Genomic DNA, 72,089 nt, shown 5'->3' on the forward strand with positions numbered 1-72,089 from the left:
CCGGCTGAAGTCATCATCCAAGCGGGAGCTGAAGAGGTCTATTATCCGGCTGAAGTCATCATCCAAGCGGGAGCTGAAGAAGTCCATGATCCGGCTGAAGTCTTCTATCAACGGCATCTTCAATCTTCTTTCTTCCGGAGCCATCATCTTCCAGCCGACGCGGAACATCCTCTTCTCCCGACGCCTACTCGCCGAATGACGGTTCCTTTAAATGACGTCATCCAAGATGGCGTCCCTCGACTTCCGATTGGCTGATAGGATTCTATCAGCCAATCGGAATTAAGGTAGGAAAATTCTGATTGGCTGATGGAATCAGCCAATCAGAATCAAGTTGGCTCCGTCATTCGGCGAGTAGGCGTCGGGAGAAGAGGATGTTCCGCGTCGGCTGGAAGATGATGGCTCCAGAAGAAAGAAGATTGAAGATGCCGTTGATAGAAGACTTCAGCCGGATCATGGACCTCTTCATCTCCCGCTTGGATGATGACTTCAGCCCGGATAATGGACCTCTTCAACTCCCGCTTGGATGATGACTTCAGCCGGATCATGGACCTCTTCAGCCCCCTGCTTGGGCTTGGATCAGGACATCAGAGGAGCTCTTCTGGATCGATCGGTGAACCTGGTATGGTGAAGACAAGGTAGGAAGATCTTCAGGGACTTAGTGTTAGGTTTATTTAAGGGGGGGTTTGGGTTAGATTAGGGGTATGTGGGTGGTGGGTTGTAATGTTGGGGGGGGGTACTGTATGTTTTTTTTACAGGCAAAAGAGCTGAATTCTTTGGGGCATGCCCCGCAAAGGGCCCTGTTCAGGGCTGGTAAGGTAAAAGAGCTTTGAACTTTAGTAATTTAGAATAGGGTAGGGCATTTTTTTATTTTGGGGGGCTTTGTTATTTTATTAGGGGGCTTAGAGTAGGTGTAATTAGTTTAAAATTGTTGTAATATTTTTCTAATGTTTGTAAATATTTTTTTATTTTTGTAACTTAGTTCTTTTTTATTTTTTGTACTTTAGTTAGTTTATTTCATTGTATTTATTTGTAGATATTGTATTTAATTAGTGTATTGATAGTGTAGTGTTAGGTTTAATTGTAGGTAATTGTAGGTATTTTATTTAATTAATTTATTGATAGTGTAGTGTTAGGTTTAATTGTAACTTAGGTTAGGATTTATTTTACAGGTAATTTTGTAATTATTTTAACTATTTTAGCTATTGTACCTGGTTAAAATAAATACAAAGTTACCTGTAAAATAAATATAAATCCTAAAATAGCTATAATATAATTATAATTTATATTGTAGCTATATTAGGATTTATTTTACAGGTAAGTATTTAGCTTTAAATAGGAATAATTTATTTAATAAGAGTTCATTTATTTTGTTAGATTTAAATTATATTTAACTTAGGGGGGTGTTAGTGTTAGGGTTAGACTTAGCTTTAGGGGTTAATAAATTTATTAGAATAGCGGTGAGCTCCAGTCGGCAGATTAGGGGTTAATGATTGAAGTTAGGTGTCGGCGATGTTAGGGAGGGCAGATTAGGGGTTAATACTAATTATTATAGGGTTAGTGAGACGGATTAGGGGTTAATAACTTTATTATAATAGCGGTGCGGTCCGCTCGGCAGATTAGGGGTTAATAAGTGTAGGCAGGTGGAGGCGACGTTGTGGGGGGCAGATTAGGGGTTAATAAATATAATATAGGGGTCGGCGGTGTTAGGGGCAGCAGATTAGGGCTACATAAGTATAACGTAGGTGGCGGTCGGCAGATTAAGGGTTAATTATTGTAGGTAGCTGGCGGCGACATTGTGGGGGGCAGGTTAGGGGTTAACAAATATAATATAGGGGTCGGCGGTGTTAGGGGTTAAAAAAATTAATCAAGTGTCGGCGATGTGGGGGGGGCCTCGGTTTAGGGGTGCATAGGTAGTTTATGGGTGTTAGTGTACTTTAGGGCACAGTAGTTAAGAGCTTTATGAACCGGCGTTAGCCCAGAAAGCTCTTAACTACTGACTTTTTTCTGCGGCTGGAGTTTTGTCGTTAGAATTCTAACGCTCACTTCAGCCACGACTCTAAATACCGGAGTTAGAAAGATCCCATTGAAAAGATAGGATACGCAAATGACGTCAGGGGATCTGCGGTATGGAAAAGTCGCGGCTGAAAAGTGAGCGTTAGACCCTTTTTTGACTGACTCCAAATACCGGCGGTAGCCTAAAACCAGCGTTAGGAGCCTCTAACGCTGGTTTTCACGGCTACCGCCAAACTCCAAATCTAGGCCTTAGAAAGTTGTTTAAAATTGTATGATTTGTCTGAATCATGAAAGTTTAAATTTGATTTTATTTCCCTTTAGGGCAAAACGGTCTCTACCAGAGCTATACCTTCATTATGACAACATATAATATAGCTTAAAGGGATACTGAACCCAATTGTTTTCTTTCATGATTCAGACAGAGCATGGATTTTTAAGAAACTTTCTAATTTACTCCTATTATCAATTTGTCTTTGTTCTCTTGGTATCTTTATTTTAAAAAAGCAGGAATGTAAGCTTAGAAGCCGGCCTATCTTTGATACAGCACCTGGGTAGCACCTGCTGATTGGTGTCTAAATGTAGCCACAAATCATCAAGCGTTATCCAATGTTCTGAACCAAAAATGGCTCGGCTCCTATGTTTACATTCAAATAACGATACCAAGAGAACAAAGAAAAATTGATAATAGGAGTAAATTAGAATGTTGCTTAAAATTGCATGCTTTATCTAAAAGAAAAAATGTCAGTTCAGTATCCCTTTAAGTTTAATAATTACATTAGGCAGCCATATTGTTAACTTTACATACTTTCACAAAGGTATTTCAATTTTCCGTGTTTGCTTCATCACAATCAACATTTGGAGGAGGGATTACCGGCTGCTCTTTCTAAATCTTAGGCAAAGTTTTTGTTTTCTCTATTCTAGTGACTTCACATCATATTTTATACAAGAGAGAAAAATATAAGAAAAAACAAGATTTATACTTTCAATAAATCAATATCTTCATATTCAAAATAATAACAAGAAAATCCCACCCTAAAGACTTTCAACATTTGGAGGAGAGATTATAGACTGCTCTTAGTCAGAGTTTTTTTTTCTACATTCCAGTGACTTCACATCATTCATTTTACAAGAGACATGAGTAAAAAAACAAGATTTATACTTTGAATAAATCAATATCTTCATATGCAAACTAACCCTAAAACAATGTTGTGCGTGTCCTAGGCAGGCATTGGCAAATCTCTGAAGCTAAAAAGCTCTTTGATTTTTATTCTTGTATCTGATGTATCCACATACAAATTAACCTTGTCTTAAAAATAAAAAAAATATTTTTGCTGGCTCTTACATTATAAATTGATTTGTCATCCCCTGATCTAATGTCTGTTCCCTGGTTGGCATAATTCTCTTTTTTTCTGGCTTAATTATATGTTAAATTGAAGTTGTCACAGAAGCAAAAATACTTAGAGGGAAAGTATCTACACAACTCTATTCTATAACATTACAGTTTTCCTAAAATGTATGGCATTACTTTAGATATGAAGACATTGATGTATCCTAAGTATAAAGATTGTTTTGTAAACTCATTAACTTTAACAGTTTTACAATGTAGATCCAGTGTGCTGTGGTCCTAAGCTTTGGGTCGGGCTGCAGAGTTCACAATGCTGGTTCCTGCAAGTTGTAGGGTGTCATTTGAGGGAGAAGTGCTAGGGGTGTACCCAGGGAAGTAGGATGAGGACTGATGCGGTACTGCCAGCTGTTTGCCTCTGACTGCCATGTTGAGACTCACACTGTTGGTGTTGTGGGACAAGACCCCTCCATAGGGGCAGCTGCCCCCTGTGCTAGTTACACAACTCTTCTGCTTAGGGCCAACAGACATATTTCTGCGGAACCAAAACTTGCGAACTTCAGCTTGAACCTACAAAAAGGAAATAATAACAGAGATGTAGCATTTGTATAACATAACAAAGATGTGCTCCATGCAGAGAGAATAGTAGAGATGTTCCAAATGAATATAGTTGTAAGCTATGGACGGAGAAAAACATAAATAAAAGCTGTGAAAAGTAAGTTGCAGAGACAACTCAAGATGAAACAACAGTGGTACAAACTACTGGCAAAGTAATTAGAATGACGTAGAAAGTGAGAAATGATCTGAAATATGTGAATTTGTGTTGACCATTAAGTAGACTGTCTATACCTACTGCTTATCCTTCTCTTATCCTACCTAAAATTCCCTAACATTTTAAATGATCATTTATTTCCTATTAGTACAAAACAAGTAATTTATTTCTACCTGTATTCTTATCTAAACTGACCTGAACCTTGTGCAATACTGGACTGGTTTCACCCCTAGCTTCACCCTCTGTCTTCTGTGGCTCTGATCACTTTAGCAGCGGATGAATATTCCATAGCTTTTTTTTTGTTTCTAAGCTTTTGCTTTTTTGTTTACATTTTATTTAACACATTAAACATTAAACAAACCTACAACTGAGATAAGGTTTTAGGGAAACTTTCCTTTGATTTCTTAGACTTATGGTATAAAGTTTACAATCCTATTTGCTTTAAATGTCCTTTGTCTAACAAGAAATGCAGATTACACTCTTATTTGATTTGGCATTTACTGCAATATTAGAGTATTTTTGCAGTTATTTTTGTCTATACAAGATACAACCCATTCTTTAGAGGTAAGTATTAAGGTAAGAAGTAATCAAACCCTGATATTCATTATAAGAGTAACAGGCAGTGGACAATCTTATTTTCTTGAGATTTGCATTCCCATTAGATGCTTACACTAAATGCTATTTTAAACAATTATGTATTAGTAATTTGAGTATTGCATTTTAACAAAGTAGAAAGGATGTGTGTTTATTATCTTGTTGTACCTGTGCATTAAAGTTACATTTCTGTGAAAATCCTTACTAGCACATCAGTATCACTTACCTCTCCATTACAAAAACAGTAGATAATGGCCACAAATAATCCCTGAAGTGAAAAAAGAATAATATGTATATGTAAGGATATAAACTCTAGACTTCTCTTATGAACACCCAGTAGTAACCCCTTAGGTCTCATTTACCTCAAACAAATCCCAATCTAAATCCCAAAACCATAGTTCTCAACACTTATCCCCCACAAACCATAGTTCTCAACACTTATCCCCCACAAACCATAGTTCTCAACACTTATCCCCTACAAACCATAGTTCTCAAAACTTATCCCCTACAAACCATAGTTCTCAACACTTATCCACCACAAACCATAGTTCTCAACACTTATCCCCCACAAACCATAGTTCTCAACACTTATCCCCTACAAACCATAGTTCTCAACACTTATCCCCCACAAACAATAGTTCTCAACACTTATCCCCCACAAACCATAGTTCTCAACACTTGTCCCCCACAAACCATAGTTCTCAACACTTATCCCCCACAAACCATAGTTCTCAACACTTATCCACCACAAACCATAGTTCTCAACACTTATCCCCCACAAACCATAGTTCTCAACACTTATCCACCACAAACCATAGTTCTCAACACTTATCCCCTACAAACCATAGTTCTCAACACTTATCCCCTACAAACCATAGTTCTCAACACTTATCAACCACAAACCATAGTTCTCAACACTTATCCCCCACAAACCATAGTTCTCAACACTTATCCCCTACAAACCATAGTTCTCAACACATATCCACCACAAACCATAGTTCTCAACACGTATCCCCCACAAACCATAGTTCTCAACACTTATCCCCTACAAACCATAGTTCTCAAAACTTATACCCTACAAACCATAGTTCTCAACACTTATCCACCACAAACCATAGTTCTCAACACTTATCCCCCACAAACCATAGTTTTAAACACTTGTCCACCACAAACCGTAGTTCTCAACACTTATCCCCCACAAACCATAGTTCTCAACACTTATCCCCTACAAATCATAGTTCTCAACACTTATCCCCTACAAACTATAGATCTCAACACTTATCCACCACAAACCATAGATCTCAACACTTATCCACCACAAACCATAGTTCTCAACACTTATCCCCCACAAACAATAGTTCTCAACACTTATCCCCCACAAATCATAGTTCTCAACACTTATCCCCCACAAACCATAGTTCTCAACACTTATCCCCCACAAACCATAGTTCTCAACACTTATCCCCTACAAACCATAGTTCTCAACACTTATCCCCTACAAACCATAGTTCTCAACACTTATCCACCACAAACCATAGTTCTCAACACTTATCCCCTACAAACCATAGTTCTCAACACTTATCCCCTACAAACCATAGTTCTCAACACTTATCAACCACAAACCATAGTTCTCAACACGTATCCCCCACAAACCATAGTTCTCAACACTTATCCCCTACAAACCATAGTTCTCAACACTTATACCCTACAAACCATAGTTCTCAACACTTATCCACCACAAACCATAGTTCTCAACACTTATCCCCCACAAACCATAATTTTAAGCACTTGTCCACCACAAACCGTAGTTCTCAACACTTATCCCCCACAAACCATAGTTCTCAACACTTATCCCCCACAACCCATAGTTCTCAACACTTATCCCCTACAAACTATAGATCTCAACACTTATCCACCACAAACCATAGATCTCAACACTTATCCACCACAAACCATAGTTCTCAACACTTATCCCCCACAAACCATAGTTCTCAACACTTATCCCCCACAAACCATAGTTCTCAACACTTATCCTCCACAAACCATAGTTCTCAACACTTATCCCCCCCCCCCATAAAAATGTAGCAAACAGCAACAGATCTCTTGTTGGACATTTCCATGTCGAGGTGTGGCATTCTTGTTGGTAAATCCTGATTAGTTAATATTATCAACCAATTGGATTGGATAATTAAGACAATTAACGGGGTGGTAGGTGTGTTCCTAATGTTTTCAGGACAGTTTGCTGGCACCATGTCTACAGCATGATTGATATATTGCCACATACTGGGAACACAATTTAGTAGTTCTTTAAAAAAAACAATTAATAAATGCCATAATGTTCAGATACTCATATTAGCCTTGCTGACTATACTAGAAAAAGTCTCATAATTTATTTTAGACCCCAAAAACCTAGGTGTTTAAAATTGGTGCATGCTCACTTAAAAATAAAGGGGATAAATGTTTTCTAAAACAATTAATAAATGAATTACTCCTGTACTGGCTCAGGATGACTGCATGTATACTTCCAGCCATTCCAGGGCTGGTAATGCATGGGAACACACTTTTTGGAGGCAGTGAAATGGGAGTGCCTGGTGTGTTTTTCTTTTTTACCTTATTCTCTAAACTTTTCAATGGTACTTGTCTTCTTTTTACAGTGGAGGGTTGGAGGGAAATGACGCAGAGGCTTCCTTGGGTGCCTGTTTTCTGTGGGATGCAAGGTTACCGCAAGGGAAAGGTGTATGTGTATTGGGGGAGCAGTGCAGCAACAGAATGTCTTGGGCTCAGAGTGTAATTATGGTTTGGCTAAGTGCCGGTGCCTAACAGAAAGTGGTATTAAAATGTAATCCCTGCTTTCCTCTCATCTCTTACTCCCCTTATCTTATCAGGAATTGTATTTAATTCTTAAACAGAGTAAATATTTGTTATGCTTATTTATAATTATATATTTATACCATTAATAACTTGCTTTTCGTATTTGTAAATTCTTTGGATGAGTGTAAAGGGGTTCTGCTGTTTGGATGATTGTAAAGGGGTTCTGCTGTTTTGAATAGTGTAAAGGTATTTTTAATGTTAAACATGCTTGTAAAATATTCTTTACTTTAGGCACAATAATAAACATTAGTTGAAGTACTAATGGAAAAACAAGATGATTGCTGTCCATACCTGAGATGAATTGAAGAACATCTCATAATGCATTTGAATTTTCCATAACAACCCAGTGACTTCCGTGTAAGGAAGAGCCATGAATAGCACATAATGCACCCCAAAGAGAGGCATAAGTACTAGGGTGGACTTAATGAGTTTCCTGTGGAAAGAACACAATGTAAACTCAGTTCTGATTCATAACTCAGTGTAAAAGTAATAATACATGTGATAGTGAGTTGGGAGGAGGTGATGATTCTGTATTATTTTGTTGGAGCCAGGGGTGTATTATGGCATAGGCCAACAAGGCCGGTGCCTAGGGCAGCAGATTTGGGAGGGACAGCACATCTGCCCTATCCTCTCTCTAAAAGCCAGCACACAGTACAATGAGCGATAAAGTGCAGGCTTTTACAGAGAAGATAAGGCATGTGCGCTGATTAATGTAGCTCTTCACAGGCAGTGCTCCTTTAAACCATTGCTTCATTTAGAGACGCCAACATTTTTGCAGTGGAAGCGTTCTTGGGGAGAAACTTGCCTTGGAATATGCTTACAAGGTGATGCTGGAGGAGAAGACCTTGTTCCGATATGCTGCCTCCCCTTGTCAACTGTGGTGGATCTGCGAGCGCAGTGCTTATTGCAGGTTTTAGTAACTAACAGACTGGATGCATCTGTGCACTGCTTAGATCAGCTTGTGATGTCTAATCATAAACTCTCAGCGCTAATGTATGTTAGCTACTAATAGCTAGCTTTTTCTGCATTCTTGAACCCACGGAGTAAATAGTAAATGGACACTTAAAAAGTTTAATTACTTGAATGATGTTAAATACTGTAGTATATAGTATACTGTAATACTGAAAGTGATTGTTTCAAAGTGTATTCTTTCCTTCCCTTCCTCTCTCCCTTCTTTCCCTTTTTCCCTCCCTTCCTCCCTCAACTCCCTTCCTCCCTCAACTCACTCCCTCACTTAACTCCTTCCCTTCTTTCTTTCCTTTTTTTCCCGCCCTCCCTTCTTTCTCTCAACTCCCTCCCTTCTTTCACTCCTTTCTCCCCCCCCCTTCCTCCTCTCCCCCTTTTCTCCTCTCCCTCCCCACTTCAGTCTTCTTTCTCTCTCCCTCCCTTCTTTCCATTCCCTCCCTTTTCTCCCCTCCCCTTCTTTTCTCTCCCTTTTCTCAGGGAGAAAATGGTATGAGATGCTAGCCCATTTTCTTTTCAATTATGAAAAAAAAAAACATTTTACACATTGACCCAAAAAATATTAAGGGGGGGGAAAGGACTAAAACCTTTGGGGGGGGGGGGGGGAAGCAGAATTTTGAGTGCCTAGGGCAGCACAAAACCTAAATACCCCACTGGGTTGGAGGGGTAACATTCCATATGGCATTTGTAAAGTGTATGTGATAATCTATGTGACATTTTGTTGGTTCATGTGTAAGGGCCTCCCTTCCCCTTGTTGGTTGGTCAATTGATCTTCTCTGTTGCAGTTCACCAGGGCTTGACACCACAGATTAGCATCCATATTAGGTCTCACACGTTCTGCTCCAGCTCACCTTTTATTGTCAGCTATTTGCACTACAATTGTTGTTGCCCTTTTTGTGACTGACTATTTGAGTGTGCATCAATTTTGTCTTAGTGCTCATTTGTTACCTAGCTTGCCTGACTGTCACTTGTCACTCATGCTTCTAGTTTTGTCATTGCTGGTCCTGGACATTCCTAACCAATGAATCTGTAATATCTGCCCTAATATGTTTATGTAACGCTAAATTATATTTTGTTGGAAGGGGAGTAACAATCCATGTCATATTTTGCTTGGTGAGGTGACAGCTGGTTGCCCATGTAACGTTTTGTTTGGGGAATACTGTACTACGTTTGTAGAAGGCTTTGGCAATGCTTTGGTCTCTTACCCATACTGCTGCCGTGGATCTAATTTTCCTGTTTTTGTCTCCCAGAGTTTTGCTGCTAAGACTCTGACAATATTCAGAAACAGAAAAAAATTCACCTGGAGGAAAAGAGAAAAAAAAAACTCCAGTATTAATAAGGGATAAGCATGTTTCTCTTTTTCACAGTGTAATGTATACGGATGAAGACTGGTGCTAATACATGAAGCATTTAAAGGGCCCCTAAAATAAAGCTTCATGATTCAGATAAAGAATGCACTTTCGGAGGCTACTACTGAGCGTGTGCAGAAGTGCAGTATATACATATATGCATTTTGTGATAGGCTGATAGCTATCACATGGTGGAGGGAAAATTGGAATAACTTTAAAATTTTGCTGAAAATATTTTACTGCTCTTTTCAAATTTAAAGTAAGTGTTATTATATTGCCTTTTTATTGTATATTTGTCAATTATTTGATTCTACTGTATTTAGCGGTAATAGCGGGCCTTTAATCTGTATATGATACATATGAAGACATGGTTTGTGTGAGAATAGTTAATTTAGGACAGATGTTTATTCACACTATTTTAATTAAACAGTTTCAGAAATATTGTTTGAACACTGTTAAATAAACACCAGCTCTTATGTAACTAATACTTCATTATCAAGACCCTAAAATTATTCTATCAAGGAAACAAAAAAAAAAGAAAACAGTACAGTTCATTGCCAGAACCAACCAATCATAGCTTGTTTTTTTACAGCAGATGCCCTGACCCAGGTTAATTAGATACTCTAGAACTTTTTCAATTTCTGATGTCCCAGCATTCTAGGTTCTAGGTGTGTCTTACACACTTAAAGGGACACTGAAGCCAATTTTTTTCTTTTGTGATTCAGATAGAGCATGCCATTTTAAGCAGCTTTCAAATTTACTAATTTTATCAATTTTTCTTCGTTCTCTTGCTATCTTTATTTGAAAAAGAAGGCATCAACGCTTTTTTTGGTTTAGTACTCTGGACAGCACTTTTTTATTGGTGGATAATTTATCCACCAATCAGCAAGGACAACCCAGGTTGTTCACCAAAAATGGACCGATATCTAAACTTACATTCTTGCATTTCAAATAAAGATAGCAAGAGAATGAAGAAAATTTGATAAGAGGAGTAAATTAAAATTTCATGCTCTATCTGAATCACGAAAGAAAAAATTTGGGTTCAGTGTCCCTTTAATTGAGGAATTCAAATCAGTCACACATTTACTGAGGCACTCACTATCAGTCACATACTGCTGTGCTCACCCACCAGAGTTGCAGCTAAAATTGGTGTCTGATAAATCCACTTTATGTGACCAGCACTAAGATCCCAACACCTGCACAAAAAGGACAATGCATGTTAAGACATTTTCTGGAATGTGGCATCTCAGCGAGGCATGTGAGGTTTAGAAAGGCAGCATATGGCTCTGCTTTACTTGAAGCAAATATAATCATTAATGCAAACTGCATGGTAAGTTTATAAATGATTGTTTCTATGGTAAGTTTATAAATGATTGTTTCTTTGGTAAGTTTATAAATGATTGTTTCTATGGTAAGTTTATAAATGATTGTTTCTATGGTAAGTTTATAAATGATTGTTTCTTTGGTAAGTTTATAAATGATTGTTTCTTTGGTAAGTTTATAAATGATTGTTTCTATGGTAAGTTTATAAATGATTGTTTCTATGGTAAGTTTATAAATGATTGTTTCTACAATTTTAAACAGTTGGTCTTGTCTTTTGAGAAAACCTTGCAAGCATAGCCTAGCAATTGTGAGAGATGCGTGAGTCCTGCAAGGTAAAGGGCTATCAAGGGTGTCCCTTTGCAGACAACTCACTATGAAACCTCAATACAAAAATAAATAAATAGATTGTACATAAAAGCCTAAATGTATAAAATGAATACAATTTTATTGACTCTATTGCACTGCATTTGTCTTTCTTTACTGAGTGAGATACAAAGCTTGCAATATAAAGTTTCTCATGAAGAATCTTGTAGTAACAGTTTGTAATCTCAGCACACTTTAGTGAATTCAGACAATTAACAGACTTTCCCAGCTCTAGCGTATTATCCTGACGTGCAAGCTCTTAGAGCCGCTGCTTCTGCCTCCACATACCACATCCTCCAAAGAAGTACAGCAGTACCATCATACTTTATAATCCTTTATTGGGTCCCAGGAAGCAAAGCACAATAACAACATTTCGGGCTTACTCGCCTTTTATCATGTTATTACATTTCCTCAGTCATCTCACTATCTTATACACACTTCCACAGGTCACTTTACCATGCATATATGAAGAGTGACACCTAATGGTTATGTTACAATAATATTATTTAGACTCATTATACAAAGTAACAAAAAATAAACAACTGATGATTAAAACAAAGGATTTTTCTTCATGTTCTGTAAACAATTGTACCCAGATGTACAGAATAGATGTGAACAGTTGTTTTAATTCTGATACTTTGTATAATAATGAGTGGAAATAATATTATTGTAACTTGACCACTAGATGTCACTCTTCATATATGAATGGTAATGGTTAATGGACTACACCTGTGATAATGTGTATAAGATAGTGAGATGAATGTGGAAATGTGAGAGTAAGCCTGAAACATTGTTATTGGGCTTTGCTTCCTTGGACCCAATAAAGGATTTTAAAGTATGACAGTGCTAACAGTCCTATGATACAAACATTAAGAAGCTATAAGGGCAAGTAGTTCTATGATACAAACATTAAGGGCAAGGGCAACCTTTCTATTGTAGGAATACATAGTTATACATAAGAGGGATTTATGACATTGAATCTTTAACTTTAACGTATATAGTCTGTTCCTTGCAATAAAAAAAGTTAGTAGATTCACAGCCCTGTACAATCTCTCTGAGGGGATAGAGAATAGAGAGGTTTATGCACTTTAATGGGTTCCATAGAATAACATAGGCAGTGGAAATGTAGGAGACCTATGTAAGACTTGAGAGGGCTGTTAGTAAATCAAAACCAGTGACAAATGTGAGCTATGTATGTAATCTAACTCCACTGATAATGACATATTAATTCCAGTACAACATTGAATAGTACATACTGCGTGTCTGCCAAGGACAGTCTCACACTTGCCCACACGCAGATAAACACAGCTGGAAGACCTGCAAGAAAATACAACACAGATTAATATGTTCAGGGTCAGCAGAAAAGCTCACTGGATCACATTCACTAGATTCATCTGTCTTATGATTTGGTTACAACCAAATTTAGCCAGGAAAAGGACATAGTGTAGAGAAAAAAAGAAACTGACAAACATCCTGAATGTATAAAATCATCCAGATTACCCGGACATAAAACTCAAAAATGTAATGCATATGAATGCATTTAAATTTTAAATATTAGCATTTCTGTAATGCATAAAAACCATATTCCACTATGTTTTCTTCTGGACACTATTTTGAAAAGATTGCTTAATGTTCTCTCTCATAGGCCCTGATATTCAAAATCTCGCCGCTTAGGTGGGATATTCTAAAATGATCCTCCAGCACTGCGAGATCTCTAGTAAAATTTTAAAAAGGCAGATTTTGCTTTACTTCTCCATGGGGTGTTCCCTGCATTACTTTATGAAGGAGAGACAAGCCCAGTGCAATATAGCACAGCATAACATGATAGTTCTGCTGCATTTACACTTTAGGCTCCAATACATATGCGGCGTCGCCAATAAAAGCCGACGATGCCGGTTTTAACCGGTGGGCATTTTGTAAAAGAGCTAAATGCCCTTTTAAGGGAAATGCACAACAAATGCCCTTTTTTAGGGCAATGGGTTGTTTAGTTTTTTTAGTGTTAGGTTTTTTATTTTGGGGGGTTTTACTGTTAGGGGGGACTTTGTGTATTTTTAATGTAAAGGAGCTGATTATCTTGGAGCAATGCCCTGCAAACAGCCCTTTTAAGGGCTACTCGTAGTTTATTCTTAGAGTAGGGGGTGTTTTTATTTTGGGGGGGCTTTTTTATTTTCATAGCGATTAGGTATAATTTTTTAAAATTTGATCATTTTGTTTTTTATTTTCTGTAATCTTAGATTTTTTTTTATTTTATGTAATTGTAGTTTAAAGGGACAGTCTACACCAGAATTTTAATTTTGACTACAGGGAGCGCAGAATTATTAGGCAAATGAGTATTTTGACCACATCATCCTCTTTATGCATGTTGTCTTACTCCAAGCTGTATAGGCTCGAAAGCCTACTACCAATTAAGCATATTAGGTGATGTGCATCTCTGTAATGAGAAGGGGTGTGGTCTAATGACATCAACACCCTATATCAGGTGTGCATAATTATTAGGCAACTTCCTTTCCTTTGGCAAAATGGGTCAAAAGAAGGACTTGACAGGCTCAGAAAAGTAAAAAATAGTGAGATATCTTGCAGAGGGATGCAGCACTCTTAAAATTGCAAAGCTTCTGAAGCGTGATCATCGAACAATCAAGCGTTTCATTCAAAATAGTCAACAGGGTCGCAAGAAGCGTGTGGAAAAACCAAGGCGCAAAATAACTGCCCATGAACTGAGAAAAGTCAAGCGTGCAGCTGCCAAGATGCCACTTGCCACCAGTTTGGCCATATTTCAGAGCTGCAACATCACTGGAGTGCCCAAAAGCACAAGGTGTGCAATACTCAGAGACATGGCCAAGGTAAGAAAGGCTGAAAGACGACCACCACTGAACAAGACACACAAGCTGAAACGTCAAGACTGGGCCAAGAAATATCTCAAGACTGATTTTTCTAAGGTTTTATGGACTGATGAAATGAGAGTGAGTCTTGATGGGCCAGATGGATGGACCCGTGGCTGGATTGGTAAAGGGCAGAGAGCTCCAGTCCGACTCAGACGCCAGCAAGGTGGAGGTGGAGTACTGGTTTGGGCTGGTATCATCAAAGATGAGCTTGTGGGGCCTTTTCGGGTTGAGGATGGAGTCAAGCTCTACTCCCAGTCCTACTGCCAGTTTCTGGAAGACACCTTCTTCAAGCAGTGGTACAGGAAGAAGTCTGCATCCTTCAAGAAAAACATGATTTTCATGCAGGACAATGCTCCATCACACGAGTCCAAGTACTCCACAGCGTGGCTGGCAAGAAAGGGTATAAAAGAAGAAAATCTAATGACATGGCCTCCTTGTTCACCTGATCTGAACCCCATTGAGAACCTGTGGTCCATCATCAAATGTGAGATTTACAAGGAGGGAAAACAGTACACCTCTCTGAACAGTGTCTGGGAGGCTGTGGTTGCTGCTGCATGCAATGTTGATGGTGAACAGATCAAAACACTGACAGAATCCATGGATGGCAGGCTTTTGAGTGTCCTTGCAAAGAAAGGTGGCTATATTTGTCACTGATTTGTTTTTGTTTTGTTTTTGAATGTCAGAAATGTATATTTGCGAATGTTGAGATGTTATATTGGTTTCACTGGTAAAAATAAATAATTGAAATGGGTATATATTTGTTTTTGTTAAGTTGCCTAATAATTATGCACAGTAATAGTCACCTGCACACACAGATATCCCCCTAAAATAGCTATAACTAAAAACAAACTAAAAACTACTTCCAAAACTATTCAGCTTTGATATTAATGAGTTTTTTGGGTTCATTGAGAACATGGTTGTTGTTCAATAATAAAATTAATCCTCAAAAATACAACTTGCCTAATAATTCTGCACTCCCTGTAGACTGTCCCTTTAATTTATGCTTAGTTTATTTTTTTATTTTTAAAGTAGTGTTAGATTGTTTAAATTAAATAGTTAGTAACTTTAGTATTTTGTAATTTGTGTTCATTTAGGGGGTATAAGGTTAGGGGTGTTAGGTTAGGGGGCTTAGTAATTTAATTATTTGCGTTGTGGGCTTTGGCGGTTTAGGGGTTAATACTTTGATTGGTGTATTGTGTTGTGGGCTTTGGCGGTTTAGGGGTTAATACTTTGATAGGTTTATTGCGGTGTGGGTTTGATGGCGGATTTAGGGGTTAATACTTTAATTAGGCTTATTGCGTTGTGGGGGGGTTGTCGGTTTAGGAGTTAATACTTTTATTAGTTCCGATGTGGGTTTGATGGCGGATAAAGGGGTTTTACATGTTGGGCTTATTTTTGGGAGGCGGGTTTGACATTTACGGGATTTGATCATTTTTTTTTACTTTCCTTAGATGCGGCAGTTTCTAAAGTGCCGTAAGTCACTGATGACTCCAGAAATTTGTATTTATGCTCATTTCTGGACATCGCTAGTTTATTCGACTTATGACACTTTATGAACTGCCAGTGTCTTATATGTGATACCCTGATGTGCGAGGTGAAATTATGGGTGGCGCGGGTTGCAGGGCTTGCTCTGAAGCAAGCCCTGCAACCTGTATACAGTTGGTGAGACAAATTAATAAGACCAGCTTGTTTAAATTGCTTAGAAAATTTCAAAAGACTTTTGAAAGAGCTTCAGACATACACTGAGAACTCCCCTGTTCAACCCAGGGAACTGCACTGTCCCTCCCATTTTCTGAAACTGTCAGTTTACAATGGAGGAAATACAACGTGCAATGTCATTTTATACAAAGCATGAGCCTTAGTAATTTAAGTGACACATAAATTTTCAAAGCATATTCAGAATGTGTAAAATCACTGCTGGATCAAAATTTAAATGTATTAAATTACAAATGAGAGTGCAAAGCTTCAATGCAATAATACTGAAAGGATCCAATCAGAAATCTATAGTAATATAAAATGCAATGCACAAATTGTAACAAAACTCTCATAACATGCAGTGCTGTATTGCACCGGGCTTGTCTCTGCTTCACATACATAAATGAGAGAGATCTCGCCGTGCTGGAGAGTTCTGCACTTTTTCTTTGTGAACTCTGAAATACAATTTCTTTACAAGCTGGAGAATGTTTGAATATCAGGCCATAGTGAGCATACTAACTTAGACCCTCTTCAAAGTCAAAATACAGGGGTCCGAATAGAAATCATTAATCTAAATGTATTGGTTTTTTTTGGTTGATTTCTTGAATTCAGCATGTGTCCTTTTTACATACAAAGTATAATGTATTTAATATTGTAAGTGTATTTAAAATAACATGCAATAAAAATTAAACCATAGTGCAATGTCAGCAATAAACATAAAGATAGAAGAACTCACACTGGAAAACATTCTATGGCTAGCACACACAAATGTGTATAGCAATAGAGATCTACAGATACAGTTCTTGTAAAGCCTGTAAACCACTCTGAAAAATCAGTTTAAAGGCATTAATCTGAGCATTATTTGTTTTGATAGGAAACTATAATTGATTGAAGTGAGTAAAATGAAGGATTAGTACAATAAAATGTAATACTTTATTATTATTTTTTATTATTAATTATTTTTTGTTTTTTTTATTTGGATAATATTTTGACAGTGTTTGAATCCATTGATGCACTACAAAGTCATTCGGAAACCTATTTTCTTTCATATAGGTGGCGAGAGTCCACGGGCTAGTTACTGATGAGATATACATTCCTACCAGAAGGGGGCAAAGTTTCCCAAACCTCAAATGCCAATAAATACACCTTCCACCTCAGTCATACTTAAGTTTTAAAAACTTTGCCTCCTTAGGAGGTGGTAAAGCATGATGTGCTTGATTTCTTCATTGAAAGGCGCTTCTAAGCATATTGAAGCCCAGTTCCTCTCTAAGTGCAGTGTTTGTCTAAGGGATGTCAAGGGAGTATTGCCTGATGATACCATGTTTTCGTCTATGTCAAAGATTTTCATAAGACTCTCTGTAAATCGGTCGCAGGGATTCATCTGCTGCCTCCCTTTATAGATCAACAATATACTCTTGTACCATTACCTCTGCTGATATGTCTCAGTACTGGTTTGGCTGTCTGCTATATGTGTATGGCTGTCTTACACGGTAAGTATAAACTTTTATTATATAAGACACTCTCAGCTATGTATTGGGCACTTTTTAAGTAAAGTTGTTATATATTGTTTGTATACATGCTGTCACGCCGCATCGCATCACAGCATCGCTCTGGCTGTTGCCAGGGATGCTCTGGCTGTTGCCAGGGATGCAGCGGTTCCTTTGAGCGTTTTTGTTCTTTTCCTCAGAATAGAGAACAGAAAACTATTCCTTTCACTAAGGCCTCTGGCTCTAATTGGAGTTTACCTCCAAATTTGTAATAAATCTAAGTCTTTAAGGAACCAATTCCTGCCACTAAACCTGCTTGAAGGTGCGGCCCTCAAACCAGTTTAAACCAGTTCTTCTGGCGGGGAGGCAGACTAAAGCTATTTCAAAGAATGTGGACAGACTCTGTCCACAATCAGTGTATTCAGAATATTTTTTCTCAGGGGTATCAAATATGATTCAGAATAAGACCTCCCATGGGAAGAATTTTTCTTACCCATGTACCAAAAGACCCAGTTAAGCTCAGTTTTCTCCTGTTAAGTGTGGTCAGTCCACGGGTCATCATTACTTCTGGGATATTATCTCCTCCCCTACAGGAAGTGCAAGAGGATTCACCCAGCAGAGCTGCTATATAGCTCCTCCCCCCTACGTCACCCCCAGTCATTCTCTTGCACCCAACGAATAGATAGGATGTGTGAGAGGACTGTGGTGATTTAATTAGTTTATTACCTTCAATCAAAAGTTTGTTATTTTATAATAGCACCGGAGTGTGTTATTCATTCTCTGGTAGAATTTGAAGAAGAATCTACCGGAGTTTTTTCTATGATTTTAGCCGGAGTAGTTAAGATCATATTGCTGTTTCTCGGCCATCTGAGGAGAGGTAAACTTCAGATCAGGGGACAGCGGGCAGATTAATCTGCAAAGAGGTATGTAGCAGTTTGTTATTTTCTGACATGGAATTGATGAGAAAATCCTGCCATACCGTTATAATGTAAACTCAGCCTTAAATGCAGTAGATGTAGCTGGTATCAGGCTGTCATGTATGTATATTTTACTCTTCAGTATTCTGGGGAATGGTACTTCACTGGATTTATACTGTATGCATAGACTTAACCTAATTTGCAGGGACTTGCAATAGGTTTTAAATAACAATTAATTTATTGAGGTTAAACGTTTTTTTGCTGGCATGTAAAAACGTTTATTTCTCTGAGGTACTGGGTGAAAAAATGTTTTGGGCACTATTTTTTCCACTTGGCAATAGTTTTGTTTAAATGAAAGCAGTTCACTGATCTCTCTCACTGTTATGTGTGAGGGGGAGGGGCCATTTTTGGCGCTTTTACTACGCATCAAAAAACTCAGTCAGAGGTTCATTTTCTTCCTGCATGATCCGGTTCATCTTACAGAACTCAGGGATCTCCAAAGCCTTTTTTTGAGGGAGGTAATCATCACAGCAGAGCTGTGAAGATTGTAGTTGACTGTGATAAAAAACGTTTATTTGTGTATTTTTTCTGCTGCCTGGGTTAGTTATCCTTTGCTAATGGGAACAATCCTTTGCTAAAATTGTATATTTCTGACAAAGATTGATGCTATAACTTAATTATTTTCAACTGTCATAATTTTTTCTGTGCTTCTTATAGGCACAGTTCGTTTTCATATTATTGTAAATTACTTGAAAAAGCATTTCCAAGTTTCTAGTTAATTGCTAGTGTGTTAAACATGTCTGATTCAGAGGAAGATACATGTGCTATATGTGCTAATGCCAAAGTGGAGCCCAATAGAAGTTTATGTACTAACTGTATTGATGCTACTTTAAATAAAAGTCAATCTGTACAAATTGAACATATTTCACCAGACAACGAGGGGAGAGTTATGCCGACTAACTCGCCTCACGTGTCAGTACCTGCATCTCCCGCTCGGGAGGTGCGTGATATTGTAGCGCCGAGTACATCTGGGCGGCCATTTCAAATCACATTACAGGATATGGCTACTGTTATGACTGAAGTTTTGGCTAAATTACCAGAACTTAGAGGCAAGCGTGATCACTCTGGGGTGAGAACAGAGTGCGCTGATAATATTAGGGCCATGTCAGACACTGCGTCACAGGCGGCAGAACATGAGGACGGAGAACTTCATTCTGTGGGTGACGGTTCTGATCCAAACAGACTGGATTCAGATATTTCAAATTTTAAATTTAAGCTGGAAAACCTCCGTGTATTACTAGGGGAGGTGTTAGCGGCTCTGAATGATTGTAACACAGTTGCAATACCAGAGAAAATGTGTAGGTTGGATAAATATTTTGCGGTACCGGCGAGTACTGATGTTTTTCCTATACCTAAGAGACTTACTGAAATTGTTACTAAGGAGTGGGATAGGCCCGGTGTGCCGTTCTCACCTCCTCCGATATTTAGAAAAATGTTTCCAATAGACGCCACCACACGGGACTTATGGCAAACGGTCCCTAAGGTGGAGGGAGCAGTTTCTACTTTAGCTAAGCGTACCACTATCCCGGTGGAGGATAGCTGTGCCTTTTCAGATCCAATGGATAAAAAATTAGAGGGTTACCTTAAGAAAATGTTTGTTCAACAAGGTTTATATTGCAACCTCTTGCATGTATTGCGCCGGTCACGGCTGCAGCAGCATTTTGGTTTGAGTCTCTGGAAGAGACACTTCAATCATCTACACTAGATGAGATTACAGACAAACTTAAAGCCCTTAAGTTAGCTAACTCATTTATTTCAGATGCCGTAGTACATTTAACTAAACTTACGGCTAAGAATTCCGGATTTGCCATTCAGGCACGCAGAGCACTGTGGCTAAAATCCTGGTCAGCTGATGTTACTTCTAAATCTAAATTGCTTAATATACCTTTCAAAGGGCAGACCTTATTTGGGCCCGGGTTGAAAGAGATTATCGCTGACATTACAGGAGGTAAAGGCCATGCCCTGCCTCAGGACAAAGCCAAACCTAGGGCTAGACAGTCTAATTTTCGTTCCTTTCGTAATTTCAAAGCAGGAACTGCATCAACTTCCTCTGCACCAAAACAGGAAGGAGCTGTTGCTCGCTACAGACAAGGCTGGAAACCTAACCAGTCCTGGAACAAGGGCAAGCAGGCCAGGAAACCTGCTGCTGCCCCTAAGACAGCATGAATCGAGGGCCCCCGATCCGGGACCGGATCTAGTAGGGGGCAGACTTTCTCTCTTCGCCCAGGCTTGGGCAAGAGATGTTCAGGATCCCTGGGCGTTAGAGATCATATCTCAGGGATACCTTCTGGACTTCAAAACCTCTCCCCCAAGAGGGAGATTTCATCTGTCAAGGTTGTCAACAAACCAAATAAAGAAAGAAGCGTTCCTACGCTGCGTACAAGATCTTTTATTAATGGGAGTGATCCATCCAGTTCCGCGGTCGGAACAAGGACAAGGGTTTTACTCAAATCTGTTTGTAGTTCCCAAAAAAGAGGGAACTTTCAGGCCAATCTTGGATTTAAAGATCCTAAACAAATTCCTAAGAGTTCCATCGTTCAAGATGGAAACGATTCGAACAATTTTGCCCATGATCCAAGAGGGTCAGTACATGACCACAGTGGATTTAAAGGATGCTTACCTTCACATACCAATTCACAGAAATCATTACCGGTATCTAAGGTTTGCCTTTCTAGACAGGCATTACCAGTTTGTAGCTCTTCCATTCGGACTGGCTACAGCTCCAAGAATCTTCACAAAGGTTCTGGGTACTCTTCTGGCGGTACTAAGACCGCGAGGAATTTCGGTAGCTCCGTACCTAGACGACATTCTGATACAAGCTTCAAGCTTTCAAACTGCCAAGTCTCATACAGAGTTAGTACTGGCATTTCTAAGGTCGCATGGGTGGAAGGTGAACGAAAAGAAGAGTTCTCTCTTTCCACTCACGAGAGTTCCCTTCTTGGGGACTCTGATAGATTCTGTAGAAATGAAGATTTACCTGACAGAAGACAGGTTAACAAAGCTTCAAAATGCATGCCGGGTCCTTCATTCCATTCAACACCCGTCAGTAGCTCAATGCATGGAGGTGATCGGCTTAATGGTAGCGGCAATGGACATAGTACCTTTTGCACGCCTACATCTCAGACCGCTGCAATTGTGCATGCTAAGTCAGTGGAATGGGGATTACTCAGATTTGTCCCCCACTCTGAATCTGAATCAAGAGACCAGAAATTCTCTTCTATGGTGGCTTTATCGGCCACACCTGTCCAGGGGAATGCCATTCAGCAGGCCAGACTGGACAATTGTAACAACAGACGCCAGCCTTCTAGGTTGGGGTGCTGTCTGGAATTCTCTGAAGGCTCAGGGACTATGGAACCAGGAGGAGAGTCTCCTTCCAATAAACATTCTGGAATTGAGAGCAGTTCTCAATGCCCTTCTGGCTTGGCCCCAGTTAACAACTCGGGGGTTCATCAGGTTTCAGTCGGACAACATCACGACTGTAGCTTACATCAACCATCAGGGAGGGACAAGAAGCTCCCTAGCAATGATGGAAGTATCAAAGATAATTCGCTGGGCAGAGTCTCACTCTTGCCACCTGTCTGCAATCCACATCCCGGGAGTGGAGAACTGGGAGGCGGATTTCTTAAGTCGTCAGACTTTTCATCCGGGGGAGTGGGAACTTCATCCGGAGGTCTTTGCCCAGATACTTCGACGTTGGGGCAAACCAGAGATAGATCTCATGGCGTCTCGGCAGAACGCCAAGCTTCCTCGCTACGGGTCCAGATCCAGGGATCCGGGAGCGGTTCTGATAGATGCTTTGACAGCACCTTGGACCTTCGGGATGGCTTATGTGTTTCCACCCTTCCCGATGCTTCCTCGATTGATTGCCAGAATCAAACAGGAGAGAGCATCAGTGATTCTAATAGCACCTGCATGGCCACGCAGGACTTGGTATGCAGATCTAGTGGACATGTCATCCTGTCCGCCTTGGTCTCTACCTCTGAAACAGGACCTTCTGATCCAGGGTCCATTCAAACATCAAAATCTAACTTCTCTGAAGCTGACTGCTTGGAAATTGAACGCTTGATTTTATCAAAACGTGGTTTTTCTGAGCCAGTTATTGATACCTTAATACAGGCTAGGAAGCCTGTTACCACAAGGATTTACCATAAAATATGGCGTAAATACTTATATTGGTGCGAATCCAAGAGTTACTCATGGAGTAAGGTTAGGATTCCAAGGATATTGTCTTTTCTACAAGAAGGTTTAGAAAAGGGGTTATCTGCTAGTTCTTTAAAGGGACAGATTTCAGCTCTGTCCATTCTTTTACACAAACGTCTGTCAGAAGTTCCGGACGTTCAAGCTTTTTGTCAGGCTTTAGCTAGGATCAAGCCTGTGTTTAAAACTGTTGCTCCGCCATGGAGTTTGAACTTAGTTCTTAATGTTTTACAGGGTGTTCCGTTTGAACCCCTTCATTCCATTGATATCAAGTTGTTATCTTGGAAAGTTCTGTTTTTAATGGCTATTTCCTCGGCTCGAAGAGTTTCTGAGTTATCTGCTTTACATTGTGATTCTCCTTATCTGATTTTTCATTCAGACAAGGTAGTTCTGCGTACTAAACCTGGGTTCCTACCTAAGGTGGTCACTAACAGGAATATCAATCAAGAGATTGTTGTTCCATCTTTGTGTCCTAATCCTTCCTCGAAGAAGGAACGTCTGCTACACAATCTAGATGTAGTCCGTGCCCTGAAATTTTATCTACAGGCAACTAAGGATTTTCGTCAAACGTCTTCCCTGTTTGTCGTTTATTCTGGTCAGAGGAGAGGTCAAAAAGCTTCGGCTACCTCTCTCTCTTTTTGGCTTCGTAGCATAATACGATTAGCCTATGAGACTGCTGGACAGCAGCCTCCTGAAAGAATTACAGCTCATTCTACTAGAGCTGTGGCTTCCACTTGGGCCTTTAAGAATGAGGCTTCTGTTGAACAGATTTGCAAGGCTGCAACTTGGTCTTCTCTTCATACTTTTTCCAAATTTTACAAATTTGACACTTTTGCTTCTTCGGAGGCTGTTTTTGGGAGAAAGGTTCTTCAGGCAGTGGTTCCCTCCGTATAAAGAGCCTGCCTGTCCCTCCCGTCATCCGTGTACTTTTGCTTTGGTATTGGTATCCCAGAAGTAATGATGACCCGTGGACTGACCACACTTAACAGGAGAAAACAAAATTTATGCTTACCTGATAAATTCATTTCTCCTGTAGTGTGGTCAGTCCACGGCCCGCCCTGTTTTTTATGGCAGGCTAAAAAATTTTTTGGATTATACTCCAGTCACCACTACACCCTTCGGCTTCTCCTTTCTCGTTGGTCCTTTGGTCGAATGACTGGAGGTGACGTAGGGGGGAGGAGCTATATAGCAGCTCTGCTGGGTGAATCCTCTTGCACTTCCTGTAGGGGAGGAGATAATATCCCAGAAGTAATGATGACCCGTGGACTGACCACACTACAGGAGAAATGAATTTATCAGGTAAGCATAAATTTTGTTTTCTCCTGTTAAGATCTGGAACTTTCAGAGTTAATTGTCCCAGTGCCACATCAGGAACAAGGTTGACATTTTTATTCAAATCTATTCATTGTACCAAAGAAGGAAAATTCTTTCAGATCAATTTTGGATCTGAAAACTTAAAATCGTTTTGTGAGAGTCCCAACTTTCAAGATGGTGACTATAAGAACTATTCTGCCATTTGTTCAGCAAGGTCACTTCATGTCCACAATAGACTTACAAGACACTTACCTTCACATTCCAATTCATCCAGATCACTATCGATTTCTGAGATTCTTTTTTCTATGACTCTATCCCTAACAGAAAAGAGACGATTGAGATTGGTTTCAGCTTGTCTAAACCTTCATTCTCTATCATTCCCTTCAGTGGCTATGTGCATGGAAGTTTTGATTGCAGCATCGGATACGATCCCTTTTGCTCGTTTTCATCTGAGACCTTTACAGTTTTGCATATTGCACTAATGGTGCAGGGATTATACTCAGATATCACAACTGATATACTTAAATCCCAATACTAAAATCTTTCTGACTTTCACCTTATTATTCAAGGGGCCCCCTTTGTTCGTCTTACCTGGACTGTGATCGCAACAGATGCAAGTCTCACAGGTTGGGGAACTGTCTGGGGGTCTCTGACAGCACAAGGAGTTTGGAATCCTCGAGAGGCGAGGTTATCAATTAATATCCGTGCTATTTTCAGAGCTCTTCAGGCTTGGCCTCTATTAAAGAGAGAACCATATATTCAGTTTCAAACAGACAATGTCACAACAATAGCATATATCAATCATCAATGAGGGAGTCAGTCCCCTAGCAATGAAAGAAGTATCTCTAATACTTTCTTGGGCAGAATCCAACACTTGTCTAATCACTGCGATTCATATCAACAATTGGGAAGCAGATTATCTCAGCCGTCAATCACTACATCCAGGGGAGTGGTCTCTCCATTCAGATGTATTCTATCAGATTGTGCAGATGTGGGATCTTCCAGATCTGATGGCCTCTTCTGATAGCACCAGCATGGCCTCACAGGTTCTGATATGCGGACCTTGTCCGAATTTCCAGTTGCCAACCTTGGTCACTTTCTCTAAGACCAGACCTTCAGTCTCAAAGTACGTTTTTTCCATCCGGATCTCAAATCTCTAAGTTTGAAGGCATGGATATTGAATGCTTAGTCCTTAGTCATAGAGGTTTCTCTGATTATTCATTTATACTATGATACAGGTTCATAAACCTGTTTTAAGGAAAATATATCACAATGTTTGATAAACTCATGATTATTCCTGGCATTCTTTTAGAATTCCTAGGATTCTTTTGGATTAAGGTTTGTCTGCCAATACTTTGAAAGGACACATTTCTGCTCTTTCTGTTTTATTTAACAGAAAGATTGCTAAGCTTCCTGATGTTCACTGTTTCGTCCAGGCTTTGACGCGTATTAAACCTGTTATTAGATCTATCTCTCCTCGTTGGAGTCTAAATTTGGTATTAAGACTTTGCAGGTTCCTCTTTTTGAGACTATGCATTCTTTGTATATTAAACTACTTTCTTGGAAAGTGTTTTTTCTCTTGGCTCTCTCTTCTGCTAAAAGAGTTTCTGAATTGTCTGCTCTCTCTCGTGAGTCTCCTTATCTGATTTTCCATCAAGATAAAGCTTTTTTTAGGACTTTGTTTAAATTTTTGCCTAAAGTTGTGAATTCTAACAACATTAATAGGGAAATTGTTGTTCCTTCCTTGTGTCCTAATCCTAAGAATACTCTTGAAAGATCTTACCTTCTTTGGATGTGGTAAGAGCTTTGAAATATTATGTTGATGCTATTAAAGATTTCGGAAAGACTTCTAGTCATTTTTTTCTGTTTCTAGAAAAGGTCAGAAAGCTTCTGTCTTTTCTTTGTTATCTTGGTTGAAACTTTTGATTCACATTGCTTATTTGGAGGCAGGCCAGTATCCGCCTCCGAGAATATCAGCTCATTCTACAATATCAGTTGTCACCACTTTTGATGTTTTTTGCTTCTTTGAAAGCAGCTTTTGGTAGAAAGGTTCTCCAGGCAGCTGTCTCAGTTTGATTCTAGTGCCTATTATTTGAGTTTTTTTCAATTTTTTGGATTTCATTTCTTAGCGGAAATAGCTATTTTTATTTTATCCCTCCCTCTATAGTTACTCATGGACTTCCACATCTTGGGTATTCTATCCCATTAGTAACTAGCTCGTGTACTCTCGCCACATATATGAAAGAAAACTTAATTTATGTAAGAACTTACCTGAAAAATTAATATCTTTCATGGTGGCGAGAGTCTACGAGACCCACCCATTTTTTGGGGGTTATGATTTTTTTGTGTAAAGCACATTATTTATCCTGTTCCTCTTTTTTATGCTTTTTCTCCTTATACACCTCACTAACTTGGCTATACATTAAATTGAGGTATGAGTGAGATGGGAGGTGTATTTATAGGAATTTGAGGTTTGGGAAACTTTGCCCCCTCCTGGTAGGAATGTATATCTCATCAGTAACTAGCTCTGGGACTCTCGCCACCATGAAAGAAATCAATTTATCAGGTAAGTTCTTACAAAAAATACGTTTTTCTAATGGATTGGGATAGTTCAGTATTAGAAAGTGATTTATCATGCCTTTAATCCATGCAAAAAGGCCATTGAGAAGGTAGGAATATGCCCCACGTTATTTTTAAAACAAATCAATATTTTTATGTGGTCTCCATTATAATGTAAAATCACTGGAATTTGCTTTAACACAGTGTTGTGTAATATCTTCTTTTATTCCTTTGGAAAAATATTTAAAGGTTTCAGGGGGATTTGTGTCAACCCTTTTGTTTTTTTGATTTGGATTGATTTTTGTCTTTTCAGTATAAATAATCCCATAAAACTTCCATCATATTGATGTCTGGGCTCTCAGGTGTTTTAATGTCATCGGCATACCATATTTGCTAAGGGTCATCCCTGTCCTTAAAATGACTATGTCCTACACTTGCGTTTATCAACAGTGACAGGGTCACCTCTATGATACTGATTGTGATGTGTACACAACCAAACTCTAGGCAGCAATTAAGTAGTCGACTGTTATTAATAGTGTCAGTTATTAATTTGTACAGGAGCTGCTAAATAATTATACACACAGTTAGTACTTTCTATCTATTGCTATTATGGGCAAGTTGTCAACTGATATTTTTAAATGTGGCTGATAAAAGGTTCGAAACGCTTGCGCAATTTCTGATTTTCATTATATACACCAGTTTATAAATTACAAAAACTTAAGCAAGGCAGGGAAAATGTAAGCAAACCTCCCCAACACAACTGTAAAAATATAGGTAGGTCTGATCATTTGAGGCTTTTGTTTGATACCAGCATAAGCTTATTTGTGAAGAAGGTGCAGGACTACAATATATTCTTGTACCCCCACTCCCCTCCTGAAGGAATCTTCCCTCATGACATCACTATACCTAGGTGATGTAGGTCCTTATCCTGAAGAAAAGGTTGTGGCCAACTAGGCATCACATTTGGAGTCTGTATTACACCCTGCAGTCTGATCTGAAGCCTAAAGGTACCGGCACCATGCTGCCCGTGGCCTAGTGAAGTTTACTATGTTTTCACTTTTTGGCATCCAGGTCCATTCAGTTAACAGAAGCTATTATAAGTGGGATAGCAGAACCAGTTTCTATTTTTACTAACAACCAAATTAAACCATGTAATTTCCTTCCCCAGAACACCTTATTAATGGAGATGTGTGAATAGTATTTTAATAACATTTATTATTTTAGTTATTCTCATATTTAACAAAGGTAAAACTTTGTTATAAAGGTTAAATATTATTTGAATTAATGTTTACTTGTATTTTTCCTAATGTTATATAGTGTTCTTCTGAGCAAATAAACTTTAAGTTCATGGCTTGCAGCTTTTGCACAGTAGTATAAGAATACACGCACAAATGTATACATACATGTTAACATTCTGTATTAAGTAGCTGTGTGCTCATTCATTCACTGACCGTAAACAACAGTGAGGAGGTTCAGCAAAGCATCATTGCTTGTAGAACCAATAACCTTAATATTATGGTTAGTTAAGATTTAATGTTAATTTATTATGTAGGTGAACTGTTATTGGGACCTCTACTTGGTACATTTTAAGGGAAATCTGTACAGAATATACAATAAAAGCTGCAGTTGTGTTAATTCTATAGCCTATAACTGTGTTGTGGAAGGCTTCAGAGAACCCAACATAGGTCAGAGGGTGTACAGTCCATTTTTTTCTGCAGTGTATTAGATTTTGTAGTATTACTTTTTTCCCCAGGAACAAAACAGAGAAGAATGCCTATTCCAGCATAAATCCAATATTCCCCTTCCAGCCCCATTAAACAACAAATTCTGAACTTCCCAAGTGGCTCTGTACAATGTACTTTATTATTAATTAGTCAGGCTCCAACCCTAAATTGTGTGTTTCGCTAGGATCATGTTTGTAGTTCATTGGTGTTATGGTTTGTGATCAGGGTAACTTCACATCATAGGTTTAAATGACTTTAGGGGTTAGGCAGCATGCAGAAAAACACATTTATATGGACACATGAACACATACTCAAACATACCATCAATACCACCACCCCCAAGATCTTTCTCCAGTTCTTACCCCAACCAAAGATGGTCAGCAGCCATAGGTAGCTTCCAGAGGACAGGAAAACCATGAAAATTAAACTGTGTAAATAAAGGCCTTCAACAAGTATCCAGTAGTGATTGGTTGCCAAGAAATAGAGGAAGATAGTTACCGCCGCTTTGCAGCCAGCCTGTGGGATAGAAGACACAGTGACCACCAAATATGGCCTCACCCCCCCCCCACCAGTATTTTTAATCTATTTCTCAATGGAAGAGGAAGAGGAACATGATTAAGAATTTGATAACCACTCATGACTTGCTCATCACTCTCTGTTATAGATTCCACACGCTCCCTTACACTATATACTATGTACTTTTCTCCTCTCTGTCTTTCAGTCACATCCAAGATACAAATAAAACCTGCTCAACGGAGCGCCCCTGGGGTATGTAAAAACAAATCCTGAGATTATGATAGGCACTAATAGAGTAAGGGTATATGTGAAAAAAATGTAGATAATATCCTAGGCGGCAAGCAAATATTCCCAGTGCGTCTGCACACGCACAAAATAGCAACAGTCCATTCAATGTAGGGAAAAATAAGCGCTCCAAGCCCACAGATATATAAAAGTTCAATTTTATTCCAAACTTGTTAAAATCATACAAGATAGATTAAAAAGTGGTAAGCACAATAGTGCGAAAACAGGTTGTAGAACAGGTGCAAAAAACAGCAAACGTTTCGTGCTCCATGCACTTGGTCACTGCTAATTGATGCACCTGTTCAGAGCTCCATTTATACCAAAATTCTTAAAGTGATATCACAAAATTTCATTAACCTGTACGTTGCCATTTTGTAAAGGAGCCTATGACAAGAAACATTTATTTATTTTTTCCTTTTCTTATACATAAAATGTTGTTATATAAATTTGCAGGTTGATTCATGTTGGTTAAGGTGTGACTATGTTTTGTGAAAACAATCTATTATACACTATTATTAAATCATTACTTTTGTAGAAAGAAGCATATACATTGCTCTATGAGTTATTATCTTCAGTGTTAAATATAATCAGAGCCAGGTTTCTATTGGGAATTTGTTTAAACCACTCTAATATAAAAATCCTTAATTTAAACAGTATGAAATCAAATATGCAATAGATGAGCCTATGACAAGAGCCCAAAAAAACAAAACAAGACATGTTGTGAAGGGTATCCCTAAGGGGGAATATACCAGAATTAAAAGAAATTGCACAAATGAGGATGAATATCAGGCAAAGTCAGAAGAGGCAACACAAAGGTTCAGGGATAGAGGCAAAATCTAGTGTAGATTTAATTCCCAGACAAGACTTGCTAAAATATAGAAATAAACAGAAAAGAACATCAGAAAATATCAAGATCAAATTTATTACAACTTACAGTATGGAATACGCTAAGGTGTGCAATATTATTAAAGATTCCATACCAATTCTGTACTCAGATCCTATCCTTAAGGAGATTCTCAAAGAAGGTTGTGATTTTGTATCTAGAAGAGGTAAGACGATAGCAAATTTCATTTCTCCATCAGATGTAAGAACCAAAAAAACATCCTGCTGGTTAAAACAGAGAAAGGGTTTTTATAAGTGCAGACGCCCAATATGTACAACCTGTGACTTTGTTAAGGAAGGAGAGGAATTTAATTCCACTATTACCAATAAGGCTTATAAGATACATCATCATATCAACTGTTCTACCACTCATGTGGTTTATCTTCTCACATGTAAAATTTGCCATAAACAATACACAGGAAAAACAAAGAGACCGCTAAAAGAGAGGTTTTTGGAGCACTTGCGCTCCATAGAGGATGAGAACTCAGACACACCTGTATCAAGGCATTTTAAGGTTCTACACAACGCAGACACATCTGCTCTTATCCTACAGGGGATAGATTTTATCCCACAATGGAGAAGAGGTGGTGATAGAGAGACAACACTTGACAAAAGAGAAGTGATGTGGATGTTCAATCTACAGACTACACACCCTGAGGGCCTCAACATGAGAAGAGATTTAGACTTATTCACTAAATAATAAACATCCTATTTTTTTAATAAATCAGATTAAAAAAGGGAAAGAAGAAGGGAAAGAAGGGAAAAGAAAAAAAAAAGAGAAGAGAAAAAAAAAAAGAAAAAAAAGATTTATTTATTTTTTAATTTAGAGGTATGTCTTTTGTTATAGGCTCATTCCCCTAAAAAGAATTAAGAAATAGGAAAATTTAATAAATCATTTAATGTTTTTGGGAAATTTTTGAATTTAGAGGTATGTCTCTTGTCATGGGCTCATTCCCCTAAAAAGAATTAAGAAATAAGAAAATATGTTGATATGAGACATTTTCTCACTATTATTGCTAACCTAACTTTTCCTTTATGAGAGAGAAAATAGATTGCTATACATACACTTATTTTGATGGGGTTTTTTTTTTGGGGGGGGGGCTCTTGTCATAGGCTCATCTATTGCATATTTGATTTCATACTGTTTAAATTAAGGATTTTTATATTAGAGTGGTTTAAACAAATTCCCAATAGAAACCTGGCTCTGATTATATTTAACACTGAAGATAATAACTCATAGAGCAATGTATATGCTTCTTTCTACAAAAGTAATGATTTAATAATAGTGTATAATAAATTGTTTTCACAAAACATAGTCACACCTTAACCAACATGAATCAACCTGCAAATTTATATAACAACATTTTATGTATAAGAAAAGGAAAAAATAAATAAATGTTTCTTGTCATAGGCTCCTTTACAAAATGGCAAAGTACAGGTTAATGAAATGTTGTGATATCACTTTAAGAATTTTGGTATAAATGGAGCTCTGAACAGGTGCATCAATTAGCAGTGACCAAGTGCATGGAGCACGAAACGTTTGCTGTTTTTTGCACCTGTTCTACAACCTGTTTTTGCACTATTGTGCTTACCACTTTTTAATCTATCTTGTATGATTTTAACAAGTTTGGAATAAAATTGAACTTTTATATATCTGTGGGCTTGGAGCGCTTATTTTTCCCTACATTGGATGGACTTTCAGTCACATCACTGTCTATGGACGGTTGGTCCATGTATGGGTAAATTTTTTTTTAGAAAATTCATGTAATATTTATGTCTACCATATTTATAGATATTTTCAAGTTGCATAGACTTACCCACTGAATCTTAGATTCCTCAGTTAATCCAAACTTGTTCCTTTCATCCTCTATCCATTTATTCTCCCTTGAATACAAAACAGCATCTTTCAGGAAGATGCTCCCTGCCCGACACATGAACGAGACAAAAAGATGAACATGAATATAATTCCGTGTGCAGTGCAGGCGCCTGTAGGAGAGGGTATAAAACAGATAGCCAGACATATGGCTATCATCATAAAGAGGCAGCCAGCATGTGTCTTTGTACCTTTATTTAATCTATGTATGTATGTATGTAGTATCATGTATCTGAATATATCAAGCTATCTACATCTGTCTGTGTGTCTGTCTTATTATTTGTGTATTTATATTTCTTCCTGTGTTTCATTAATGATCCCTCTATTTATTTTTCATTATTTTTTATATGAATATTATTTCCTTGTATAGCTGTGAAATGTTATAGTAGTTTGTTTTTGTATGTGTATTACTATATCAACCTATCTTTCTGTCTGTTTGTCCATATACCTCTCAGTATATCTGTATTATCAAGGCACGTGTAATTAGCTTCTTTTATTTTTTTTAACATTGACTGTGACTTAGACATCCATACAATAAATCCTACCTGACCCACTCCCTAATACCTAAAGGATCCTCTAAATGAGCTCTTATATTAATAATTCTCCCAACATCTAAAGGACCCACAATAAATAAAGGACTCCTAAGGCTCTTAAGGACTCTCATTGTAACACTAAACTTCACAAAAAATGAAAACAAATTAAAATTAACAAAACACATTAACAAATCCCCAAATGTCCAACCATATTCCAGGTTCCAATTTTGTCTGTCTTGGGCAAGTAGCAAAAGGCTCCCTCATGGACTTATTTTGCTATCAATCTGAGCCTAATATTGAATAATATTGAATGGTTATCCGATTAAACAATCTGGATTGTGGTAGGAGGGTTTACCATAAAAATAACATTTTCTCTCTCCTGTTGGTTAACTGCAGTATCACTAAAGTTATTGTATTATGTAACATCCAGAAAAATGGAGAAGCTATTAAAAATGTACTGTCACAAGTTGTTCAACATAAATCGATTTATCCTGTAAATCTGTGCTGTCAAGTGCTAAAATAATACATTTAAAACATATGAGAATTTTATGATAAATCTCAGGAAAACAATAAACTACTGTATTGTCATTTCAGGAGAATGAAAAGAAAATAATAATTCAAATTTAAATTTAGTTTTGTAAATATTGAATAGATCAGGGCTCTGCAATATGGGACATATTATATAATCACCTGATCAGTACTGAACTAATCTGTTCTCGTTACCAAAATCTGAGCTCCAGGCAAGAAGAATCCTTAGATTTTTCGACGTATTTCTGTATATGTCTCTCTCTGTTTGTATCTGTGATTTAGAATATTTATGAAACCCACATATCTTGGTTGTGCTTTACAATATTAATTTTGTTCATGGCATATAAATATCTTACTTGAAGTAGCAGAGAATGCAGAGAGCTAGGAACAGTGAACATAATGAAACAGAGTATCCTGCAGTGTAAATAAGTCGTAGCCGCTCATACACCTCCTAGAAGAGAAACAATACAATGAGATTACATACAGTATGCATTGAAGTGCATACAATGGCCTCTAGTTATCAAGCCGTCAACCGCAAATACGCTTGAATTCCGCAGCGTATTTGTGGCGAGGCTGATAAGTTATCAAGCCCTACAGCCCGGCAAAAGTAGATTCTAGTGACGTAACCATACGATCCGCCGGACTTAGTCCAACACAGATCGATGGTTACGTCACTCCAGATTTTCCGAACGCAAGTTCGGCACAATCTGACTACTTTTGCTAGTTATCAAAGAACTAGCAGGTACGCTCGCCACTATTCCGGGCCAGCGTACCTGGTTTTCAATCCGCCGCCCTGGAGGCGGGGGATCCCATAGGAATTAATGGGAGTCTGACAGCAGCGAGAGCTCATGTTTGCTGCTGCCCGATATCCCATTGATTCCTATGGGAAGTGTCTGCACCTAACACCCTAACATGTACCCCGAGTCTAAACACCCCTAATCTGGCCCCCCTACACCGCCGCCACCTACATTAAACTTATTAACCCCTAAACCGCCACTCCCGGACCCCGCCTCCACCTACATTACATTTATTAACCCCTAATCTGCCCCCCCCTACACTGCCGCAACTCTAATAAACTTATTAACCCCTAAACCTCCGCTCCCGGACCCCGCCGCCACCTACATTATACCTATTAACCCCTAATATTCCGCCGCCACCTACATAAAGTTATTAACCCCTATCCTGCTGATCCCAGACGCCGCCGCAAATAAATTAATTGTTTAACCCCTAAACCGCTGCACCCGGGAACCCACCGCCACCTACATTACATTTATTAACCCCTATCCTGCCTCCCTACACTGCCGCCACTATATTAAATGAATTAACCCCTAAACCTAAGTCTAACCCTAACACCCCCCTAACTTCAATATTATTTAAATTAATCTACATAAATATTCCTATAATTAAATAAATTATTCCTATTTAAAACTAAACACTTACCTATAAAATAAACCCTAAGATAGCTATAATATAATTAGCTTAATAATAATTACATTTAAGCTATTTTAGGATTTATATTTATTTTACAGGCAACTTTGTATTTATTTTAACTAGGTACAATAGCTATTAAATTAAAATAAATCCTAACCTAAGTTACAATTACACCTAACACTACACTAAATTAAATAAATTAAATTAATTAACTACAATTACCTAACATTAAATAAAATTAACTAAAGTACAAAAAAACAAACAAACACTAAATTACAGAAAGTAAAAAATAATTACAAGAAGTTTAAACTAATTACACCTAATCTAAGCCCCTTAATAAAATAAAAAAGCCCCCAAAATAATAAAATTCCCTACCCTAAACTAAATTACAAATAGTCCTTAAAAGGGCCTTTTGCGGGGCATTGCCCCAAAGTAATCAGCTCTTTTACCAGCCCTTAAAAGGGCTTTTTGCAGGGCATTGCCCCAAAGTAATCAGCTCTTTTACCTGTAAAAAAAAGAAATACAATACCCCCCAACATTAAAACCCACCACCCACACACCCCTACTCTAAAACCCACACAATCCCCCCTTAAAAAATCCTAACACTACCCCCTTGAAGATCACCCTACCTTGAGCTGTCTTCACCCAGCCAGGCACAAGCGGTCCTCCGATCCATCCAGAAGTCTTCATCGAATCCGGGCAGAAGAGGTCCTCCAAGCGGCAGAAGTCTTCATCCAAGCGGTGTCTTCTATCTTCAATCAACCGGAGCGGAGCCATCTTGAAACCAGCCGTCGAGGAGCCATCCTCTTCTTCCGATGTCCTAACACTGAATGAAGGTTCCTTTAAATGATGTCATCCAAGATGGCGTCCCTTGAATTTCGATTGGCTGATAGGATTCTATCAGTCAATCGGAATTAAGGTAGGAAAAATCCGATGGCTGATTGGATCAGCCAATCGGATTGAACTTCAATCCGATTGGCTGATTGCATCAGCAAATCTGATTTTTCCTACCTTAATTCATATTGGCTGATAGAATCCAATCAGCCAATCGGAATTCAAGGTACGCCATCTTGGATGACGTCATTTAAAGGAACCTTCATTCAGTGTTAGGACATCGGAAGAAGAGGATGGCTCCGCGTCGGCTGGATTCAAGATGGCTCCGCTCTGGTTGATTGAAGATAGAAGATACCGCTTGAATGAAGACTTCTGCCGCTTGGAGGACCTCTTCTGCCTGGATTCGATGAAGACTTCTGGACGGATCAGAGGACCACTTGTGCCCGGCTGGGTGAAGACGGCTCAAGGTAGGGTGATCTTCAAGGGGGTAGTGTTAGGTTTTTTAAGGGGGGATTGGGTGGGTTTTAGAGTAGGGGTGTGTGGGTGGTGGGTTTTAATGTTGGGGGGGTATTGTATTTCTTTTTTTACAGGTAAAAGAGCTGATTACTTTGGGGCAATGCCCCGCAAAAAGCCCTTTTAAGGGCTGGTAAAAGAGCTGATTACTTTGGGGCAATGCCCCGCAAAAGGCCCTTTTAAGGGCTATTTGTAATTTAGTTTAGGGTAGGGAATTTTATTATTTTGGGGGCTTTTTATTTTATTAAGGGGCTTAGATTAGGTGGAATTAGTTTAAACTTCTTGTAATTATTTTTTATTTTCTGTAATTTAGTGTTGTTGTTTTTTTGTACTTTAGTTAATTTTAGTTAATTTTATTTAATGTTAGGTAATTGTAATTAATTAATTTAATTTATTTAATGATAGTGTAGTGTTAGGTGTAATTGTAACTTAGGTCAGGATTTATTTTACAGGTAATTTTGTAGTTATTTTAGCTAGGTAGCTATTAAATAGTTAATAACTATTTGGTAACTATTCTACCTAGTTAAAATAAATACAAAGTTGCCTGTAAAATAAAAATAAACCCTAAGATAGCTACAATGTAACTATAAGTTATATTGTAGCTATCTTATGGTTTATTTTATAGGTAAGTATTTAGTTTTAAATAGGATTAATTTATTTAATTATAGGAATATTTATTTAGATTAATTTAAATAATATTTATGTTAGGGGGGTGTTAGGGTTAGGGTTAGACTTAGGTTTAGGGGTTAATTTATTTAATATAGTGGCGGCGGTGTAGGGGGGGTAGATTAGGGGTTAATCAATGTATTGTAGGTGTAGGGGGGGCAGGATAGGGGTTAATAAATGTAATGTAGGTGGCGGTGGACTCCGGGTGCGGCGGTTTAGGGGTTAAACAATTAATTTATTTGCGGCGGTGTCCGGGATCGGCAGGATAGGGGTTAATAACTTTATGTAGGTGGCGGCGGTGTAGGGGGCGGAAGATTAGGGGTTAATAAGTATAATGTAGGTGGCGGCGGGGTCTGGGAGAGGCGGTTTAGGGGTTAATATCTTTATTATAGTTGCGGTGGGGTCCGTGAGCGGCGGTTTAGGGGTTAATATCTTTATTATAGTTGCGGCGGGGTCCGGGAGCGGCGGTTTAGGGGTTAATATATTTATTATAGTTGCAGTGGGGTCCGGGAGCAGCGGTTTAGGGGTTAATATCTTTATTATAGTTGCGGCGGGGTCCGGGAGTGGCGGTTTAGGGGATACGACAGTACAGTATAGTGTGGGTGCTTAGTGACAGGCTAGCAAGAAAGCTGCGAAGAAGCCGATGTGCTTGGTGCGCGGCTTTTTGACAGATTTTTTGATAACTTTGGCGAACGTATTCAGGTCAGCGGCGGCGATGTTAGGCGAGCTTAGGCAAACGTATTGGGGCCGGCGAATGCAGGTAAGTAGACACGTTGATAACTAGAGGCCTATGTATTTACATTAAAAAAAAATCTACACTGAAGAATATGTGTGGCAATGTCATACCTTCATATAGTCTCTGCACTACATTTTATAGAAGACCATATATTACTCTTCCTCACATACTCACTGACCCTTTAAGTGCTGTATTTACTTTGGACTGCACGCTGTAAGAATTGTGAATGATCTTATAATATTTTCCTAAAATGTAAAGAGCCATTGTAGAGGATATGGGTGAATATCTTGCACTATACTAGGACTATACAGCAGTTATTTGCAAGGGCTGGAGAGAGATCAGATTTTAGTCATATATTACAGGGATCTCCTTATAATCAGGTCTGACCCTGGGTTATACTTTTCTAAAGATGTCTGTCCTTTGAATTAAATTATTTAAATCTGTTCATATTATAAATAAAATTGTTTAGCTGGTTTCCTCATTTAATTTTGCCTAGCAGCCATTATTCCAATTCTTTCCTCCATTAAACACATCCACTCAGGGTTAACAACATACGTTTGTGCTTTATGCATTTATGATATCTGCCTGTTGGTATAGTCCCTGCAACTAAATTCCATGTGCTTTATGTATTAATGATATCTGCCAATTGGTATAGTCCCTACAACTAATTCCATGTGCTTTATGCATTTAGAATATCTGCATATCGGTATGGTCCCCAGGATCGGCTCCAAGGGGGGGGGCATTGACGGGCAATGCCCACCCAAATGGAATACTGTGCCCCCTCAAAAAAATAATTTTGTTATTGTATAAATAAGTGTGTCATAATTCTGGAAAGGTGCTGGTAACCCTAGTTATGATACCAGTCACACCAAGTAGGTATTCACACAGCATATTGTGTGTGTATCATTTTCTCAGTCGAATGATGCTGACCTTTTACAAGCAACACACAGAAACTGTTTCCTGCACAATGTGTGCAAACCAGACTCTTACAAGGAGAGTGTATAGAATAAATCTCTTACACGCAATGTGCCTTCAGCAAGGGTAGCTATGACACCAGCCCTGAACTGTAAACGTTCTCAAAAATCTTTGTAAACCAGTAACTCAATGGGAACAGTTCACAAATGATACCAGCAACCATTCAGCAAATTGTGTACATATCAATCATGGTGTTGGTGTTCCCATTATAGTGTGTATATAGCAGTCACACGCAGTAGGTGTTCCCAGCATAGCGTGTCTATCTATACCAGTCACACGCAGTAGGTGTTCCCAGCATAGCATGTCTATCTATACCAGTCACACACAGTGGGTGGTTCCTTATACAATGCCAACCTCTTGTCCAGCCTATATGCGTGTCGTGCTCAAGTTACAGTCCAATGCCTGCACTGGGCCATAAAAACAAGCAGTAGGGAAGGAGCCCTTCTCATCCGACAGCAGCAGCACACTAAGGGAATGTTTCCACTTTACATAAACATGGCGGCCCTCAGAGGTGCACACCGGTTGCTGTATCACAGTAAGTCCCAAGCTTTTCTAGTTACCATATTATACAGTGTCAACCGAGCTTTGACCCTGCTCTGTGCCCGCCTTATATAGCCACCGGGCAGGTGGGCGGAATTCGCTCATAGCCTGTGACTGGCATAGCGGGTCACTCACGACCTTGTACAGGCAAAGCATGTGGTTTGCTGATGCTAATATACCTTCACGTCACGCATATTTTATGTTGTTTACTAACATTACCAGCTGATTACATTAACCAGTAGTTTACTCTCTATATGCATTTGCTTGATATATTCACTATAGTCTCAGTGCAGTATGGATTAAAAGTGCTTCTGTCAGATGCTTCTGTTGCGAGTGTATTTGAGTAGAAACGCCGATGTCACTCTGAGTGGTAATTGCACTGTCAGTGTAGCATTATTTTATTTCTCTTGTAAGGGATGTCCCCTCACTCTGCTCTTATTTTGACTCTCATACATGCTTTGTAAAAAATGCGTGCACCCTAGTGAAAAAAATGCTCCCCCCCATTTCATTCATTCTGGAGCCGAGTCTGATGGTCCCTGCAATTAAATTCCATATTTGTGTTCAGCCAAATCAAGTCTGAGTCTGATAACAAGATGCCACCTCCTTGACAACTATGTTACCATGTGACCTGCCTGGTACCTTCTCCTGAAATCTGTGTCCTTGGTTGTCCAGTGAGATGCATTCGCTGTAATTGGCCCAGGTTCTGTTAACCACTGACACTTGAACCCATAGTCCAGAGGACCCACATCTTCTATGGGCTAGTCCTGAAGAGTGATTGACAATAAGTATCATGTTAGTCAGTTAGACAGAATGTAAACAACAAATAGATATTACAATGTTCTGTAACATGTTGAAATGGTTACGATGGTCCCATAAACTTTGTGGAAGTTATTTTAAAAGGATATGGAAGTCAAATTTGACTTTCTATTTTCAAATGTACCTCTTTATCTTGGTTTTGTTGAAATGTAGCTCCTATGCACAAGGGCATACTGAGATATGCTCATGGGGTATCCACATTTATTGAGAACTATATGGCAGCAGAGTTTGCAACAATGTTTGTGATGCCTTCCCTCACATATTAAAAGAATGGCCCTTCTTGCTGATCACCTATAATTTCTAGCCCTTAGACACCTCAATATGAGTTTACCACCATAATGGGTGATCTAACACATATACAATTTAAGATGATTCCTTCTTAGTAGATTATAAGATGCTCCTTCAAGTTTGTCACCACAGAGCAGCCCCTAGTTGGCCCATATTCAGAACTACACTCCTAGCTACCCAATATCCTAACATCCAACCAAAGTACATAGAGATCCAATGCCACAGTTACCTTTGCTGCAGACTGACCCTCATACAAGTAACACTCGGAGCATTTCCTACCACTGATATTAGTTTTCCCTCAATCAGGATTATTTGCACACTATAAATGTCTATTTTTTACATCAGCAAGAGTTTGGAAATCTAAGTTACGCAATCACTAGTCAAAATTCACAAAGCAGGCTCTCCCTTTTTCATCTTCCTTTGTTATACAGCTGAGTCACAAAAAAAAGGAGATGGAAGATGGTTGCAGCTTTCAGACTGTATGTGTTTCATCCTGGTAAACCCCTGTTAGTAACTCTGAGATCCAGTGCATTTAATAAGTAAAAATCTCTGTATGTAATTCGCAGTGTATAAAATACAGTCAATCGGTAAGTGCATTTCTTTAGGCTTAATATGAAATATGTTACCTTTGTGATTGAAATCGTAGATATATTCTGGACAAGGAACAGATACCAACTGGTTGGGTGAGCCAGTAGGCCAGCATATTATACCGTCCCACTGTGAAGGACAATCCAGACCTGGGTAAAAAAAGGTACAGATAGATGACTCGTTTTTTGAAAAATATGATAGCATTCTATATTTGGAATAATTGTTATAGTGGGCTAGTAAAGCATGGAGGGATACTCTTTATTATCTTAAATCAACTCTGTAAGCAGGTTTTATTTTTTTCATGTCTGCTACATTTCCTAAAGTCTACATATAATCCCATTAGTGAATTTATCTTACATTTTATGATTATTATTTGTGTTTGCTTTTTCTTAGCCTTTTTAAATTTCTTTTTAATTAATAAATCTGTTATAATTAGTGCTGAATAATTAAACTCTTAATTATGCTATATGTTTGATTTATATTTTTTCCCCCCGAATTATTGATTTGAAATGTTAACAGAAGTTTTCTCACAGCCTCAAATTAATGTAATATATGCTGCCAAATGTAATTTCTATCTTATTCAAATATCATCAATGTATCGTTTTATAGACCCAATAACAAATATTACTTACAGGTATCAAACCTGTAAAATCTGGGTAACTCAAAAACAGGTAGTAAATGAGAGTAAGTAAAGGAATAGTAAACTATAGACTCCTTTTAAAGTTTTCCTGAGTTGGGATAATGCTTAGAACAGCTGACATTGAAACACTGTTCTGGTAACTGAACAAGATGTTCAAGGTAAATATTTTTATCAATAGCAAAAAAAAGATGATGCACACTCTTTTAAAGGTTTAATTACAAACATAAAAATTGTCTTTATTTGACTGAAAGTTGTAAAATTTTGTATGTTCTTGTTCTTTGAGGAAGAGGAAACATCCCTTGTTTCAATGTATTGAGACATGCCACTGAAAAAAAGCACAGATTAGTGTGACTTTATTCACCATCTGATGCACTGTGTTTCTCTGCTGTAGTCTGAGCTGAAATATGTTCTTGGCAGTGATGTTCAGCTTGAGATAGAAGGGATATCTGTTCTTCAATTGTGATGACATCATCAGCATCCACCTAAGAAGTAGAAATATGAGTAGGGGTACAAATAAACAATCAGTTTAAGATGCAACATTCATGATATCAAGACACTTTTGTTGTGTGGATTTGTGTCTAAGATGCTTACTACAATATATAAAAAACAAAAAAGCACTCAAATTTCAATGGTTAAATGTAAATTTATATACTGTATATCTCTAATAATAGAAACCCTTACTTGAGTATATTTAGTAGGCTTTAAACTATGAACCAATTTTATGAACAGTATATGTGAAAAATGTATATTAATAAAGCTACAAAAGCTTATAAACACCCTCTTTTTCAACTTAGACTAAAAAGTCAGATGAAATAAAAATGATCTGTCATCATATAATAGTCTCCAGAATTGGCAAAGAGGGTATCGATGGAGAAACTTCCAAAATGGTCTCCAGTCTCTTTTTTCCAGTCAAAATTCAGTGACTGTGATCCTCAATCAAAGTGGTGATTGGGGTAAGGCAGATCCACTCCTATTGTTCTGCCAACTTCAGAAGGCAAACTGATAAAAACCAAAGTGCAACTTTGATTCAAGGAAGTTTAATATTAAAAATGCGCTTTCTCACGTAAGTAAAATAATGCACTCACAGTTTAAAATAAATATATGAGCATCTCATTGTGTAACCTAGTGTTACCCTTGGCCTAGGATCATTACTCATCCTATTAGTTTAGTTCCTCTGTAACCTGCTCCCTTTCGGCATCCCCCTTCCTCCGTGGGGATTCTTTCAACAGCAGTAGTTTCCCAGATTGTCACTTGGGCAGTTACAAGGGTGATCATGTGAGCTTCGATGGATTGAATGGTGGCTACATGTTTTGTCTGACTGCGGTCAGAATTTCTCAAGAAAAATGTTCCAAGACTCAGAATTAGCGTCAAGATGTATTTCTTTAATATGGTTTTTGGTAACCTTATGGTTTGTTCATCTAGTTTTTGCCATTCCTTTTTTATGCTTTTAAGTTTGTTGTTTTCTTTTGGATATACAAATGTTTTACAATCCTGAATGTGTACTGTGTATCTCCCATTTTATGTACAAAAATGGATTTCAGTGAACGAAAATTAAGTATATCTCAAAATGTCAAGGGTTTCAATTCCCATGCAAATGATCCATGGAATTAGTGGATCTACATAGAAAACAAACAGAAGTGTTTCTTCAAGAGACACATTTTAAACGTTCCCATTTCTCCAATATTTCCATAATTCCTTTACTTCCAGAAAAAAACAGGGTGTTAGCATCTTGATAGGCAAAAATGTCCCATTCCGTCTTCTCCATATAGAAAAAGATAAAGAAGGGAGGATCCCATTACAGCCAATATTTGATAGTTCTAACCCCAATGGTAAAGTAGCCAAAAGCACAAGTAAATACTTTTGGAAAACATTGAAGGAATACAACCTACATGATATTTGGAGATTACATTTTCCAACAAAAAGGGATTAAATATCTTTCTCGAGTCCCACTCACACATATAGTAGACTGGATTACATACAGTGGGTATTGAAAATAATCACACCCTTGAAAATAATCATGTTTTGTTGCTTTGCAGCCTGAAATAAAGACACATTTTTGTTTATCCAGTTGTAATAACTCAGTGCAACTTATAACATTCAAGTGAAAGATATAACACCAACATGTCAGGCAAACTGGTCAGAAAGGCTACCAAGAGGCCCACAGCAGTTGCAGAAATTTATGACAAAGAGTGGTCATTGTGTGCATGTGACAACAATATCACAAATTCTCCGCAAATGTGGCTTGCATGGGAGGGTTGCAAGAAAAAAGCCATTCCTCAGGAAAGGCCAAATGCAGTTACAACTGAGCTTTGCCATAACACACCTAGGAGTTTCTGAGGCCACATGGAAAAAGGTGTTATGGAAAGAAAAAAAATAATTATTTGGCCTCAACACCCAATGATATGTCTGGAGGAAATCCAATACAGCTCACCATCCAAATAACACCATACCTGCAGTAAAGCATGGAGGTGGTAATATCCTTTTATGAGGGTGTTTCTCTGCAGCAGGCAGGATAGAAGGAATAATGTCAGGATAGAAGGAATAATGGATGGGGCAAAATACCGTCAAATTCTTGAGGAAAATCTGCTGCCCTCTGCCAGGAAGTTGTCAATGGGAATAAGGTTTACCTTCCAACATAGCAATGACCCAAAGCACACAGTAAAAATGACCACACAGTGGTTGAAGCATAAAAAGGTGAATGTCCTTGCATGGCCTAGTCAGAGCCCAGACTTAAACCCCATTGAATATCTGTGGCATGACTTGAAGACTGCAGTCCACAAACGGTCACTATCAAATGTAACGGAAATAGAGCAGTTCTGCAAAGAAGAGTGGGCAAATATTGCACAATCTAGATGTGCAAAGTTAGTAGAGACATATCCCAACAGACTAAAGGCTGTAATTAAAGCAAAATGTGGTTCAACAAAATACTGACACAAGGGGGTGATCCTTTTTCCAACTCAGTGATTCTGTTTTTGAATTGTGTTTATTTTTGCCTGACATGTTGGTGTTATATCTTTCACTTGAATGTTATAAGTTGCACTGAGTAATTACAACTGGATAAATAAAAACTGTTTCTGTCTTTATTTCAGGCTGCAAAGCAACAAAATGTGATTATTTTCAAGGGGGGTGATTCTTTTCAATACCCACTGTACTTACTAATTGTAACAGTAACAGGGGTGACTGGTCCCCAACTTGGGATCCAGACCTGTCCTGCTACGTGCAAACCCCGGAACAGCCACTGAACTGTAGGTCTGCCACTAGAGCAATCTTGTTGAGAATGGGGGTCAAGCCAATAGACTATATCTTCCCCAGCTGGGTTTGTCTCCGTGAACTCCCAGGAAGGTATCGATCCCTCTGTCTTGCTTCTTTTCCAGGGCAGTAATGATTCATTTGACAGCACTGTCTTTAAAAGACACTTGGTCACTTAGTGTTAGCTCTTTGGTTACAGGTCCACAGTCCCTGTAACAGGTCTCCCCTACACAAAAGTGTAGCCAGAAAGACCTCTGCCACTGGAATCCCTGAAAGCACAAGGCAAGACCAATCGTTCCAAAAGGGACTACTGGCTATGCTTTATTTAACCCAGGACTAGCCTTTAAGAACACACCAGTAAATTTATGGTGACATACTCCACATAGAGCATAAACATCCAAGAAAACATTAAGGCAACACTATAATAATAAAGTATAAACAGTAAAAGTAATAGTTATCCTTTGCATTGTCACCCTATGCAAAATATTTGCAAATAAGTCCTTTTTCTCCTGTACACATTTTGGTGATGACCTTGCAACCAATAGAGGGTGCTGTGTTATAAAATGTCCAAGTTCAACCAACAGAGGGCGCTGTGTTATGCACTGTCCTGGGGATTATTCAACCAATAGAGGGCACTGTGCCAAACAAGGTCCATATGGATAGCTGTAGTTCTGTCACACTAATCAAGCAGGTCTGACATATATTGTACACTCAATCCTACCTACTACATGGTCTGACAATTCATCAGTTCCCATTCAGATTAAATGGTCGAACACCCCCACCCACCCAAATATGTGGAGATTAGACGACACTCTGCTTAATGACCCAGAACAATTGGATACGTTATCATAACAGATAGTTACCCTTTCATGATATGGGAGGCACATTAGTGTTACATGACAACAGAGTTTATTAAATATATAGAACAAAATTGTAAATTATCAATACAATGATATCAAGACTTCATTGACAAAGTTGCCATTTTACATTATAAACAAAAATGTGACCACAAAAATAAAGGACAAAAAGTTGCACTTCGCACTTTGCAAGGAAAGCCCTTACAGACAATTTTTTTATGAGGGAAATAGGGCTGGGAAACTACTATCTAGGGCACTCAAAATCATGAAACTTAAAACATATCTGTACAAATTAAAAAACTAGGATTGGTTTAATAAATTATACAATATAGAACCTTTAGATGATCTGGATACTTCTAGAGAAGGGCTTAATTCTTACCTCAAGAAACTTACTATAGAACAAGTTAACTGGAATTACAAAAGCATATAATGGTAATCCCCAAGCCAGGGAAAACAGCAGATATCCCATCTAACTATAGACCTATATCCCTACTTAAGGCTAGATTACGAGAGGCACGCTAATTGTACAAGTGAAATGGGTTTATCACGGCTCTTTGCTCACGTTGGAAGTAGCACGCAAATTACGAGTTAAAACTAAACATGTTCGATTGAGCGCAATTTAATTTAACACATGTTGGGTTAGCACAACTTAGAACATATTCTGCTATGGGAAGAACATTGGTATTGCAAAATATTCAGAATTCATGTTGGTTTATAGCACTTGGTTAAATGCGATTGTTGGATGTTAAGTTTTTTTCTTCACTTTTTGGCTCCATTAAAGTCTATGTGGGAATATGATAAAGCTGTTGCAATATTCCAAGTTTGGCTTTTTGTGCACATCGGGTTAGCACTCGTGTGAAAACTTTTTAATTTACACTTGTAATACGAGCAAAAAGCTTACTTCTAGCGGAGATAACACACGAGCGCCACTTATAATCTAGCCCTTAATGTGGATGTGAAAATCTTTGCAAAGATCATAGCGAAACACATAAATAAAGCTCTCCCCTGTTTAATTCATGTAAATCAAGTGGGATTCACCCCTGGTCAAAAGGTACATTAAAATGATTTGTTTAATTGAATCTGCTCAGCAAAATAAACCCCCTTCAATTCTTCCCGCTATGGACGCAGAGAAGGCCTTTCACAGACTCACTTGGTCCTTCCTGAGTTCCACCCTAGAGAAGTTTGGATTTGGGGAGCTTTTTAAAGGAAAGATCTTTGCATTATACAAAACTCCCACAACAAAAATAAAGCTTAATGATTCTCTCTCAACACTCACCTCTATTACAAATGGTACCTGACAGGGGTGCCTTCTCTCTCCAATACTTTTTATAATGGCGGTGGAGGTGCATAACTATTGGCCAGACACATCTTTTTAACATTAAAGGGACATAAAACCCACATTTTTCTTTCATGATTCAGAAAGTTAGAATTTTTGTTTTGTTTTAAAGGAAATGAAAAACGAATAGTGCACGGAACGAATATTTCAAATATAAAAATGTAATCCAAAACAAATGTTTGCCCCTGCACTTCCCTATTAGTTATTTCAGTATATCAGTTAGTTGTACAAATGCAAATAGATTCCGCAGCACCAGTATCATTAACTAACTTTAACAATTCACTCTTGTCAGAAATATGAAAATATGATCAGACACAATATTATAACTCCCTCTCCCCATAGAATTCTATAGGGCATGCTTTTCATTTTATCGCTTTGCTTGCGCACTAAACCAAAACTGTGCTAGAGCCAAAGCTGCGTAAAGAATACTTTAAATTCCTATTGGCTAGATTACGAGTTTTGCGTTAGAGGCTATGCGGTGCTAATGAGCAGTTTTCTCTCACTGCTCACTTACCTACAGTGCTGGTATTATGAGTTTTTACAAACCCGTCATTAAAAGACAAGAAGTGAGCGTTGAGAAAAATTTGGCTCATTACCACACTCCTATACCAGCGCTGCTTAAGTCAGCGGTGAGCTGGTCATACGTGCTTGTGCACGATTTCCCCTTAGGAATCAACGGGGAGAGCCGGCTGAGAAAAAGTCTAACACCTGCAAAAAAGCAGCGTAAAGCTCCTTAACATAGCCCCATTGATTCATATGGGGGAAATAACATTTATGTCTACACCTAACACCCTAACATGAACCCCGAGTCTAAACACCCTTAATCTTACACTAATTAACCCCTAATATGTCCCCCTGACATACTGACACCTACATTATATTTATTAACCCCTAATCTGCCGCTCCGGACACCGCCGCCACCTACATTATACTTATGAACCCCTAATCTGCAACCCCCAACATCGCCGACACCTACATTATATTTATTAGCCCCTAATCTGCCACCCCTAATGTCGCTGCCACCTACCTACACATATTAACCCCTAATCTGCCGCCCCCAACGTCGCCGCCACTATACTAAATGTATTAACCCCTAAACCTAAGTCTAACCCTAACCCTAACACCCACTAACTTAAATATAATTAAAATAAATCTAAATAAAATTACTATAATTAACTACATTATTCTTATTTAAAACTAAATACTTACCTATAAAATAAACCCTAAGCTAGCTACAATATAACTAATAGTTACATTGTAGCTAGCTTAGGGTTTATTTTTAATTTACAGGCAAGTTTGTATATATTTTAACTAGATACAATAGTTATTAAATAGTTATTAACTATTTAATAACTACCTAGCTAAAATAAATACAAAAGTACCTGTAAAATAAAACCTAACCTAAGTTACAATAACACTTAACACTACACTATAATTAAATAAATTTACTAAATTAAATACAATTACCTAAATTAAATTATCTAAAGTACAAAAAAAACACACTAAATTACAGAAAATAATACACAAATTACAGATATTTAAACTAATTACACCTAATCTAATAGCCCTATCAAAATAAAAAAAGCCCCCCCAAAATAAAAAAAACCTCTAGCCTAAACTAAACTACCAATAGCCCTTAAAAGGGCCTTTTGCGGGGCATTGCCCCAAAGTAGTCAGCTCTTTTACCTGTAAAAAAAATACAAACAACCCACCACCCACACAACAAACCCCCCAAATAAAATACTATCTAAAAAAACCTAAGCTTCCCATTGCCCTGAAAGGGGCATTTGGATGGGCATTGCCCTTAAAAGGACAGTTAGCTCTTTTGCAGGCCCAAACCCTAACCTAAAAATAAAACCCACCCAATTCCCCCCATAAAAAAACCTAACACTAACCCCCTGAAGATCGACTTACAGTTCTGAAGACCGGACATCCATGCTCAAGGAAGTGGCAGAAGTCTTCATCCAACCGGTCCGAAGTCCTCAACGAAGCTGGGAGAAGTCTTCATCCAAGCCGGGCGAAGTGGTCCTCCAGACGGGCAGAAGTCTTCATCCAGACGGCATCTTCTATTTTCAGCCATCTGACGCAGAGCGGGTCCATCTTCAAGACATCCGACGCGGAGCATCCTCTTCATCTGACGACTACCCGAAGAATGAAGGTTCCTTTAAGTGACGTCATCCAAGATGGCATTGCTTTGATTCCGATTGGCTGATAGAATTCTATTAGCCAATCGGAATTAAGGTAGAAAAAATCCTATTGGCTGATGCAATCAGGCAATAGGATTGAAGTTTAATCCTATTGGCTGATCCAATCAGCCAATAGGATTGAGCTTGCATTCTATTGGCTGATTGGAACAGCCAATAGAATGCGAGCTCAATCCTATTGGCTGATTGCATCAGCCAATAGGATTTTTTCTACCTTAATTCCGATTGGCTGATAGAATTCTATCAGCCAATTGGAATCTAAGGGACGCCATCTTGGATGACGTCACTTAAAGGAAACTTCATTCATCGGGTAGTCTCTCGATGAAGAGGATGCTCTGTGTCGGATGTCTTGAAGATGGACCCGCTCCGCGTCGGATGGATGAAGATAGAAGATGCCGTCTGGATGAAGACTTCTGCCCGTCTGGAAGACCACTTCGCCTGGCTTGGATGAAGACTTCTCCCGGCTTCGTTGAGGACTTCGGCCCGGATGGATGAAGACTTCTGCCGCTTCCTTGAGGATGGATGTCCGGTCTTCAGAACTGTAAGTCGATCTTCAGGGGGTTAGTGTTAGGTTTTTTTAAGGGTGTATTGGGTGGGTTTTATTTTTAGGTTAGGGTTTGGGCCTGCAAAAGAGCTAACTGCCCATTTTCAGGGCAATGGGGAGCTTAGTTTTTTTTTAGATAGTATTATATTTGGGGGGTTGGTTGTGTGGGTGGTGGGTTTTACTGTTGGGGGGGTTGTTTGTATTTTTTTTTTTACAGGTAAAAGAGCTGATTACTTTGGGGCAATGCCCCGCAAAAGGCCCTTTCAAGGGCTATTGGTAGTTTAGTTTAGGCTAGGGTTTTTTTTTATTTTGGGGGGCTTTTTTATTTTGATAGGGCTATTAGATTAGGTGTAATTAGTTTAAATATCTTTAATTTGTTTAATATTTTCTGTAATTTAGTGTTTGTTTGTTTTTGTACTTTAGCTAATTTAATTTAATTTAATTTAGGTAATTGTATTTAATTTAGTAAATTTATTTAATTGTATTGTAGTGTTGGGTGTTATTGTAACTTAGGTTAGGTTTTATTTTACAGGTAAATTTGTATTTATTTTAGCTGGGTAGTTACTAAATAGTTAATAACTATTTAGTAACTATTCTACCTAGTTAAAATAAATACAAACTTGCCTGTAAAATAAAAATAAATCCTAAGCTAGCTACAATGTAACTATTAGTTATATTGTAGATAGCTTAGGGTTTATTTTATAGGTAAGTATTTATTTTTAAATAGGAATAATTTAGTTAATGATAGTAATTTTATTTAGATTTATTTAAATTATATTTAAGTTAGGGAGTGTTAGGGTTAGGGTTAGACTTAGGTTTAGGTTAATAGGTAGTTTATGGGTGTTAGTGTACTTTTTAGCACTTTAGTTATGAGTTTTATGTTACGGCGTTGTACCATAAAACTCTTAACTACTGACTTTTAAATACGTAATGGACTCTTGACAGGGTATGGTGTACCCCTCACTTTTTGGCCTCCCAGGACAGACTCGTAATACCGGCGCTATGGAAGTCCCATAGAAAAAAGACTTTATGAAGTTTACGTAAGTCGTTTTGCGGTAAGGCCAAAGAAGTGTGCGGTGTCCCTAAACCTTCAAGACTCGTAATAGCAGCGGCAGTGACAAAGCAGCGTTAGGACCTGTTAACGCTGCTTTTTCAGCCTAACACACAACTCGTAATCTAGCCGTATGTTTTTAACTTAGAAGAAAATGTTCTTTTATTTTATATATATATATATATATATATATATATATATATATAGTATATATATTTTGATGGGATCTGCACAATACTCAGCGACCAGGGTGCTGGCAAAGCAATAAAATAAAAAGTATACAGACCGCACTCTCTGGATGGAAGACAAAGTTCTTTGCAGCTTTATTATGGTGACATTTCAGGGACAATTTCCCTTTCTTTAGGGGAGATTGTCCCCCAATTGCCACCATAATAAAGCTTGAAAGAACTTTGTCTGCTTACTTTATATATATATATATATATATATATATATATATATATATATATATATATATATATATATATAAATAAATATAGATGTAATATTTTTTATTAAAACTGTTTATATTTGAGTGTAATACTTTATATTAATATATTTTACATGTGTTTTGTGAATTTGTTTTTTAAACTTTACACTTTAGGTCTTAGGCCTCACTAATTCTTCTAGCAAGATTTGTGCTTTCGCTCGAGCGCAATCCATAACTTGCAGCTTGTAATATCAGCACTATTTACACTGGTAAAAACAGAAAAATATACAGATACAAAAACAGCCTAAACAAAACTAATGAATACTATATTAGGGTAACCCTGCTTCATAGAGCTAGCAATCTATATATAGGACAGAGGTATTACTTAGTCAAGTATATGAGTGATGTCTAATAATATGTGTAAAGAAATGCCTGAGGTTTCACTCCAACATGAAGAAATCTTTTTATTTTGACAGTTAACTGATATTACTTAGTATTACTATCTATCCATTGTACAGCACAGAAAATGTTTGCAATGTTGCCTGGTAGGTCTCAGACATTCTAACAACACATAGTTTATGATTAGCAACTGTGTGTCAGTTTTTATACTATACTGCAAACTACACCCTTTCAGTACCACAGAATTGCCTGGTGCACCCTTTCCCTGCCTCAGCATTGCTAAGTACTCTCACTGGCATTATATTTGCAGTTGTACCCTTTCACTGCCTTAGCAATGCCAGCTGAATATTTCACTGCCATAATATTTCCAGGTGCATCCTTTCACTTTTAACATACTTTTCCTCTGCCACCATATTGTGTGATGCACCATTTCACTGCCACAATACTACTAGCTGCATGTTTAGTTGTTACAGTAACCTTACAGCCAGATCTCTCCTATAAAACTCCATTTGTCTAATGTATCAATTTATTGAAGATAAAAGGGGGGGGGGGTAGAGTGGCGCTATAAAACAATCTATGAAGGAGAGATGCAAGTTTTGAAAAATCTAAATATATATAATGTCAATTTTATGCCCTGGTGTTGATAAATTGATGTATACATATATATATATATATATATATATATATATATATATATATATATATATATATATTTGTGCATATAGCAATATAGTATCACAATTAATTCATAATGCATCAATTTACTCACACAGAACTCTCTCAGCTACACCCCATTCACTTTGATACAGACTGCACTCCATCATACAGACTGTACTCCTTTTCCCTTATGGTATAGTGCCAGTGCACAACTTTTATGCCAATGTAACAATATCCTGACAACTACATACATAGCTTCGCTAATAGCTATGATACTTTGCTTCTTTTTTCTGTGCATCTTAGTCTTGTAGCCTCAGTTTAGACATCAGGTACTCACCACTGCTTGTGCAGAATACAATAGGGTAACCCATACAGTAACTGATAGTCCAAAAGCCAAACTGGGATAGTCCATTGAAGCTTCTCTGAGTTAGAATCCTCTTATCCAGTTGTCAGTCTCAGGAATGAAGTGTCTCAGTGATCACTCCCTCTGCGGATACTGGAAATCACACCCATCCTCTATATGTGATAGATAGGTGCGAGATGAATGGAAATCATGACAAACTAGCCATGGTGGGCTCAGGATTAAATAGTACAAGTTCCAATAAGCAGTGTCACAGTATATGTACTGTATGTATATAGTAGTTGTTTCTGGGTCAATTTGTCATGCAGAGAGGTAAAGGAGGCCTTTAAACTGTATCTTCCACTCAAGAGAAAAATAGATATTTAAAGGGACAGAAAACCCCAAAAATGTGTTTTATGATTTGGATAGAACATACAATTTTAAACAACTTTCCAATGTATTTATATTATCACATTTGCTTCATTATCTTGTTATCCTTTGCTGAAGGAACAACATTGCACTACTGGTAGTTAGCCGAGCACATATAGTTAGCCAATTACAAGAGACAAATGTGTACAGGCACCAATCAGCAACTAGCTACCACTAGTGTAGGATATGTGCATATTCCTCTTTTTCAACAAGGTATACCAAAGCACATTGAAACTAGAAGTGAATTTAAAAGTGTCTTAAAATTTCATGCTGATTTCTAAGCCGTTGAAGGCCGCCTCTTATCTCAGTGCATTTTGACAGTTTTTCACAGTTATCATGTGTGCCATTTAGATAACATTGTGCTCACTCCTATGGAATTATTTATGAGTCAGCACTGATTGGAGAAAATGTAAGTCTGTCAAAAGAACTGAGATTAGGGTGCAGTCTGCAGAGGCTTAGATACAAGGCAATAACAGAGGTAAAATGTGTATTAAAGGGGCAGTAAACCTAGAAGATAATGTTATATAATTCTGCACATAGTGCAGAATTATATAATATTATATTAGTGCTAGCTTTATATAACATAATATTGCTGCTGGAATTTTTATTAAATGTAGCTCGCTCCCGCTGTCAGACAGAGCAGTAGCGAGCTACATTGAGTGTAATGGCGCGGTCGGGCCGGGCTGTGACTAGACAGCTGCCCAGATGTGCTCAGAGGGAAAACCAGACCCGCTCAGTAGAGCACAGAGGGGCGGTTCTGAAAAATCCTCTTTTTTAATAAAAATTCCAGCGGCAATATTATGTTACATAAAGCTAGCACTAATATAATGTTATATAATTCTGGACTATGTGCAGAATTATATAACATTATTTTCTAGGTTTACTGCCCCTTTAATTTACTATTGTTGGTTTTTGGGGAATGGGTAATAAAGGAATTATCTATCTTTTTAAACAATACAAAATTTCAAGTAGACTGTCCCTTTAAGTGTTCAATATTTTTGTATAGATTATAGATTTTGTATAGATTTTACTGGACAGCTTGCTGAGATACTGTACTGTCCGTTTACATACTGGGCACCTAGCAAACCTTTCTGCAGCCATACACCCTAGCTTGAAGCTTTCAACCAAACTTGCTAATACTAAAACAAGTGTGTCACATCAATTTGTCATTCCCAATAGCACACACAAAACACAAAAGTGAACTGTACTCTCAAACCAGATCTGAGTACCTCACACTCAAAAAAGCTGGATTTATTACTGCCTAATCCCCTGATGTATACCTAGATGGTATACTTTGTAATGAATATAGATAAAAATATATAAAAATATAATTGCATTTTTAAAGAATTTATTAGCAGTCAGAACACCTTAAAATGTCAATTAAATCTTATATAGATACATAGATATATATAAATATCAATTTCTGCTTTGGGACACTTACGGCTAGATTACGAGTTTTGCATTAGGCTTAAAAAGCAGCGTTAGCCGGTCCTAACGCTGCTTTTTTAACGCCCGCTGGTATTACGAGTCTTGCAGGTACAGGTGTACCACTTACTTTTTTGGCCAGACTTGGAAATACCGCAAATCCACTTATGTAAATTGTGTATCCTCTTTTTTCAATGGGACTTGCATAGCGCCGGTATTACGAGTCTGCCAATAAGTGAGCGGTAGACCCTCTCCTGTCAAGACTGGTACCGCATTTTAAAGTCAGTAGTTAAGAGTTTTACACTACAACGCCATAGCATAAAACTCTTAACTAAAGTGCTAAAAAGTACACTAACACCCATAAACTACCTATTAACCCCTAAACCGAGGCCCTCCCGCATCGCAAAAACTAAAAAAACTTTTTTAACCCCTAATCTGCCGTACCGGACATCGCCGCCACTATAATAAATATATTACCCCTAAACCGCCGCACTCCTGCCTCGCAAACATTAGTTAAATATTATTAACCCCTAATCTGCCGGCCCTAACATCGCTGACACCTCCCTACATTTATTAACCCCAATCTGCCGCCCCCAACGTCGCCGACACTAAGTCTAACCCTAACCCTAACCCCCCCTAACTTAAATATAATTAAAAGAAATCTAAATAAAATTCCTATCATTAACTAAAAAAACTAAATACTTACCTATAAAATAAACCCTAAGATAGCTACAATATAACTAATAGTTACATTTTATCTATCTTAGGGTTTATTTTTATTTTACAGGCACGTTTGTATTTATTTTAACTAGGTAGAATAGTTATTAAATAGTTATTAACTATTTAATAACTACCTAGCTAAAATAAATACAAATTGACCTGTAAAATAAAACCTAACCTAAGTTACACTAACACCTAACACTACACTATAATTAAATTAATTCCCTAAATTAAATACAATTAATTACATAAATTAAATAAAATTAGCTAAAGTACCAAAAAAATAAACGCTAAATTACAAAAAATAATAAACAAATTACAAGATTTGTAAACTAATTACACCTAATCTAATCCCACTAACAAAATAAAAAAGCCCCCCCAAAATAAAAAAAGCCCTACCCTACACTAAATTACAAATAGCCCTTAAAAGGGCCTTTTGAGGGGCATTGCCCCAAAGTAATCAGCTCTTTTACTTGTAAAAAAAAAAAATACAATACCCCCCAACATTAAAACCCACCACCCACACAACCAACCCTACTCTAAAACCCACCCAATCCCCCTTATGTATATATAGGCTCAATGACCTAAATATGTATAGCTTAGAGGAGAGAAGGGAAAGAGGTGATATGATAGCAACATTCAAGTACGTTAAAGGACTTAGTAAAACTGAGGCTGTGGGTATTTTACATAAAAAGAAAAATTCAAGAACAAGGGGTCATGATCTCAAGCTGAAGGGTAGTAGATTCAGGAGTAATTTGAGGAAGCACTTCTTTACAGAAAGAGTGTTTATGGAATAAACCTCCTCAAGAGGTAGTAATGACAAACACTGTGGGGGACTTTAAAAATATCTGGGACAAGCACAAGGCTATCCTACAAACTAGATAAGTTTATACTGTTAGGTAATATCGGACAGACTTGCTGGGCCTATGGCTCTTATCTGCCCTCAATATCTATGTTTCTATGTTTATATATATATATATATATATATATATATATATATATATATTTATATATATATATATAATAACCACAAGATTGCACTCTCTGATCTTTTTCAAGTTCCTTTACTGTGAAAAGTGTAACGTTTCGGGGACTAAGTATCCCCTTCCTCAGACCCAGGTGAAAAAAAATTGAAAAAGACCAGAGAGTGCAAGCTTGTAGTTATTCTGAATTTAATTGCTTGCTCCCTGGCAGTTGTTGGACTTAGTGAGAGTGCACATGTTTGCAACTATATATATATATATATATATATATATATATATATATATATATATATATATATATATCAATCACAAAAACTGTATAAAGTTATAAGGACTTTTATGTAGACATGAAATGATTCTTCTTAGAGCAATTTGTTTTTAAACACAGTCCTTTCATTTACTATGTGTTCATCCCCTGTAAAGCTTTTGCATTCCAGAGGATACACAAAACAGAGCCCGGGATACATGTACAGTATATGCTCTAATCACTGGCCTCCTCCTTTTAAAATAATCTATGTTTAAAATAATATAAAATGAGTTGTTTGGTGTATTTCACTAAGATCATTACTCATTGTGTTACAGACCTCACAGCCATGAACTAAAATGTCAGTTGAGAACCACATTAGTCAGTGTTAAAATACTGCCCTCTTCTGGGTGTTAAAGGTTAGTTGCACTTATCATTTAACTTCAATGAGGCAATGGGACGAGCATAATGAGGTCTTGGATTGAGTGAAAATAACAAAAATATAAAACAAAACATTATTATTTTTAATATTTTTCCCTAAAATAATTTATAAATATCTACCCTTGTAAGCAGGCCTGTCACTAGACGTTTTAGGGCTCCTTACTAAACTATTGATCGGGGGGCCCCTCACTTCATTGACCTGTGTAATTTGGCCAAGTGATTGAATTGTCTGCACACTTTATTCATTACTTTAGTGAAACCTTAAAATATTGTAACTGTATAAACAGGTGTGTGATAGATGCATAACACAAAAACAGATGGTCTAGTATGTTCTAGTTAAACATAAACATTAATGCGTTTTATTTGTATATATACACTATATGATGCTACAAACAAACACTAGGAGAAAGAGAGAGGACAGAAAGAGAGAACGAAAAATAAGAAAAGAGAGAGAAACCACAGAGAGAGAGAAGAAAGAGAAGAGAGAATGAAAGAGAGAAAAGTAGTAGACTGAGAAGAGAGAAGGAAAAATAAGAAAAGAGAGATAAACCTCAGAGAGATGGAGGGAGGGAGGGAGGGAGGGAGAGGATAGAGAAGAGAGGTGAAATGGAGAAAAGGAGGAGAGTGAGAAGAGAGAGGGAATTGAGCAAATACAGATGGTAAGAAAGAGAGAGAGGAGATAGAACAGAGTAGAAAGATCAGAGAGAAAGATGAGAGGGCAGAGAGAGTGAAGAGGAGAAAGTGAGGAGATAGGTGGAGGAGAGAGAAGTATAGGAAAGAGAATGAAGAAATAGTAGATAGATGAAAGAGAGAGAAAAGACAGAGGTGAGGGGTCAAAGAAGAGATGGCAGAGTGAAGAGGAGACAGAAAAGAGAAAAGGAAGGGAGAAGGGAGGACTTAGAGAAAGAGAAGGGAGGAGGAGAGAGACAAAAAAGAGAAAAGGAAGGGAGAAGGGAGGACAGAGAGAAAGAGAAGCGAGCAGGAGAGAGTGGGGAGGTGAGAAAGAAATAACAAAACAGAGGAAGACAGATAGAAGAGGTAGAGAGAACACTGAAGACGAGAGAAAAAGAAAAGAGGTCATAGAGAGTGAAGAAAGGAGTAATTTGTGTGAGAGAGAGAAGAGAGGAGAGACAGAGATGAGAAGATAAGAGATGGGGAGAGAGAGATGAGAGGATGATGAGAGAGAGAGAGATACAAAGGAGGAATAGAAAGAAAAGATAAGACACAGAGGGACAAGACTGGAGAGATATGAGAGGGCAGAGAGAAAGAGAAGAGGAGAGAGTAGAGAGAGAGAGAAGAGAAAGGGAGGAGAGAATGAATGGAAAGGGAGAGAGAGAAAACAGAGGGTGAGAGGGACAGATAAGCGATAGCAGAGTTTATCCAGAGTAGTTTGGTTCACACTGGAGTAAAGTTAAATAAAATATTTATGGCATTATTTTCATACTCCATTGATATCTGTTGCAATGATTGGTCACTCCAAATGAAATAGAAAAGGGTAATAGAAATGTAATCATAGTCACTCCAGATAATAAAAACTAACAGCTAGATTACGAATTTTTTTCGATAAGGCTGTGCGGTGCTAACGCTCAGTTCGAGCTCACCGCTCACCTACAAACAGCGCTGGTATTACAGGTTTTTTCCAACCCGGCGTTAGCCTCTAAAAAGTGAGCGTTGAGCAAAATTTAGCTCTATATCTCACCTCAATACCAGCGCTGCTTACGGTGGCGGTGAGCTGGATGAACGTGCTCGTGCACGATTTCCCCATAGGAATCAATGGGGGAGAGCCGGCTAAAAAAAACCCTGAACACCTGCAAAAAAAGCAGCGTTCAGCTCCTAACGCAGCCCCATTGTTTCCCATGGGAAAATACATTTTACATCTGCACCTAACACCCTAACATGAACCTCAAGTCTAAACACCCCTAATCTAACAATTATTAACCCCTAATCTGCCGACCCCGACATCACTGCCACCTGCATAACCTTATTAACCCCTAATCTGCCGCTCCAGACACTGACGCCACCTACATTATACCTATGAACCCCTAATCTGTCGCCCCAACATTGTCGACACCTACATTATAGTTATTAACCCCTAATCTGCCGCCCCCAACGTCGCCGCAATTATATTAAATTTATTAACCCCTAATCTGCCGCCGCCGCCAACGTCGCCGCCACTATAATAAAGTTATTAACCCCTAAACCTAAGTCTAACCCTAACCCTAACATCCCCCTAACTTAAATATAATTTAAATACATCTAAATAAATTTACTAGTATTAACTAAATTATTCCTATTTTAAACTAAATATTTACCTATAAAATAAACCCTAAGCTAGCTACAATATAATATATACATTACATTGTAGCTAGCTTAGGGTTTATTTTTATTTTACAGGCAAGTTTGTATTTATTTTAACTAGCTACAATAATTATTAAATAGTTATTAACTATTTAATAACTACCTAGTTAAAATAAATACAAATTTACCTGTAAAATAAATCCTAACCTATGTTACAATTACACCTAACACTACACTATCATTAAATAAATTACCTAAACTAGCTACAATTAAATACAATTAAATTAAATAAACTAAATTACGGGAAAAAACAAACACTGAATTACAGAAACTAATTACACCTAATCTAATGCCCCTAATAAAATAAAAAAGCCCCCCAAAATAAAAAAAATCCCTACCCTATACTAAATTACAAATAGCCCTTAAAAGGGCCTTTTGCGGGGCATTGCCCCAAAGTAATCAGCTCTTTTACCTGTAAAAAAAAATACAATAACCCCCAACATTAAAAACCACCACCCACACACCCAACCCTACTCTAAAACCCACCCAATCCCCCCTTAATGAAACCTAACACTAACCCCTTGAAGATCACCCTACCTTGAGAAGTCTTCACCCAGCCGGGCCGAAGTCCTCTAAGAAGCCGGGCAGAAGTGGTCCTCCAGACGGCAGAAGTCTTCATCCGATTGGGGCAGAAGAGGTCCTCCAGACGGCAGAAGTCTTCATCCAGACGGCATCTTCTATCTTCATCCTTCTGGCGCGGAGCGAGTCCATCTTCAATCCAGCCGACGTGGAGCATCCTCTTCCATCGACGTCCTAACAAAGAATGAAGGTTCCTTTAAATGACGTAATCCAAGATGGCGTCCCTTCAATTCCGATTGGCTGATAGAATTCTATCAGCCAATCGGAATTAAGGTAGGAAAAATCCTATTGGCTGATGCAATCAGCCAATAGGATCGAAGTTCAATCCTATTGCCTGATCCAATCAGCCAATAGGATTGAGCTCACATTCTATTGGCTGTTCCAATCAGTTTAGGGGTTTAGGGGTTAATACATTTATTAAAGTGGGGGCGATGTCCGGTCGGCAGATTAGGGGTTAAATAATTTTATTATAGTGTTTGCGATGTGGGGGGGGCTCGGTTTAGGGGTTAATAGGTAGTTTATGGGTGTTAGTGTACTTTTTAGCACTTTAGTTAAGAGTTTTATGTTACGGCATTAGCCCATAAAACTCTTAACTACTGACTTTTAAATGCGGTAGGAGTCTTGACAGGAGAGGGTGTACCGCTCGCTTTCTCCAAGACTCGTAATACCGGCGTTAGGCAAATCCCATAGAAAAGATAGTATACGCAATTGACGTAAGGGGATTTGCGGTATGTTCGAGTCGCGGAGAAAAAGTGAGCGGTACACCTGTACCTGCAAGACTCGTAATACCAGCGGGCGTTAAAAAGCAGCGTTGGGACCCCTCAATGCTGCTTTTTAAGGCTAACGCAAAACTCGTAATCTAGGTGTAAATTTGTCAAAATAGAATTCTATGAACATTTTTCACAAAGGCAAAAAAACACAGTAATCTGATTACTGTCTGTCAATGCCATTACAGCCCAAGGCACTAAGCTAATTGTAATTTCCTATAGCGTAATAAATACTTACACCTAGATTACGAGTTTTGAGTGCTATAGGGAAAGTAAAGAACGTCACAAAAGTGGCGTTATTTAATTCCCTATAGCGCTACTATTAAAAGTTTAAAAAAACACTACTTGTGCGGGCGATATGGAGATTTTAAGCTCCATACCGCTCCCAAAACAAGCGCTGTGTTTGACGTGCTCGTGCACGCTTTCCCCATAGACATCAATGGGGAGAGCCGGAAAAAAAAGTCTAACACATGCGATCACGGAAACAAAAGCTCTGTAACGCAGCCCCATTGATGTCTATGGGGAAGATAAAATACAGTTTAAACCTAACACCTTAACATAACCCCCCGAGTCTAAACAGTAAACACCCCTAATCTGCTGCCCGGACATTGCCGACGTCTGCCTACAGTTATTAACCCCTCATCTGCCACTCCATATATATTGCCGCCACCTAAATAAAGCCATTAACCCCTAAACCTCTGGCCTTCCACATCACTACCACTAAATTATACTATTAACCCCTAAACCGCCAGCCCCCCACATCGCAGCAACCTAAATTAAACTATTAACCCCTAACCCTAATGTAACCCTAACCCTAACACCTCCTAACTTTAACATAATTAAAATAGATCTAAATTAAACTTACAATTATTAACTAAATAATACCTATTAACCCCTAAACCACCAGCCCCCCATATCGCAAAGACCTAAATTAAACTATTAACCCCTAAACCTAACCCTAACATAACCCTAACCCTAAACCTAACCCTAACACCCCCTAACTTTAACATAATGAAATTAGATCTAAATTAAAGTTACTATCATTAACAAAATAATACCTATTTAAAACTAAATACTTACTTACCTGTAAAATAAAACCTAAGCTAACTACAATATAACTAATAGTTACATTGTAGCTAGCTTAGGTTTTATTTTTATTTCACAGGTAAGTTTGTATTTATTTTAACTAGGTAGACTAGTTAGTAAATAGTTATTAACTATTTACTAACTACCTAGTTAAAATAAATACAAACTTACCTGTGAAATAAAACCTAAGCTACCTTACACTAAAACCTAACATTAGAAAAAATAAAAAAAACACTAAAATCAGAAAAAATAACGAAATTATCCAAAAAAATAAAGATTATTCCTATTCTAATACCCTTTAAAAAACAAACAAACAAAAAAACAAAACAAAATAAAAAAGCCTAATCTAGAATAAACTACCAAGGGTAGGGCATTGCCCTGAGTTAAACAGCTCTTTTGCTACAAAAAAAGAATACAAACACCGCCTAACACTATACAAACCCCCACCCCCAAACTACCAGGGGCCCTTAAAAGGGCATTTTGTAGGGCATTGCCCTGAGATAAACAGCTCATTTGCTAAAAAAAAAAAAACACCCCCTAGAAATATACATTACACAAAATAACAAACAAATTATCAAAAATAAAAAAATTATTCCTATTCTAATACCATAAAAAAAACGGCGTCCTGATCCAAGCGGCGAGAACTCTTCATCCAGGCGGCCTCTTCATTCTTCATCCAGGTGGCATCTTCTATCTTGATCCTAGAGGCGCAGAGCGGGTCCATCCTGAAGACATCCGACGCGGAGCATCCTCTTCATACAGTCGCCGCCGTACACTGAATCTTCAATGCAAGGGAAGCAATTCAAGATGGCGTCCCTTGCATTCCTATTTGCTGAAAAATTTGAATCAGCCAATAGGAATTAGGGCTGCTAAAATCCTATTGGCTATTCAAATCAGCCAATAGGATTTAAGCAGCTCTCATTCTATTGGCTAATTCGAATTGGCCAATAGAATGAGAGCTGCTTAAATCCTATCGGCTGATATGAACAGCCAATAGGATTTTAGCAGCCCTAATTCCTATTGGTTGATTCAAATTTTTCAGCCAATAGAAATGCAAGGGACGCCATCTTGAATCGCGTCCCTTGCATTAAAGATTCAGTGTACGACGGCGACCGTATGAAGAGGATGCTCTGCGCCGGATGTCTTCAGGATGGACCCGCTCCGCACCGGCTGGATGAAGATCGAAGAGGCTGGCTGGATGAAGACTTCTTGCCGCATGGATGATGACTTTGCCGGCTGGACGACGATAGAAGAGGCCCCTGGATGAAGACTTCTTGCCGCATGGATGATGACTTCGCCGGCTGGATGAAGATCCTTCAAGCAGGACTTCAACAACTGTAATTGGATCGTCGGGGGTTAGTGTTAGGTTTTTTTAATGTTTTTTTTTTTTTAGTTTAGGGTCTGGGCAGTAAAAGAGCTAAATGCCCTTTTCAGGGCAATGAAAAAGAGCTGAATGCTTTTTAAGGAAAAAAAACATACAAATGCCCTTTTCAGGGCAATGGGTAGCTTAGGTTTTTGTTAGAGTTAGGTTTTTTATTTTGGGGGGTTGGTTGGGTGGTGGGTTTTACTGTTGGGGAGGTGTTTGTATTTTTTTTACAGGTAAAAGAGCTGATATCTTTGGGGCAATGCCCAAGGCCCTTTTAAGGGCCATTGGTAGTTTATTGTAGGCTAGGGTTTTTTTTTTTTTTGGGGGGGGCTTTTTTATTTTGATAGGGCTATTAGATTAGGTGCAATTTCTTATTTTTGATCATTTGTTTGTTATTTTTCGTAATTTAGTGTAATTTTTAGAGTAGTGTTAGGATTTTTTTATTGGTAGTTTAGTTTTATTTAATTGGTAGTTAGTTTAATTTTAGTTTAATAATTATAATAGTTTAATTGTTAGTTTAAATTTTTTTTTTTAATTTGACAGGTAAGTTTTAATTTAATTTAAGATAGGGAAATTGTAATTTTAATATAAAGTTAGGGGGTCGTTAGGTTAAGGGGTTACTAGTTTAAATTAGTTTATTTCTTTGTGGGGGGCTTTCAATTTAGTGGTTAATAGTTTATTTTAGTATATTTCGTTGTGGGGAGCTTGTGGTTTAGGGGTTAATAGGTTTATTATAGCAGCGGTGTGGGCGGACGGCAGATTAGGGGTTAATAATATTTAAATAGTGTTTGCTATGCAGGAGGGCGGCGGTTTAGGGGTTACTACGTTCATTATAGTGGCAACAATGTCGGGGAGTGGCAGAATAGGCGTTAATACATTTTCTTTCATGTAATTGGCAAGAGTCCATGAGCTAGTGACGTATGGGATATACAATCCTACCAGGAGGGGCAAAGTTTCCCAAACCTCAAAATGCCTATAAATACACCCCTCACCACACCCACAATTCAGTTTTACAAACTTTGCCTCCTATGGAGGTGGTGAAGTAAGTTTGTGCTAAGATTTCTACGTTGATATGCGCTTCTCAGCATTGTTGAAGCCTGATTCCTCTCAGAGTACAGCGAATGTCAGAGGAATGTGAAGGGAGTATCACTTATTGAATACGATGATTTCCCTAACGGGGGTCTATATTCATCTCCTACCTCCCTTTTCAGATCGACGATATACTCTCAATTTAACATTACCTCTACTGATAACTGTTTTAGTACTGGTTTGGCTATCTGCTATATGTGGATGGGTGTCTTTTGGTAAGTATGTTTTTTATTACTTAAAACACCTCAGCTATGGTTTGGCACTTTATGCATTTATATAAAGTTCTAAATATATGTATTGTACTTATATTTGCCATGAGTCAGGTTCATGTATTTCCTTCTGCAGACTGTCAGTTTCATATTTGGGGAATATAAACATTTTTTAAGAAATTTTTTTCTTATCTGGGGTTTAGTCTTTTTTTCAATTGACTACTTCTTGCAAATTGCGGGCGGTGTTAGGCCCGTGGGTGCGTCAAATGCTAAACTTTATTGCGTCATTTTTGGCGTGAAAAAATACAACTATGACGCAACTTCGTCATTTCCGGCGTCATACTTGACGCCGAGACCTTTCACACGGTTGCGTCATTAGTGACGCGAGTGTGTCATTTCCGGTTATTTTTGGCACCAAAAAAGTTACGTTGTGCGTCATACTTGGCGCCAAACTTTTTCATTATTTCAATACCCCATTGATGTTTGCCTCTTGCCTTTTTCTCTATCAGAGGGCTATGCTATTTGCATTTTTTCCCATTCCGTAAACTGTCATATAAGGAAATAGATAATTTTGCTTTATATGTTGTTTTTTCTCTTACATTTTGCAAGATGTCTCAATCTGATCCTGCCTCAGAAGTTTCTGCTGGAACATTGCTGCCTGACATCGGTTCTACCAAAGCTATGTGCATTTGTTGTAGAAATGTAGAAATTATTTCGCATAATGTCATTTGTAATAGTTGTCATGATAAACTTTTACATGCAGATAGTGTATCCATCAGTAATAGTACACTGTCAGTTGCAGTTCCTTCAACTTCTAATGTGCATGATATTATATGATATCCTGTAAATTTTAAAGAATTTGTTTCTGATTCTATCCTGAAGGCTTTAAATGCTGTTTTTAAACTTCCTGTGGTTTCTCCAGGGGTTTTCCTATTCCTGAGGCTATTTCTGATATGATTTCTAAGGAATGGAATAAGCCAGGTACTTATTTTATTCCATCTTCAAGGTTTAAAAAATTGTATCCTTTACCAGCAAAATCTATAGAGTTTTGGGAAAAAATCCCCAAAGTTGATGGGGCTATTTCTACTCTTGCTAAACGTACCACTATTCCTTTGGAAGATAGTACTTCCTTTAAGGATCCTTTAGATAGGAAGCTTGAATCTTATCTAAGGAAGGCCTATTTATATTCCGGTCATCTTCTTAGACCTGCAATTTCTTTGGCTGATGTTGCGGCTGCATCAACTTTCTGGTTGGAGAATTTAGCGCAACAGGAATTGGATTCTGACTTATCTAGCATTATTCGCTTACTGCAATATGCTAATCATTTTATTTGTAATGCCATTTTTGATATTATAAAAATTGATGTTAGATCCATGTCTTTAGCTATATTAGCTAGAAGAGCTTTGTGGCTTAAATCTTGGAATGCTGATATGACATCCAAATCTAGATTACTATCTCTTTCTTTCCAAGGTAATAATTTATTTGGTTCTCAGTTGGATTCTATTATTTCAACTGTCACTGGGGGAAAGGGAGTTTTTCTGCCTCAGGATAAAAAACCTAAGGGCAAATCTAAGGCTTCTAACAGTTTTCGTTCCTTTCATCAGAATAAGGAACAAAAACTCAATCCTCCCCCAAGGAATCTGCTTCCAATTGGAAGCCTTCCTCAAATTGGAATAAATCCAAGCCATTTAGGAAACCAAAGTCAGCCCCTAAGTCCGCATGAAGGTGCGGCCCTCATTCCAGCTCAGCTGGTAGGGGGCAGATTAAGGTTTTTCAAGGATATTTGGATAAAATCTGTACAAAATCAATGGATTCAGAGCATTGTCTCTCAAGGGTATAAAATAGGATTCAGAGTAAGACCTCCTGTGAGAAGATTTTTTCTCTCACGTATCCCAGCAAATCCAGTAAAAGCTCAGGCTTTCCTGAAGTGTGTTTCAGACCTGGAGTCTTCAGGGGTTATCATGCCAGTTCCTTTTCAGGAACAAGGTTTGGGGTTTTATTCAAATCTATTCATTGTTCCAAAAAAGGAAAATGTATTCAGACCAGTTCTGGATCTGAAAATTTTGAATCGTTATGTAAGAGTACCAACTTTCAAGATGGTGACTATAAGGACTATTCTGCCTTTTGTTCAGCGAGGACATTATATGTCCACAATAGACTTGCAGGATGCATACCTTCATATTCCGATTCATCGAGAACATTATCAGTTTCTGAGATTCTCTTTTCTAAACAAGCATTACCAATTTATTGCTCTTCCATTTGGCCTAGCAACAGCTCCAATAATCTTTTCAAAGGTTCTGGGTGCCCTACTCTCTGTAATCAGAGAACAGGGTATTGCGTTGTTTCCTTATTTGGACGATATCTTGGTACTAGCTCAGTCTTTATGTACTGCAAAATCTCACACAAATCAACTAGTGTTGTTTCTTCGGAAACATGGTTGAAGGATCAATTTACCAAAAAGTTTCTTGATTCCTCAGACAAGGGTCACCTTTTTAGGCTTCCAGATAGATTTAGTGTCCATGATTCTATCCCTAACAGACAAGAGACGTTTAAAATTGGTTGCAGCCTGCCGGCACCTTCAGTCTCAGTCATTCCCTTCAGTGGCTATGTGTATGGAAGTTTTAGGTCTCATGACTGCAGCATCGGACGCGATCCCCTTTGCTCGTTTTCACATGAGACCTCTACAGCTTTGTATGCTGAACCAATGGTGCAGGGATTATACAAAGATATCACAATTAATATCCTTAAATCCCAATGTACGACACTCTCTGATGTGGTGGATAGATCACCATCGTTTAGTTCAAGGGGCTTCTTTTGTTCAGCCAACCTGGACTGTGATCACAACAGATGCAAGTCTTTCAGGTTGGGGAGCTGTTTGGGGATCTCTGACAGCACAAGGGGTTTGGAAATCTCAAGAGGCGAGATTACCAATAAATATTTTAGAACTCCGTGCAATTCTCAGAGCTCTTCAGTTTTGGCCTCTGTTAAAGAGAGAACTGTTCATTTGTTTTCAGACAGACAATATCACAACAGTGGCATATGTCAATCATCAGGGTGGGACTCACAGTCCCCAAGCTATGAAAGAAGTATCTCGGATACTTGCTTGGGCGGAATCCAGCTCCTGTCTAATCTCTGCGGTGCATATCCCAGGTGTAGACAATTGGGAGGTGGATTATCTCAGCCGCCAGACTTTACATCCAGGGGAGTGGTCTCTCCATCCAGATGTATTTTCTCAGATTGTTCAGATGTGGGGTCTTCCAGAGATAGATCTCATGGCCTCTCATCTAAACAAGAAACTTCCCAGATACCTGTCCAGGTCCAGGGATGTTCAGGCGGAAGCAGTGGATGCGCTGACACTTCCTTGGTGTTATCATCCTGCTTACATTTTCCCGCCTCTAGTTCTCCTTCCAAGAGTGATCTCCAAAATCGTTATGGAACAATCATTTGTGTTGCTGGTGGCTCCAGCATGGCCACACAGGTTTTGGTATGCGGATCTGGTTTGGATATCCAGTTTCTCACCTTGGCCACTTCCGTTACGGCCAGACCTACTATCTCAAGGTCCGTTTTTACATCAGGATCTCAAATCATTAAATTTGAGGATATGGAAATTGAACGCTTAGTACTAAGTCATAGAGTTTTCTCTGACTCAGTGATTAATACTATGTTACAAGCTCGTAAATCTGTCTCTAGAATGATTTATTATAGAGTTTGGAAGACTTGCATTTCATGGTGTTCTTCTCATAAATTCTTCTGGCATTCTTTTAGAATTCCTAGAATTTTACAGTTTCTTCAGGATGGTTTGGATAAGGGTTTGTCTGCAAGTTCCTTGCAAGGACAAATCTCCGCTCTTTCTTTTTTATTTCACAGAAAGATTGCTATACTTCCTGATATACACTGTTTTGTACAGGCTTTAGTTTGTATTAAGCCTGTCATTAAATCAATTTCTCTTCCTTGGAGTCTTAATTTGGTTCTGAAGGCTTTACAGGCTCCTCCATTTGAACCTATGCATTCTTTGGACATTAACCCCTTAAGGACCAGCGACGTACCCTGTATGTCACTGGCCTTTTTTTGGGACTTGATTGTTTTATAGTGCGGTCTTGCCACCAGCGTTGAAACTGCTCTATTCCACAAAGCCTGCTGGAGGGAGTGCATTAATAGCGTGTTCTTGCTAGACTTGTGCTATTATGTCCTGAAAAAACCCTTAACGACCAGTGACATACAGGGTACATTGTGGTCATTAAGGGGTTAAACTACTTTCTTGGAAAGTGTTGTTCCTTTAGGCCATCTCTTCTGCTAGAAGAGTGTCTGAGCTATCTGCTCTTTCTTGTGAGTCTCCTTTTCTGATTTTTCATCAAGATAAGGCAGTTTTGCTGATTTCTTTTCAATTTTTACCTAAGGTTGTGAATTCTAACAACATTAATAGAGAAATTGTTGTCCCTTCCTTATGTCCTAATCCTAAGAATTCTTTGGAAAGATCCTTACATTCTTTGTATGTGGTAAGAGCTTTGAAATATTATGTGGAAGCTACTAAAGATTTCAGGAAGGCTTCCAGTCTATTTGTTTTATTTTCTGGTCCTAGGAAATGTCAGAAGGCTTCTGCTATTTCCTTGGCTTCTTGGTTGAAACTTTTGATTCATCAAGCTTATTTGGAGTCGGGTCAGGCCCCGCCTCAGAGAATTACAGCTCATTCTACTAGATCAGTCTCCACTTCGTGGGCTTTTAAGAATGAAGCTTCAGTTGATCAGATTTGCAAAGCGGCAACTTGGTCCTCTTTGCATACATTTACTAAATTATACCGTTTTGATGTATTTGCTTCTTCGGAAGCAGTTTTTGGTAGAAAAGTTCTTCAGGCAGCTGTTTCAGTTTGATTCTTCTGCTTTTAATTTAAGATTTTTTCTTTCAATTATGAAAATAAACTTATTTTTTTGGGTTGTGGATTAATTTTTTCAGCGGAAAATGGCTGTTTTTATTTTATTCCCTCCCTCTCTAGTGACTCGAGTTGAGATCCACATCTTGGGTATTGCTATCCCATACGTCACTAGCTCATGGACTCTTGCCAATTACATGAAAGAAAGCATAATTTATGTAAGAACTTACCTGATAAATTCATTTCTTTCATATTGGCAAGAGTCCATGAGGCCCATCCTTTTTTATGGTGGTTATGATTTTTTGTATAAAGCACAATTATTTCCAAATTTCTTTTGTTGATGCTTTCTACTCCTTTCTTTATCACCCCACTGCTTGGCTATTCGTTAAACTGAATTGTGGGTGTGGTGAGGGGTGTATTTATAGGCATTTTGAGGTTTGGGAAACTTTGCCCCTCCTGGTAGGATTGTATATCCCATACGTCACTAGCTCATGGACTCTTGCCAATATGAAAGAAATTAATTTATCAGGTAAGTTCTTACATAAATTATGTTTTGTTAGTGGCGGGACAGTCAGGAGCGGCAGATTAGGGGTTAATAAATGTATTCTAGTGTTTGCGATGCGGGAGGGCCTCGGTTTAGGGGTTAATAGAAAGTTTATGGGTGTTTAATGTACTTTGTAGCAGTTTAGCTATGAGTTTTATGTTACAGCTTTGTAGCATAAAACTCATAACTACTGACTTTAGATGGCGGAATGGATTTTGTCGTTTTAGGCTGTAACACTCACTTTTTAGCCTCACCGCAAAACTCGTTATACCGGCGCTATGGGAATCCCATGAAAAAACATAATTTTTACGTGTGCGGGACTGACGTTGTGTTACAGGCTAAAAGGTGTGCGGTACAGCTATACCGACAACACTTGCAATAGCTGCGGTGCTGTTTTAACGCTAAAAATGCCATATTTTCAGCGTTACAAGCTGCAACACAAAACTTGTAATCTAGGTGTATAGCAGGTGAAACACACTCTCTCAAGAAGTCACAGCAGACATTGTCTCCGCTGCTCTACTCCTCCCACCTTCTCCTTCTCCTTTACTGCGCACAGTAAAAGCTTGTAGTGCACATTTATAAAATAGCTAATAAAAAAGTACATCTCTGGCTGTGTGAACTATAAAATAAGCTGTGCCTCCAAAAAATATAAATAATGTGGGCGCATTTTAGAGGACACAGTATTGATAGCACTGCTGCTACACTATTGCAATTAAAAAATAATTGTATGGTAAATGGTTGGACCCCATGGTTCAATGGGCCCCTGACCCTAGTAACCACTTTCACCTTCTAATAGCAGCCTTGCTTGTAAGCCTCTTAGTTTTTTTCCGGTCTTTCCAGATCTACAAGAAAGAGTGAAATAATGCCAAGGACCTTCTTCAGCCCATTTTATCTAGGAAATTATATAAATAAACCTATAACATTTTACATTTGTCTCTAATTGTATAAGTAATATATGGTGATTAATGAATTAAGAATTTGTATTATTTTTAGACTCATCCAGAAATGCTTCCAAGCAGGCTACAGATTTTTAATTTTATGATTTCCACAAGCGAGCATGAAGACCTTGCAGACCTTATATTAGCAGTTTTTAAATATGAGCTTTAAATGGTATTTTATGGGAGATATTTAGTGCAAATTGCGCTCAAGAGAAAACAATACCATAAGTATATTGCAAGCATATGTAAGCTTGTATTACATGTAAAACAAAGTAACGTTTTCTCACTCGCAAGATTCAGACAGAGAGGCCTATTTATGAAGCCGTCAACCGCAAATACGCTGGAATTCCGCAGCGTAATTGTGGCGAGACTGATTCACCGTATTTATCAAAGCCTGCAGACCGGCAAAAGTTGAAATCTGTGACGTAACATGCGATCCGCCGGTCTCAGTCCGACACAGATCGATGCTTACGTCATTACATATGTTCCGAATACAAATTTGGCACTATCTGACAACTTTTGCAAATTATCAAACTTCTAACAGGTACGCTCGCCACTATTCCGGCCCAGCGTACCTGGTTTTCAATCCGCCACCCTGGAGGCCGCGGATGCCATAGGAATCAATGGGAGTCTGAAAGCAGCGAAAGCTCATGTTCGATGCTGCCAGATATCCCATTGATTTCTATGCTAGAAAACCAGTAAAGTTTACACCTAACACCCTAACATAAGCCCAGAGTCTAAACACCCCTAACCTCGCCGCCACCTACATAATGTTATTAACCCATATCCCGCCACTCCCCGACATCGCCACAACCTAAATAAAAGTATTAACCCCTATCCCGCCGCTCCCAGACATCGCCGCAACTAAATAAATATATTAACCCCTATCTCTCCACTCACGGAGCCCACCGCAACTAAATAAAGTTATTAACCCCTATTTCCCTGGCCTCCCACATCACTACCATTAAACCTATTAAACCCTAAACCGCCAGCCCCCCACATCACCATAAACTAAATTAACCTATTAACCCCTAAACCTAACAACCCGCTAACTTTACATTAAATATTAACTCATCCCTATCTTATAATAAATTTAAACTTACCTGTAGAATTAAATTAAACTATATTAAACTATTAATTGACCTATCCTAACTATTATACTAAGAATACATTAAACTATATTAAACTACTAATTAACCTACCCTAACTATTATTCTAAAATTACATTAAATTATATATAACTATTAATTAACCTACCCTGTTATACTAAAATTACATTAAACTAACAATTAAATTAACTACAGGGAGTGCAGAATTATTAGGCAAATGAGTATTTTGACCACATCATCCTCTTTATGCATGTTGTCTTACTCCAAGCTGTATAGGCTCGAAAGCCTACTACCAATTAAGCATATTAGGTGATGTGCATCTCTGTAATGAGAAGGGGTGTGGTCTAATGACATCAACACCCTATATCAGGTGTGCATAATTATTAGGCAACTTCCTTTCCTTTGGCAAAATGGGTCAAAAGAAGGACTTGACAGGCTCAGAAAAGTCAAAAATAGTGAGATATCTTGCAGAGGGATGCAGCACTCTTAAAATTGCAAAGCTTCTGAAGCGTGATCATCGAACAATCAAGCGTTTCATTCAAAATAGTCAACAGAGTCGCAAGAAGCGTGTGGAAAAACCAAGGCGCAAAATAACTGCCCATGAACTGAGAAAAGTCAAGCGTGCAGCTGCCAAGATGCCACTTGCCACCAGTTTGGCCATATTCCAGAGCTGCAACATCACTGGAGTGCCCAAAAGCACAAGGTGTGCAATACTCAGAGACATGGTCAAGGTAAGAAAGGCTGAAAGACGACCACCACTGAACAAGACACACAAGCTGAAACGTCAAGACTGGGCCAAGAA

The 72,089-nt window shown here is 38.2% G+C and overlaps 1 protein-coding gene across 2 annotated transcripts; it reads right to left on the reverse strand.

Moving 5' to 3' along the window:
• Positions 1-2,971: 2,971 nt before the first annotated feature.
• LOC128646840 (parathyroid hormone/parathyroid hormone-related peptide receptor-like) lies at positions 2,972-52,244 on the reverse strand. 2 transcript variants are annotated; one of them, XM_053699645.1, is made up of 13 exons: positions 52,131-52,244; positions 41,431-41,551; positions 40,468-40,578; positions 39,377-39,501; positions 33,399-33,493; positions 31,926-31,992; positions 28,788-28,941; positions 12,847-12,907; positions 11,034-11,100; positions 9,761-9,855; positions 7,884-8,025; positions 4,948-4,989; positions 2,972-3,925 (listed from the first exon to the last, which is right to left on the reverse strand). In XM_053699645.1, exons 1-13 carry the CDS (start codon positions 52,203-52,205, stop codon positions 3,638-3,640), a joined length of 1,443 nt encoding a protein of 480 aa, XP_053555620.1. In that variant the 5' UTR covers positions 52,206-52,244; the 3' UTR covers positions 2,972-3,637. The 2 variants fall into 2 exon arrangements, with proteins under 2 accessions (XP_053555620.1, XP_053555616.1); XM_053699641.1 differs by having other exon boundaries at positions 31,926-32,094.
• Between the last annotated feature and the right edge of the window lie 19,845 nt (positions 52,245-72,089).

This window comes from Bombina bombina, chromosome 1, assembly GCF_027579735.1.
Source record: "Bombina bombina isolate aBomBom1 chromosome 1, aBomBom1.pri, whole genome shotgun sequence".
In the NCBI taxonomy this organism is placed as follows: domain Eukaryota; kingdom Metazoa; phylum Chordata; class Amphibia; order Anura; family Bombinatoridae; genus Bombina; species Bombina bombina.

What these genes read in the sequence shown, in the direction of transcription:
- LOC128646840 (XM_053699641.1), bottom strand. Translation starts at nt 52,205, where the DNA reads ATGGACTATCCCAGTTTGGCTTTTGGACTATCAGTTACTGTATGGGTT. An exon ending in AGGAATCTAAGATTCAGTGG is followed by an intron (nt 28,942 to 31,925) that starts GTAAGTCTATGC and finishes TCTATCCCACAG; the next exon opens with GCTGGCTGCAAAGCGGCGGT. An exon ending in TGTTCTTCAATTCATCTCAG is followed by an intron (nt 4,990 to 7,883) that starts GTATGGACAGCA and finishes TTTTCACTTCAG; the next exon opens with GGATTATTTGTGGCCATTAT.